Source organism: Pinus tabuliformis, chromosome 9, assembly GCF_031772625.1.
Source record: "Pinus tabuliformis cultivar Carrire ecotype Pingquan chromosome 9, CPIR1, whole genome shotgun sequence".
Taxonomy (NCBI): domain Eukaryota; kingdom Viridiplantae; phylum Streptophyta; class Pinopsida; order Pinales; family Pinaceae; genus Pinus; species Pinus tabuliformis.
The window spans coordinates 1,691,743,809-1,691,815,897 of NC_142307.1; the positions used below are offsets into that span (position 1 = coordinate 1,691,743,809).

At 35.4% G+C, this 72,089-nt stretch overlaps 1 protein-coding gene across 1 annotated transcript; it reads right to left on the reverse strand.

Moving 5' to 3' along the window:
• Positions 1 to 23,766: 23,766 nt before the first annotated feature.
• LOC149155382 (uncharacterized) lies at positions 23,767 to 29,199 on the reverse strand. The gene is made up of 4 exons (XM_089444412.1): positions 28,883 to 29,199; positions 25,026 to 25,158; positions 24,910 to 24,942; positions 23,767 to 24,490 (listed from the first exon to the last, which is right to left on the reverse strand). Exons 1-4 carry the CDS (start codon positions 29,197 to 29,199, stop codon positions 23,897 to 23,899), a joined length of 1,077 nt encoding a protein of 358 aa, XP_089300538.1. The 3' UTR covers positions 23,767 to 23,896.
• Between the last annotated feature and the right edge of the window lie 42,890 nt (positions 29,200 to 72,089).

Consider the following 72,089-nt stretch of genomic DNA (forward strand, 5'->3'; position numbering starts at 1 on the left):
TTAAAATGCTTTACACTCAAATCCACACACACACGTATTTTTTAGAACTAAGAAAATACATCCAATGCCACACATATGTAAATTTTATTTTGTTAGAGTTCTCAACAAATTATAATTTTGATGACCAAATTTTTTGTAACTCTAACAAAAAAAACATTACTTTTATTTAAATATGGTAATAAATATAATAAAATTAATTAACTGGTTATTTTTTCCCTATTTTCATTTCTTGATCTATTGGCCAGTCAAATATAGCCGTTGGTCCATTCGAGTTGCCTCGTCCAATATAGTTGTTTCCAGTCAAATATAGCGGTTAGATGATCTTCTCTCCCTCTTTAAAATGCAACCATGATCTGGTTCTTCAACTTGTCGTGACGATGAACCACATTCGTTAGTTCGTCGACAAATGTACTATAATGTGATTTCCACCGAAAAGTCTTCTCAATGAAACCAAATTTTTGCTAAGCATATAAATATTGTTAAATAATGAATCCATACAGGTGAGGATGGTTTTTAGATAGAGGAGGAATGACCTGTTATAGAGTTTTGTGAACCCAACGTTTCGGAATACCAAGTGAGTCCATCATCAGGGGATGCATCCATTAAGATTTGGAGAATATCTATTGATGCATCCCCTGATGATGGACTCACTTGGTAGTCTGAAACGTTGGGTTCACAAAACTCTATAACAGGCATATAAATATTGATAAAAGAAAATTAAAATGTTGTTGTTTTTGAAAAGTTTTGATTCAACATAATTTTTTTTTAATGTGAAATTATTGAAGTTAATATTTTTTATATGTCTATGTATCTTTAATTAATACTTTAATGTACATAAAACACAAAAAATACGCATTTTGCATATAAGTATAATTGGAAAAAATATACATTTCTAGACTTTTTTCACTAAAAATGACGAGTTATACTTTTTATAGAAAATTTTAAAAAATAACAAATTTTATATATTTTATGATTTTTTTGTATTCAAGCTTCTATGATCCATAATGAATTAAGCAAGTCTTTTGTTAGAAATCACATACGAGAAATTTTTTTCCCGATGTGTTTCGAACCAAGAAGTGTGGTTCATCATCAGGACCAAATGAAGAGCCAGGCCATGGAAAAGGCTTAAATAGAGAGCAATGTAGAGACATAATTTCAAGTAACGGCTATATTTGAACAATAATATTTAAATTATGACATATACTAAAAACAAATATTATTGAGAAACGGCTATATTAAACGGCTAGTTTTTGAAAAAAATATTTAAATAATGATATTATTTCATTAATTTATCAGAAATAATAATAGCTAACGACTATATTAGACTACTGTTTTTTGGAAAATAATATTTAAATAAATTTATTAAAAACAAATATTACTAGTTTTCAAAAAATAATATTTAAATTAATTTATTAAAATCAAATATTACTAGTTTTTGAAATATAATATTTAAATTGTGATATTAGTTTATTACTTTATTAAAAACAAATATTAATAAGTAACGACTATATTAAACGACTAGTTTTTGAGAAATAATATTTAAATTAATTTATTAAAAAAAAAAACAACTTTAAAGGAGGTTGAGTCAATTTTTTTTTTTTTTTTTCCTAATCGAGACAAGATCATTTGATAAATAATTAATGGAAATAAAATAAACTAAATTAAAAATAATTAATGGAAAAATAAATATATCTCCAAAGAAAAGTAATCAATAAATAAAACGTGGTTAATAATAAAATATGGGTCTCAAGCCCATCAAATAAATAAAAAAATATTAAAAGGAGTTAAGAACGAATATGATGATAAAATACATAAAAAACATGAAGGATCAAGAAAATAAATTCTAATGAAGAATAAATCAACAACAAATATTATAAAAAGGACTCCAATACCTTCATAGATAAACAAACAAACAAAATAATCCAAAAAAGAAGCCTAAAAATGTAGGACGATAGGACACGGACCCAAATTCTATTAATATTCCAAACATCATCTCTATTCAAATTATTGGGTCTTTTTTCAATTTCTAGGGCCTCCCTCAATTTACGATGATGGAAATGAATAACCTTGGCAATGACTTGGGCCTCCTCAATGCAGATGTGATGCTTAGATTTATCTACATGCTCTGCCAAAGCAAAGGAGTGAGTCCTCCCATGCTTGATGTCAGCAGCGTACTCACGAATCCTTTGATTAGTCGAGCGACCAATCTCACCAATGTAGGGAGTCTCACAAGAGCATGGGGTAACGTAAACACCCTTCATATTCTTGGGGTCCACTGGGTCTTTCATAGATATAAGGGAGCTTTGGATGATATTTAAAGGCCTAAAGGTTGAAGCCACCTTATGCTTCCTTAGAATCCTTGCAACCTTGTCAGTGGTCCCTTGGATAAAAGGAAGATGAACACCAAAAAAATGATCCTTGGTATCTTTCTTAGCACTAGGACATTTTTCAACTCTGAGGAAAGCCTTAGTACATTGGTGTCTACTATACCCATTATTAAATAAAACACTTAAGAGATATGCTTTATCTTCATTGAGATGGTTCTCATCAGAAACTCTTAAATCTCTAGTCGCTAAGGTATTGAGAACACCAAGATTTTGAGCTAGAAAATGATGTGAATTAGCATGAAGATATTGTTCCATATGATTTTTCTTACGAAATACCTTATGAGAGAAAGAACCATCATCATTCCTTGAGAGGAGGATGTCAAGGAGGGGAGACTGCCATTACATTCAAATTCCATGGTGAACTTTATAGAACTAGATTGATTATTATTTTGGAGGAAAAACAGTTCCAACTTTTCTTTACCATGGGACCAGGGGACACAAGTGTCATTCACAAACCTCTTCCACATCTTAGACAGAAGATAAGAAGAAGCTAAGGCCTTTGATTCAAAGTCCTCTATGAATAGATTACCTATCACCACAGGGGAGAGGGGGAACCCATGGCAACATATTTTATGAATTTTATATCCAAAATGACAACATTTTTCCAAAAATAATATTTCACATAAAATATCAAATAATAATAATAATAATAATAATAACATATTTAGAATACAAATTTAAAACAAAACAAATTTAAACACACCAAAAAATAAAATAAAAATAAAAAACTTTAAAAATAAAAATCAAACGCATTTAAAACAAATTTAAAAACAAAAATATTTGGTAAAATAAAAGGAAATAAATAAATAAACCATTCTAAATCAGTGAAAATAAAAATTTATTTAAATAAATAAAAACTAAAAAACATGATTTAATTAAAGATAAATAAAAACAAAATTTTCAAAAAAATGTTACTAAAACTAATACAACAACATTAATTAATAAATGTGATTGATATAAATCAGTAAGCATATATCAAATACACATAATCATATTACTAAATACACATAATCATATTACTAAAGTCACATTAGCAAAATTTCACTTTAAAGGCTAAGAAAATTAACTTTATGTTAAAAAATAACATAAATATGACTCACCATAGTTGGCCTAAATTACACATGGTCTAATTTTTAAACCCTAAAAATAATAATATAAAATTATTATTATTCCAACTAATATTATACCTATCATTACTAAAATTAATACCGTAATAAACCTATAATATTATAAATCTATCATTATTAAAATTAATATTGTAAGGATAAGAGTATTAAACCTAAAATTAAATTTTATATTATTAAACTTAAATATCAAACTTAATATTAAAAAATATCAAATAATATCATAAACTTATATTATAAACCTAATATTATTAAACTTAAAACTAAAATTAATTAAACTTTATATTAATATAACCTAAAACTAATATTACTAACCTAAATCTAATATAATAATATAAAAAAAAAATATTATTACAACTAATATAATAAATCTATGATTACTAAAATATTGTAGTACAGTGATGTATGGTTTGACGGTAAGTCTATTTGGGCTAACCCTGGGCGACGGTAGTTCAAATCTCATTGAGTACACTGGCTTGTTGTGGTGCCTGTTGTGGTGGATTCTCGATAAGTAGATTCCTCACCCCTGCCTTGGTGGCACGAGAGTCTCGCTTTGTTAAAACCATAGGATCTTAGTATATCGACTTACGTGTAGTTGGATGTACTCTTGGTGTTATAGTGGCAGCGATGAAGATTGATCCTGGATGTGCTTTTGGTGTTATAGTGGCAGCTACGAGGATTGATCTGGGCCTCCCATAGATTAGGACTGGCCATATGATTAAAAAAAATAAAATTAATATTGTAAAAATAAAATTATTAAACCTAAAATTAAATTTTATATTATTAAACTTAAATATCAAACTTAATATTAAAAAACATCCACTAATATTATAAACCTATTATTTTTAGAACTTATATTATAAACTTAATATTATTAAACTTAAAACTAAAGCTTATATTATTAAACCTACATATTAAACTTAATATTAATATAACCTAAAACTAATATTACTAAACCTAAATCTAATATTATAAAGTCTCACAAAAGTGTTTTTAAGTGTAACACATTTTTGTTTTCTATGTTAATATTGGCTATTTTTAGGCTGAACGGTTAGGGAAGCCATGTGTAGACTAATGAGATGATGCAATCAATATAATTATTATTATTAAATAATAATGTGATATAATTAATCAATTATTATTATTAAATAATAATGTTAAAAATTATCTAAGAAAGCAAGATGCCGATAAAATATGTTGGCAAGGAAACTTATGAGATAAAACTACACATGAATCAAGAAAATTGTTGTTTTTAGTGACAAGCAGATCTTAGCTAAGGAGTATTGGTGGCGAGAATTCATGGTGAGGAGAAATGTGCTTAATTTTAGAGTAGGTTTATCTTTTCAAACAGAAATCCACGGTTAGGATTTTAGTTACATTCTTTCAATTATGATGAATTCCATTTGATAATATTGTAATTTTTTTCATTTATGGATGAGGAAGGTCGTTTTCCATTTGATAATATTGTAACTTTTTTCATTTATGGATGAGGAAGGTTGTTTTCCATTTGATAATATTGTAATTTTTTTCATTTATGGATGAGGAAGGTTGTTACTTTGTAGCGTTAGTAATAAGAAAATATCACTACGTTTACGCAAGTATCAAATTTTGTAATATCAGTAAGTTTAGGGAGGTATCAAATTTTGTTCTGTTTATACAGCATGCTTATATGTGTAGTGATTATAAATGAAAACTTTGTAAAATGAGCATTTGTGAGGATTGAGGTCCCATGGATTTTGTGAGGAATCACGAATAAGAAAAGAAATATATATATATATATATATGTTATAGATAGTGAAAATAATATTGTGTACATGCATGGTAACTCTAATATAGAGATTATGTCGCATGGAAAATACCGAAGTGAGCACAAGAATATACTGAGAGAAGAACGACCATTATGTAAGTGGTTGAGTGCTTTTAATTTTACACTGAAAAGCTCAATTACTTGATATTAACCCTGTGCACTCTTGTATTGAAAAGGGGGATTCGTACAAACTCCCTCGAACTCAAAGAGGATTCGAAAAGCCTTGAAGTTGAATGAAGACGCACAAAGTAGAAATTTTGAATGGAATCAACAAACGTTTGGTGAAGGTATGAATGGAAAAGTAGATCTAAAAATTATTGTTTTGGTTGCATAATATTTCCGGTTGCCTTATAACTAACGAAGGATATTGGAAAAACAAACAAACAGAGGAACTAATGCAACCAATGCATAGTAGACTAATCCTAAGTGATTATAAATTTATGAATCTAGAAGTAATTAATTGTGGCGCAGTATATAACAACCCTTATCAAATTTGGTGCAACTCAAAAGACACGGTGTTGCGACAGGTCTTATTAAAATGTCTGGGCACTAAAAAAAATTGAAGTTAGCCATATAATACCCAAAATTAAAATAGAAAAACAAAAAAATTAGATAACGATTTATTTATACATATATGGCAGCATATCTCAAATCTAGAAACGAGACCTTTAAGAAATTATGAGCGATGTCAATGCAGGGAGAATGCATGAATCATAGGAAAAATGCTACAGGACTCAATTTAGAGTTGGTAGTACAGAAACGATCGTAAAAGCATGGTCATGTGCTATTAAGAATTCAAATAAAAAGAATACTTCATCAATGAAATCTAAATCCATTCAGTGGAAAAATTATAACTATGTTTATTTTTAGAAGTAAGAATGTTACATACATCAAGGTGTAGAGACACCCAAAGCATGGTGCATACAGTGACGTAAGAATGGAAGATAATTAAAAAGATAATCTTAAGAAATTGTGGTGATAACCCATTGCACATTAGAAAAGTCTTACATTTCAAATTTCACACACCCTTGAGCGTTTTCAATTTAGAACATGTTAAATAAAAACAAAAACAAAAAAGCATGGGAGACCAAGTGCTTTAGTACAAAATCCAAATCCGTTTACTGAATCCAAGTGCTTTGAGTGCTTTAGTACAAAATCCAAATCCGCCGAGAAGTTGCAATACTAAATTTCACACCAGTAGCGTGAAAAACACCTTGATTCAATTCTCAATCACGAAGAGTTGTGAAAACAACCCTATACTCGAAACTAGGAAAATATTGAAAGCCATATTTCACTGCATCGTGACCCCTTAACAGTAGGAAGCCCAGTGGAGAAAACGTGATGGTAACCGGCCTGTAGCATAATTAATAGGAATTAGCGGTTGGGAAGCACGTCCTCTGTTACTTGAACTCGTGGAAAATAGCTAAACATGCGTACCAAAATATTCATCGGAAGTAGTGAGAGCTAGCACACACTAGCTAATAGAAACATAATACCATTTGTAAAATTGACATGGGAATTTTATTTTTATATATAATAATAATAATTTAATATTACACTTTTAGTTTTTTTTTTTAATTTAATAAATTAAAATTAATAAACATATTGAAAGTGGGCAAAAAAACAAAGATTAAGGAGAAATACACAATCAATAAAAATTTCTTCCATTAGACTTATTACTTTTACCTACCTCTTATTTTGACATATATATTCAATCAAATATATTTAGAATATAGAAACATTGAAAAAAAAAAATTAATTAATTTTAAAAAATAATAACTAGTATAAAAATTTATATTAAAACATAAAAATTAAAAATGAAAAACATGAACAAAAAAATATCCAATATATAAAAAAAATCCAAAAAAAACAAACATAAAAAAGGAAAAAAACAAAACAAAATAAAAAAATTTAAAAAAATAAATTAAAAAAAAAACATATTTAAAAAAAAACATAATTTAGCAAAAAAAAAATAAATAAATAAACAATTACCAAGAAATAAAAGTAAAAATAAATAAGCAATATCATTGGAATAAAAAAAACATTAAAATAAAATTAAAAAACATTAACAAAAACACAATTAAAAAAAAAGTTTAAGAAAAAAAAACACTTTAAAATAAATAATTAAAAAAAAAACTTTTAAAAAAAATTAAGCTGATTAAAAAAAACATCAAAAAATAAATTGAAAAAATAAAAAATAAAAATAAAAATAAATAAAACTTATAAACTTAGGCCCAGGTCGAATCTTGGAATCGACATGGCCACCCAGGGTTCTGGGTAGCACGGGCGATTCTCATAATTGACCTAGTCGTGGAGACTCTGGCTTGGGCAGGGCGACATTGTGCAACGTCGCCCCACCCAACCCCGAGGCACGAGGGCCCTGGGTGACCATGGCCATAATTGGGCATTGCCACCCACGGCCCCGATGCCTCATGCCTAGGCAGAGCGATGCTGCACAAAGTCAACCTGCCTAGGCCTGAGGCCCTGCAACCAAGGCATGCAAACGTCGCCCTACCCAAGCTTGAGGCCCTGCGGTCCTTAACGGCCAAGGTTGTGCATGCATTAGTTGCCCTGGGCCATGGGCCCTTGGGCCTAGGCAAGACGGTGCTATGCAACGCCGCCCCATTGAGGCGCGAGGCTCTGTGACCCTAGGCAGCTAAGGTCAAGCACAACCATGGCCGCGAGGCCTTAACACCTGGGTGGGGCAGCGTTGTGCAGCCCCACTCCACCAAGGCCTGAGGCCCCGCGGCCTTGGATGAGCAAGGCCGAGCAGAGCCGTAGTCATTAATGGCCATCATTGCCTAGGGTCCCGGGGCTTTGGGCCATGGCAGGGTGTCATTGCACAACGTCACATGCCTAAGACAGAGGCCTCGCATCCCTGGTCAGCGAAGGCATGCAAACGCCACCCCACCAAGGCCTGAGCCCCTGCGGTCCTTAGCAACCAAGGTCGTGCACCCATTGGATGCCCAGTGTCATGCCTCTACACCTGCGGAAGTCTTTCAACCGCTTATAGCGAGGTGCGGCACTACCAATCGTTTTCTTTTCACCAATACTTACGATTATAGACTACGCCTAACATTCCATACTTAGTTTTATTTTCATTACCAAGTATTATTATGTTTCCTTTATACAAGTGAAAGCCCATAACATTCACATAAACAACATTATGCAAGAGAAATGCATAACAGTATAAAGGGAGGGGCAACTCCCTGCAATATGAGTCTACCCGAATCAAAATATATAATCTTCTTTTACAAGTACAAGTTAAATATTTGGAAACCCCAAATTTACACTAAGCCAATTTTCAACTTTGGCAAACTCGGTTTCCCAACTCGTCAACGCCTCCACACGGCCGCCGCATGACTCACCAACCCTTCGTTCACCTCGTCGCACGATCGTGTTGTTTGCCCAACTTGGGTGCGCCTCGTCGTAACCAAGTCGCCACACACGGGCGCCTCCGCATGAGTCACACCTCCGTTCACAATCTCAACACTTCACCGTTTCCACCATTTCGTCGTGCACGGCGCGCCCTACCCGGGTCGCCCATCCGCGCGATTCTTCATTTCGGCGTGCACGCCGTGCCCTTGCCCAGCCGCCTGTCCGCACGCCCACCCGTTCACCCAAACTCGTTCACCCGAGTCACCACACAACTTCACCCTTGTTGCCACACGACTTCACCCGGTTCACCCGAACAACTTCACCCGGGTCGCTCGAACGACCTCGCTCGAGTTCTGCCCAAATAAATTTTCTGAACAACTTTCTTGAACGAATTTCTCGAACAACTTCTCGAACGACTTTCTTGAACGAATTCTTGAACGACCTTCTCAAACAACTTTCTTGAACGAATTCTCGAACGACTTTTCCAAACGAGTTTTCCACCCGAGTTCCGCCCATCGTGCGGGCTCATCCAAGCACTGAAGAACTCCTTGTTCGAACTCGTGCGGGTGGCGGGTTATATACAGGCGGGTGGCGGGTTATGTCACCCGACCGACCCACACCAAACGCCCAAGCCGACTCGTTCAACATGTGTTGTCTTGCCCAAGAGGAGGGTCGGCCTGCCCAACTCGTGGGACCGCCCCCTCAACTCGCCCAACACCTTATAAACTCATTTCTTGGCTCATTTTGTTTCATATTTCGCACGCCCTTCGCACGGTGGAGTCGCCCTGCCCGTCGCACGGACCGTAGGTCCTAACATCCTCCCCCACTGGAATTCATTGTCGTCCTCGACAATATCTCATCCCGGTAACCATCTGTCACCAAGATCACCATACCAAGGTATACACCTCATCCGCATGTCATACATCAGAAATCATCTCAATCCATGATCATCAACCGCTCTGTCACAATCTCCACATGCTACTCCCCATCATGGAAGGCTGGCCCCTCCATCTCAAGCTACATGCTTCCTATAACATCTCGTGTTAACCTCATCATGTGTCGTCCTCATGTGAACTACTGCCATGATACTCCAACATAATGCTAAAACATCTCTGTACATGTCGGCCCCCATGTCTGAACTACTCAGGTGATCAGCCCAACTGCCACGCTCAAACCATGAGAATGCACATCCTCATGCCACCATCAGTCGTTTCTCAAAACATCCCGTCACATCCTCAACTTGATCAAGAATCCATCTCCATACAAGTGTAATCCATGCTCAGGTCCATGAAGTAGTCCTCATCTCATCTGCAACATGCTGTACATGATGATTGGTACCAATGTGCTGCTTGAAATGAGCCACATCTATTCCAACATCATCATCCATATGTGTGCCTCCTCAATATGAAGAGACCATCTCATCAAACTCCGACTCTCGATGTGCCACATCGAGGTCCATGATGCAACCTCCATCATCTCTACAATGTGTTATCCCTCAAGTCTGCCATAGAAACAAGTATACACCTGTCTCATCTCTCCATGTGCTGCTCATGATAATAGATCAATCAGCTCCCATGTGTCAAAAGTGGTTAAGTCTCGGCTCAACCATGCCCAAGTGTTGCCACTAAGGCATCATCATCGTCGTAACTCCATCACTCCAAAGTGTCTTGTATCAATCCTCCACATCAAGTCACTCTTTCAATCCATTCCCATACATGTACTTGAAAGTATGCACCCCATCCTACATCAAAGTCTCTGACCTCAGGTTCTCAATGCATCAGATCCTCCAAGTCCACCATATATGAAGTCTCCCTGGAAGTCACAACCTCATGTCATCATGAGCTCCATGAGTCATCTCCAACCAATCATCTCAGCAAACATACAAGTCTCGGCCCAAAGGTCTCTGCAAGATGCCTCAGCTCTCCATGTAGTAGGAATGCTCCATAGTCTACTCACAACTCCATCCAAGTGCATGGTCTTGTCGTACAAGAGTGCACAACCTCTCCATCGGCTCATAAGTAAAACACCTCCATGTCACAACAGCAAATCCACCTGCACAACATCCCTACCTTGGCACTCCTCATTGGATGCCCATAAGTGACATCTCTACAAGTGCTCCTGCATAATGTCCCTGCATAAGACTGCCATGATCCATGTTTCCAACCTAATGTCCATGACTAAGTTGCCCATGTAGTCCAATCAAGTAGACCCATCACAATAATCAGTCATCCTCATCCAAGTCTGCAATCTTTGGTCTAGTGAACTCGGTCACCCAACCATATCATCATCATCACGAGTCCCTTCCATCATAGCTCCCCCACTAAAGGTTCCACCAAGACTATCTCTTGGTCTCAGCCATGAGAAGTCCACCCAAGTATCATCATACCCAAGTGTGTGCCCTTCAATCTGTCCATGAGTCATGCTGGGCACTTAGCCAATTCTCCATGTGGCTAAAGCATGACCCAATCCTCCGCAATGATCATCATGTTCCTCCCTTGTCATGGGCCTTTGTACCTTCTACCATAAGGTCACAAACAACCCCAACAAGTCCTGCAACAATCAACAACCCTTGCTTCTCCATACAAGGTCTCATTATAGTCCTCCATGGTAAGATCCTCCCCAGCATCGGCAAACTGATTTTGCCCTTCCCTGCATATGGTTCATCTACCAAATGCTCAAGTGAAACACAAGTATCAATAGTACTTACATCATCATCATGAGGCTCCTCCATGTGAGTATCCTCATTCATCCATGTCTGCAAACTGCACGATCCTGGTCCAACTTGATCAATCTCAAGTTCATCCTCCATCGTTGTCACATCTGCAACATCCTTAATCATCACGTCTTCCTCTTCCTTGTTGACACAATCTGGAATTTCATCTTGCTCCATTGTCCAACCAAGTTGAAGAAGTTTGTCTTCAACATTCCTTTCCAAGACTTCAAGCTTATCTCGAATCCGAGGATTCTCTTCTTTCATCCGCTTCAACCTGTATAAAGTAAGCAAGAGCTTCCCTTCGCATTCTTCCAAAATTGCCATGCCTTGTCGTTCAACTTGGTCCAAGCACGATGCTTCACCTATGCTAAACCTGTTTCACCATTCACCTGAATCACCCTGATATTCCACCTATTACCTGCGAAACTTGAACTCCCTTTCAAGTCTTTGGTCTTCGTAGAATTTGCTCCTTGATTCAGTTCACCAAGTTTCCTGCAAAACTTGGACCATCTCTGATACCACCTGTCACGACCCTACACCTGCAATAGTCTTTCAACCACTTATAGCGAGGTGCAACACTACCAATCGTTTTCTTTTCACCAATACTTATGATTGTAGACTATGCCTAACATTCCATACTTAGTTTTATTTTCGTTACCAAGTATTATTATGTTTCCTTTATACAAGTGAAAGCCCATAACATTCACATAAACAACATTATACAACAGAAATGCACAACAGTATAAAGGGAGGGGCAACTCGCTGCAATATGAGTCTGCCCAAATCAATATATATAATCTTATTTCACAAGTACAAGTTAAATCTTGGGAAACCCCAAATTTACACTTAGCCAATTTTCAACTTCGGCAAACTCGGTTGCCTAGCTCGTTGGCGTATCCACACGGTCACCGCACGACTCACCAAGCCTTCGTTCACCTCGTCGCACAATCGTGTTGTTTGCCCAACTTGGGCACGCCTCGTCGTAACCAAGTCGCCACACACGGGCGCTCAACACTTCACCATTTCCACCGTTTCGTCGTGCATGACGCGCCCTACCGAGGTCGCCCGTCCGCACGATTCTTCGTTTTGGCGTGCACGGCATGCCCTTGTCCATCCGCACGCCCACCCATTCACCCAAACTCGTTCACCCAACTTGTTCACCCGAGCTCATTCACCCGAGTCGCCACACGACTTCACCCGGGTCGCCACACGACTTCACCTGATTCGCTCCAACGACTTCACCCGGGTCGCCTGAACGACCTCACCCGAGTTCTGCCCGAACGACTTTTCTAAATGACTTTCTTGAACGACTTTCTCGAACGACTTCTCGAACGACCTTCTGGAACGAATTATCGAACGACTTTCTCGAATGAATTCTCGAACGAGGTTTCCACCCGAGTTCCGCCCGTCGTGCGGGCTCATCCACGCACTGCAGAACTCCTTATTCGAACTCGTGTTGATCGAATGATGGTCGTTTGCCTCCAAACGCCCAAGCCGACTCGTTCAACATGTGTTGTCTCGCCCAAGAGGAGGGTCGGCCCGCCCAACTCGTGGGACCGCCCCCTCAACTTGCCCAACACCTTATAAACTTGTTTCTTGGCTCGTTTCATTTCATATTTCGCACGTCCTTCGCACGGTGGAGTCACCCTGCCCATCGCATGGATCGCAGGTCCTAACACCGAGGGCCACGGCGCCTCAAGTCTTGTCATGGTAGCGTTGTGCAACCATGCCCTGCCAAGGCTCGAGGCCCCACAGCCTTGGGTAGCCAAGGTCGAGCACCACCATGGCCACCTAAGGCTGCGGAGCCTTAGGCTTGGGTGGGGCGGTGTCGTGTAGCCCCGCTTCACAAAAGCCGGAGGCCCCATCACTAAGGCCGAGCATGACCATGGCCACCCAGGGCCGCCGAGCCTCGGGCCTGAGCAGCGCTGTAATGCCCAAGCCCATGGCCCTGTGACATCTAGGAATTGACCTAGGCCTATTTTTTAATGTTTTTATTTACATTTTTTTCATTATTTTTTTATAATTTAATTTAAATTCAATTTTTTTTTTAATTTAAACTTTTTAAAAAACAAAATATATATATATATATATATATATTTTTTTTAATAAGTGTAATTTAATGTTTAATTTTATTTTTTTTAACTTTCACAAAACAAAAAACAAAAAAAATAATTTTAAAATTTATAATTTATAATTTTTACAAGGTCGATTTTCGGTTCGGAATTGACTTTGGTCGCCCAAGCACTCCAAGGACTCTATTTTTTAATTTTTTTTCATGTTTTTAATAGTGTTTTTCATTTTATTTTTTCAAATTTTTTAATGTTTTACTTTATCTAACTTTTGTAAAAAACATTTGTTTTAATGTTTTTTATTTTAATAGTTTTTTTTTTAATATTTTTTATATTTGTTATGCTTTATTTTTTTAATTTTTTTATGTTTTTAATTTTTACTTCTTAAGATTTTTTTTATTTTTACAATTGTTTTTTTTATTTTTAATTAAAATTGTATGAATCGATGTTTTTTTGGAAAAAACAAAAAAAACTTTAAATGTTATCATTTTTTGATATAAAATTCATAATAATTTCACAAAATTTGCTATTTTTCCAAAAAAAATTACTCAAAATTTTCATAAAAAGCTTTTATTTAACATATCATTTTTAGTGAAAATGTATGGAATACGTGTTTTTTTAATTGTATCTATATGCAAAATGTGGATTTTTTGTAGTGTTTAAAATTATTATTTTTTAATGACAATTATTTTTTATGTGCTGAAGTAATTTTTTTTTGTAAGGTGAAAAGTTTCTATTAATCAAAAAGCATATACAGAGATGTAAAAATGTATGTGGACTCACCTCGACCAGGTTTGTTGACCAATGCGATAATCATACAACCTACAAAAATCAAAATTGGTAGCTGAGAATTCCACGGCCTAAGGGGCTTGACATATCAGAAAACTAGAAAATAAGAAAAACATCAGTGATCATAATTAGTCATCAAAAGTAATAGAAGTAGGATTATCCAATCCTATACTTGGAGGATGAGGAAGGCGATATAAGAAATTGACATGGTGCTCAAAGTGAGCAAGACAAGTTTCGAGTTTTTCAACATTCTCCATCAACAAATTTTGCCAGTGCCAGACAACCACCACGCTTTCATGAACATGGCACTGGAAGTATTGAAGTTGTTCAATTTTGGCCATGGCAACCTCATGTTCCTCCCTTCAGGCTCGATCAAGAGCTTCTAACTGTGTAATGACAAATTGCACCAGCTCCTAGACTGTCGTGGGGGTTCCTGTACTCCTGGAGGGAGTCTGACCTATTGAACCTGACCGTCCCTAACTGTTACAACCCTGAAAATCCATAGCATGACCGTGACCCTGTCCTCAGCAACCTCTGCCTACACCACGACCACATTGAATTGACGTACTGTTGCGACTTCCCACCATGAAGTTGTCAATGAACTGTGATGCCCGCAGGTTTTGTGACCCCCATGCCCCACACCCCTCGTTGGACCCGCACCTGACCTCGAACTTCCACGATGAACAATTACGGCTCCATCCCGGGAACCTACATGAGTAGGTGAACCTTCTGACTTTCCGAGTCGAGGAGGCATGACGAGCAGGGTCTAGTCTTCATGATGGAGACCAGAAGGAGGATGAAGTCCTAGAGAATTAAGAGCCTCAATGTGCAACCATCTTCCACCAGGGACCAAGCAGACCTCGTCACAGACCAAACAAGAAAGATTATCCAATGCATAAATTCCCACCATAGGAAATTCACCACCAAACTAGATCAGAACAGATGAGAGAGACGAAAATGGAAGAGGCCAGAGGGTAAATAACAAACAACACATGAGAGAAAATTGAAAAGAAAGTTCCAAGATTCCAAACTGACGCCAAAGTCGCAGCGGGACGCCAGAGGGAGGTCTGGAGCTAGTGACCCCAAGAAGGAAGAACTAATGGGTAAGAACGCCTAGAGAACAACACCGCCCTTGAGCCAATTGTACAACACAAAAGAAAACAACACCACGAGTAGACCCAAAGCTACTAAAATAAATAGTGGACACCACACACAAACAACCCATGAAAATCCCACCAAAAGACCAAGGTGAGAAACCTAGAGAGTTCAAGGCAATTTAACTCGAAACCAACCAGAGACACATACAACACACCCTTCGGTTTAGGAAAAATAGGGAAATTTTCTCAAATTGCAGGAATGAACAAGAGAATGTAGCATTAGGCCCACAGGAGGATCATAAGATAGACGACTACCACCCTAACCCAGGTATCAAAAGAGATAAGAGTGGAGAGGGGTACGCAATAATAAGTGAGCCATAGAACAACCAAAGTGCTTTACAAACAATGCAATATAATTGAGGGTGATACAACCCCATTGAATCCTAGATCAAAGCAAATCGATTGCATGCAGAGTAGGGCGAATCGTTCACACAAGCGGTCACACGAGCAATTATTGTTGCATGCTGGAGGGGATGATGTCCTACCCTTCCCCACATTAACCAAGGCCCATTTATCATTCGTCATGTGACGGGTGGCTTCCATAGCCCAACACCCCCACACCCCCATTGGGAATTGTGTATTGAAGTATTAATTAAATATAAATAAATATATAAAAAATCCCAACCTCAAAATATTAATGTTATTATTTTTTTTTAACTTTGCAAAAAACTAAAAATACATCTTTGAAAAATCCTTAAAAAACAAACATCTTAGGATGAAAAACAAGTAGAGGAATAAGACAACTTGAAAAATGGTTAAATAATCAACATGTTAAAAAAAATTTTGCATACATAGGACATAAGAAAATTTAAAGTGTTGAAAATATGCCTTATAAAAAAATTGTTGATGCTTTTCAAAATCCACATGAAAATCACCGACATTTAAAAAAAAATATCCACACTTAATACATTAGAAAATTTAAAGTGTAAAAAATAAGCCCTCTAAACAAAAAAGGTTGATGTTACATTAGCACTTTTCAAAGTGAGCATGAAAATCACAAACATTTAAAAAAAAATCATACTTGATATATAAAGAAAATTAAAGTGTCAAAAATAAGCTTCTAAAAAAATGGAATGATGCTACATCAACACATTTCAAAATTAGCATGAAAATTGCTAACATATAAAATAAATGTTCATACTTGATACATAAGAAAATTAAAAAAAAAGAATAAACGGTAAAATTCTCCTTTGATTGGTAACTATGTTTGTATACTAAAATTATAAATATATAGTCTTGTACAATTGATAAAAATGATTATTAAAATTTTAGGTTGCATAGTTGGACTTCTATCAATAAAATTTCTAATACTCACTTTACTAAATCAATACATTTATTCATCAGTGTGATAATTGTCATTAGATATAATGTGATAATTCTGTAATACCTGATATCCTCTGCTACACGAGTTTACTTGGAGTTAACGGAGAAATAAAATATTTTATATGGTGTAGAACTCATGTGAATATTACATATTTTGGATTGTGTAGAACTCGTGTTTTGATTGTTCTAGAATGTGTAGAACTAGAGCTTTGAATGTTCTTGAATATAATAAAATTCATTGTCTTTGGTATGAGTCAACTGCAGTTAAGTAGATGAGTTAGTCACAGTTGAGTACATGTTATTTTCCTTTATAAAGAAACCTGATCATGTATTGTGCAATCAGTTTTGGGCATTGGACTCGATCAATAAAATCTCGTGTGTTTATCAAATTTCTGTTACGGTTCCTTATTTCAGTTGGTATCACAACTTGTGCCGGGAACCTGTGTAAAGAGTGAATCAGATCTTGTGCATATAGTCGGAGGCTGTGTAAAGGGTGAAGAGTGTGCGTTGAGCCAGAGAAGTTTGTCGAGCATGTGAGAATATAGCTACAACGGTTGCTATTGTGCGCAGTCTGTGATCCGTGTGGAAGCTTGCCCCCACCGTTGTGCTTGAGTCTATTTTTTTCAGAGGAAACCACTGCGTTAAGTCACCATCGTTTTTTAGTGTGAGTGTGTCGTCGAGAAGTATGTTTGACCGAACAATTTAATAAAAATAAAAGTTCATGCTTTGCATGTTTATTCCAAAATATTTTATTTGGATTAAGTGGATAAACTGTACAACAAAATTTTGCGAGAGTATTTTTGAATTTGGTAAACCTCTGAATAAAAGAGCATATTTTATTTATTTAAAAAGGGATTATTTATTGACACTTTATGGAGGCATGATTGTGATTGGGTCATTTGTTTAAATCACTTTGGGAATACATCACATTTCTTCTCTCGGTATTTGTGTTTGGTCATAAAAGAAATAGGGTGATATAAGGTTTATTGTGGGCAAGAGCTAACCAGCCATACATTGGGTATTAAATGCCTTTATGCAGACTGGCCAGCTATGTATGCCATGTATGTCATGGGGACGCTGCGTTTATTTCCGGCGGGCATCTTTATCGCCTTTCCGGCAGCCGGTGCGGAACCCACCCATTATAGACCCCGGGCCCAAAACATAGCGCCCTCCAAAACCAAATCGCGCGCCAAAACAGCATTCGTGACCCTCCGTGCGGTAAAGTATTCCAGAAGCATAATGCATTCAACCAGGAAGTCAGCTTAAATTAGTGTTTTTGGGAGTGTTTAATTTTTATAATTTTTTATTTATCTAAAAATTCTAACCATTTAAAAAGTTTCATATTTTAAAATTTAAAAGAGATGGACTTCTAAAATAATTAGTCAATGTTAAAAAATGTCATGTATTTCAGTAATTTGGTCTTCCTAATTGTTATTATTATATTCTTTCTGGATTTAAAATAACAAGTCAATGTTAAATTTTTTTATGTATTTCAGTAATTTGGTCTTCCTAATTGTTATTATAACATTCTTTCTGGATTATCGTGTTGGCTGTTATATGAGGATTAGCAATACACCCATTCACATTAAACATTAAATTATGGGGAAATTATAATTTTATGTTTAATTATTTTTTTTTAATGCGATTTTACCGTGTTATAATATTAAATATTTTTTTTATTGATTTTTTTTTGTTAGTTGTTAGCTGAAGATTAACAATGCCCCATTCACATTCACTATCAAATTTCATGAAAATTATAATTTATAAATTTATTTTTTAATATACAAAATATATATGGTTTTTATTATTAGATTTTTAAGGATGTTAATGTTTAATATGTAAATTTTCTATTTTTTTAATTTATATATATATATTTGTGCCAAAAATTCAATTATGAGTTACAATATTTTATTAAATATTTTGATAAAAAATATAATTAGTGGTTAATATTTAATATTTAAATTTTGTAATTCTATTAATTTAAAATATTGTTTTACCAAATTATAAATTATAATATTATATTATTTTTATGAAAATTATAAATTTATTAAAATATTTAATAGAGATTATAATTTTAAATTAATATAATTACTATTTTTAATATACAAAATTCTAATATATTTAAATATTTTTATTATTAATTTTTATAATATTAATAATTAATAATGCACGAGGTGTTATGCGTACTATTTCTGTGAGAATATAAACGAAGATGAAAATCACTTCCTTTTAGAATGCTCTATGTACAACCACATTAGATCCCAGTTTCAAAATCTTTGTTGCAATACTGATCTTCCTAAAGATTATAATTTCAGGCAAATCATCGAAGCTGAAGAACATCCAACTTCATCGAATCTCAAAACCATGGAGGATTTTTTTTCGAAATCAATAGGTTACTCATTTGTGCCTATGACAAAATTTGTTTTGAATCTTGTCTTTCTTTGTGCCTCTGCGAACATGTGTATGGTAAAAATGTAAATAAGCTTCGATCCAAAGAAATCAATAGCTTAGATAGAAAGAAAACCACACAAATGTGAAGACCCGCTCTGTATTCACTTGAGAAAAGTTTATATACTTCAAGAAAATATTAATTGCTTTCGTTTGATATTAGACTGCCTTAGATGGTTGATAGGCCAAGTGCCACCAGGTGTTGTCAAACTGAAAAAACTTTTCTACTTCTCCTTGTTTGAAAATTCCCTCGACAAGACTCTTCCTAATGATCTCGATGGCTTCAAAGCCAGCTTTATGTCCTCTAAAATCTCAGACAATGAAATCCATGGTTCAATTCCTGCTAATCTCTGCCATGGGGGTAGGCTTCAGAACCTGAGCCTCGATGGTAATCATTTCTCATGCCCAATTATGAACACCTATGGGAAATGCCACAACCTTGTCAGAATTAACCTATAAAACAATGAACTGAGTGGGAATTTCCTGCCATGTAATTTATGGGCTACTCCAAATCTCACACTTATCAGAATCGAAAACAATGGTTTTTCAGGCACCATTTTCTGGAAATTCGCATGGCCTTGAATTTGGCATAGATACAAATTGACAACAAATGAATCATGGGATTTGTGGCCAATTTCCTTGGGGATATATGCAATTGTCATGTTCTCAACATAAATGTGTCTCAGAATCTTTTATCAAGTCATCTTTCGGACTTCAGTGGTTGTAAAAAAATAGTGTCCATTTCAATTGCAGACAATAACCTTCAAGAGGAAATCCCTCCTCTCGACAATCTCCATGTTCTCACATACATAGACTTATTAGCCAACAATCTAACTAATCCTATTCCTTCTTAGCTAGCAAATTTGAAGCTTGTGTTGCTCAACATTTCTTTCAATAGGCTTTCCGGTAGGGTTCCCACTTCTTGATTTCAAGTTTCCCAACATCATTCTTGGGGGGGAATCCAGGCCTCTATGGGAAAGGATTGTTCAATGCCTATCCTTTTGAAGATCCAAATGAATCCAGACATAGTCACAATTGTCATGTTTTTCTAATATGGGTTTTGATGGTTTCATTCATCGTTGTTGGGGTCATACTCTTGGTGAGATTTTAATATTGATGCAGAGATCTTGCAAAAGAATATGATGACAGGCCAAAAATAGTTGATGCGTAATCTAATGTGAGATGAAGAATTCCATACCATGAAACCCTCCTAGGAACATTGATGCATAATAATGACAAACTCTAACCTAGTATGAAGTTAATTTTCTTAGGTACATGGTTTGCCCTAGAATGATGCAATGTATGCATATATCAATGAAGCCCTACATGCCCATGATGCCTTTGAAGATGCCATAATCTTAATAAATAAAGTTAATAAATAAAGAACACAAGTTATTGTATGAGACAGATTCTTCTCAAAACTGAAGGAGGGTCAACAGCTTATGTCCTTTGTACATTTCCATATGGTTGTATGCCCTGCAGAGGTTTTAGAAAATCTTGACAAAACCACCCTATATATATTTTATCTAGTTCCATTGTTGGTTCTGTTCTGACTACAAGTTGATGCTTTGTGCTGCCTCTTGCCTTCTCTTGGCATACTTCTCCAAGATTTGAAGCCTTTCTTGCTCAAATTCCTTCTAAAAAGTTACTTCCTCTTGTAAGTGTATTAATTTTAACTCCTTTCTCCTTTTATCATGAGCTTCAATAAGCTCTTGCCTCTGTTGTTCATATTCTTCAGTATCTTTGACGCTCATTTTGACAATCGCAGTTTGCCTTGCAATCTCTTCCTCAATTCTGCCACAAAAGCATTAAAGTGGAAAACCATAACAGAAAAGAGATTAGAACTCTCTGCTTTTCCAGTCTTTGAAACCTTGTACGATGAATTTCAATTATAAAGACAAGCATGTAAATTTCTATTGGTTAAAAGATTGTCTATAAAGAAAATTTAGAGATTGTGTATCTTTATGTCAGGCAGACAAGAAACAACTAGCTACAATTGGTAAATGAAGAAGCCAACAAGAATCACAGTGCTTTACAGTTAATAATGTATAATTTCTTGCAAAGCACACACGGATCAGCTCAACATAATATACATTTTGTTTCATACAACATGGGAGAACTCATATCTCTTCCAACTACTTTTATATCACCATGAGCTGTTCATGCGAATCACATTCTTAAAGCCATAAAATATATCACAGTATGATACAGGCATGCAAGATATGAGACTGATGGAAACTTCCTATACTATATCTTCCCTCGTAGAAGTGTATCCAACCTATTAAGAAAAAGAAATACAGCACATGCTACAACAGTGCAATGTAAAATTCCTATTCTAATTTCCTTTTTGGGGAGATAAAAACTGTAGGACAGTTGATGCAATCATCAATGTCATGAACAAGTATAAGAGGCCAACTTATAATGACTTATTCATATCTTTGCCCCATAGTCCCCAGGTCAATATCACTTCGAATCCCGAACTAAAGTTTCCCAAAGCAAATGCTCAATATGTTAAAAAATCTACATTCCCTGCATATAAAGACAATAAACGAGAGTTGACGGCCAAAGGACACAACTGACCTAGATAAAGTATCATTAAGTAGGAAATAAATAGGGCACCCCATCCCTCTCCTTATTCTTTCATGAATATATCCTAAAATAATGATATAGTGAAATGATGAAGGCCCAACTGCTGATATCCTTATTATTGTTATGTCCTTTGTCTTTTCACTCAGAATCAACAATGCCTATCAAGTATACATATAACCCTACTGTTGTAAGATAATTATAAGACTTTGTCTGGTGAACAATGTGTTACTAAATTTCTTCTTTGCTAGAAGACTGAATTAATGCTTCTGGATGATTGGTTACTTTCCCACTCACAGATGCTTCAAGCTTGTATATGACAATCCTTAGCTATAGCTATCGTCTTGATTATGCCAGTCTGTGATGAACTGCATCAGGATGTAAGCTTAATGCAATTCACACATTCAACACTGCCTTTTCACTTACCGACACATTGGACTACACAGACATGCCATTAATGATTATTTGAAGCTTCAATGATTTGTACATGAGAACTTGACATTTCTTAACATACTTGTGCCATATTATTTCTTCAAATTGAACTCACTTTCAAGGACCAAATTCCCAAACCAGAAATACTGATCTTATCATTGTCATAAGTATATGCCAGATTTGAATCTAGTTCATTACACAGGGATCCATTCTTGATTGAAATGATTGTTGTAGAAGTTATTGTAAGTAGACCACTGATAAATGTGCAAACTTCCATGTCCAGTAAAACAATTTCATTATATATGAAGAATAATAGCTACCAGATAAAAAAATAATTATATTGAATTATCTCCATATGATTCATATATATACTATAAACAAATGTTCCAATTAAAGTTGCTCCATATAATTTTTATAAAAGGTATAGTAAATAATCTTATTAAACTCCTTCATTCCTATAGATTAATAATATTAGTGAATCTATATATATGTTCTAATCTAATGTATAAAATTGATTTAATAAAAAACTTAATGTGTAAAATATAGATAATTTTTCAATATTAAAAACAATTTAATTTATCATATTAATATCAAACTAAAATGTCAAAATATAAATGTAACCTTTATCTTCAAATTTATTCCTACAAACTAAATATCAAAATATAAATGTAACCCTTCTCTTCAAATTTATTCCACTCCATGTACAAACCAAAGTTACCCAGTCTTTCCATGGCCGAGTATTTCAATGATTCATTTTACAAGTATAATGTTAATCAATAATGCCAAAGTATGAAACTCGCAGCTTTACCGATGTCTTCTCATGCCAGTGTGCCGAATATTTCATGATACCGAGTCTTGAGCATTTTTTTTTGTAAGAAACAAGCAGCCAATTTACACAAATGATGCAGTTCCTAGAATTCATTTTAGTGTGATGCTGCCACATGTCACAGACTGCTAAAGTTTGTTCAGTGGAAATTACTTAGAGCATGATATATGGCTATGTAACTTAGCCTTCCTGGTTTCTGAGGGTTTGGATGGCTCGCTGTGATTGATATGTATTTATGTAAAGTTTCAAAAAGATAGCAAGCCAAAAGAGAAATGCCAAGGCATTTATACGAGAGTACTTCCACCGAAAAAGCTAAAAATTCACATGTAAATCTATACCATTGAAGATGTCCATTCTTCATTGTGAGTGATATGGATAGCATTTGAGTGACTTGGATGTTATTTGGATGATGGAGGGTAGAATTTTAAAATATTTTAAAGAGCTAATTCAATTATTTGATCCTATTTTATCGATAAACAAGAACGAATTTAATTGTTTGATTACATTTCATCGATAAACCAGAGCGAATTCAATTGTTTGACAACATTTCATTTCAATTCGTGTTATTGAAAAAGATACCACATTGCAACCACAACCATGTGTTGTTGATTCAGGTTGTATCAGTACATCCAAGGCCGTGAGCCAACTGATACTAAATGCATACCAATGTACAAATGGAATTGAATTGAAAAATATCGCAGAGCCAAGAGTTTTATAAAAAAGAAGAGATTGATGCATCTCCATATTTTTTTTGACATTTCCATTTCAATAACAAATGTAATGTCTTACAAAGTAGAAAACGAGGAGAACGGGCTCTGATTTATTCATGCACCTAGGAACCCACCCAAGAGAAAATTTCAATGGTGGAACCACAACAACTGCTTGCCATGGAGGAATAGAGCAGTACGTTCAATGTTATCACATGCATATCTAATAATGTTGATACATAATATACAAGTTACAGTGAAGCTTGATATCACAGTTGAGGTTTGACATAAATATATCAAAGCCATCAATAAATTTTTGTAATTTTTAAACACATCTCTTATTGCCACTTTCTTGTGGTCTTGGGTGGCTTCACTGCTGTTGCAGCTATTTGACTTTCTGAGATCTTCAGAGCCTGCAGGTGAGATGTTGCTGTTGGTATCAGTATCGTTAATGCTGTCACATGAACCTGCTGCATTGCCTCTCTGCAACACATAATTTGTATTAATGCTCAGGTTGTTGCAAAAATTCAACCCTTCAAATGCAGGGAATACCGGACCATCAGGAGACTGACAGGGGGAGGAGTCTGAATTGTTGTGCTTGTTGTTAGAATCAAACTGCATCAACCCACCAAACAGTGATGGGCAGGCAGAGTCAAGCTGCAACAATTCCTCAGGGTTGACTGCAGTCATATTGAATGTATCCATATCAGCAGGCTCAAGCCCAAATTGATCCATCTGGTCCAACTGAAACATTTTTGAATCCATGAACAGACACTCTCCAAACCAATTACAGAAACTATAATTCAAAACCCAATGCCCATACACAGTGAGAGGATCAGATCCTATCAGAAAATGGGGGTAGAAAAGGCCTATCACAAAATTGGGGTAGAAAGGCCTATCAGAACTGGATTGATTGCTCAGTGAAGAAGATCTGGAAGGACATTAATCATGGGACAGAGGAAAGGGCACAATGACTGGTGCGGGTAGCAGATCAGATCTGGAGATGAAGGACTTGACTTGGAAGTTGGAGGAGTAATCAGTGGAATCAGAAGATGATGAGATGATAAACATATGGGAAAAGACATGCAGAGATGTACAGGTGTGCCATTGACAGCATAGAATTGCACGTGCTGTGAATTAACTAGAGATATCTTAGTACTTACCACAATACGAATAGTGATTGACACAGCATATATCTGTGGGCATACAGACCAGTTATTAGTTCTCGTGTGAGAGGTAAACATGTGCGTAAGCAAACCAAAAATACCATGCTACATACCGTGTAATTCTTCATTCTCTGAAAGATTGCCCGACTTGTTAAAACAGCACTAATAATAACACTCAGCCCTGGCTCAGTAAGCACAATATCAGACGCACTTCTAGCTGCATCAGTTGCATCTGCCACTGATTTTCTGCATTGTCAATACTTTTTTTCAGTTAGAATTGAATATATTTTATAAAGCTAAGACATGCTATTAACGATTAAAAGCACGAATTCCCGAAAGATAAACCCAAACATAATAATGTAAATTCTTTAACGAAGCATTTTTCTGAAAGGTAACAGCAAATAACAGAGATCCCATGACACACACAAACAACTGAAATTTCTAGATGCAGAGTACAACCTTCCAGCCCCTCTTATCTAAACCTAACAGAAAATGCTACAAAACCAAAATGCAGTCCATCTCAAAACCCCAATAAGGATTCTTTTTTCTTAATCCTTCTAATAAAATAAAATCAGTTACTTCCAATAAACTAAAATAATCTCCATTATAAACTTCAGAACCAGGAAAAGCTAAACTCTTGAAAGCTCCAGAAAGGGTGTCTTTTCAGACTCTCTACAGTTCAGAACCAATAAAGGACTATTTCCATAAAAAATGAGCTTACTATTCTAATATCACCAGAAGAAAGTGACTGGAAGAAAGTAACTGAAAGGGAGTTAAATCTCACTGCTAACTTGGAGAATCTTAAGGATTAAATGAGTCAATCTACTGTTGTAGAAAGATAGACCAAAGAACTTGAGCGAAAACTGAATCTGCAGTGAAATCTCATTGAAAAATATCATATCAAAGGGAAGCAATCGTCGAGATTGAGTTGGCAGATCTCAGAAGCAAATTTAGCCAAACTGCTAGAGAGAAACAAAAACAGATGGCAGAAATTCAGCAGAAGTTGCAGCTCGAGAACATGTTGCAGGACCGGACTGAGGCTTCAAAGAGACATTCCGAAAAGATGTACCAACCAGAAATAATTTCTTTGAAATTTGAAATCTCATCTTGAAAAGGCATCTCAGAAAAGGGGCATCCTTGGAAGTACTAGAGATACGAGAACAGGAGACTGAAACTTTAATGAGTTAGCAGCTGAACATGCAGTTTTGGATGCCCAATTTTTTATTCCCCAAAGTTCAAATCTCTCTCCTGAAATTCATACTGGTCTATGTACTGCAGAAGGGAAGATTCAATATCTGTCTGCTATTATTGCAAGGAATACGAGGCAGAATGCTGGGTCAGAATCTGCAATTCTGGCTCGAACTGTACAAACTGCCATGTCTGCAACTCTGCTCAGAATGTAACTGCCACTGAAAGTGTCAATCTGTTAATGATTGTTATCGACAATAAAGAGGATGCAAGAATGTTGATAGATCCTCTTAAAAAGAAAGTTGTGGTTCACTTTACTTATAAGTTGGTGGAAGCAGGTGCAAGTAGTTTTGTTCTTTCGGCAGAAAAAGTTATATATGTTGGAGAAAATATTCGTAACGAAGTCAAGACATGGCTTTTCAGTTTGAAGTTAACGGATGAGCATAGTGAAAAATATGCTGCTCAAGACTTCTCCCAAACGAATTGTAGTAATTTAACCAAAGATATGGAGATGGGAAAAAGTTTAGATACAAAGGCAAAACAGGTTCTGGATGAGGAACGTAAACAATGATTTTTCTTCCATAGCAGCCTCTTTAGTACAATGTATAAGTTCAAGGGCGATATCTACCTTCTAACAATAGATCAAGGTTATATCAAATGAGCCCAATTTGGCATGGAAAAAACTTAATGAGGTCCATGAAAATTGTGTTTGTGACTGGGGGCTTCAAGAAGTTCAATGTACAACATCAAGTTGGCAGCTCATGGGATCAACATCATGTTGTGCCTAAAACTGCATGTTATATTTCCTTGGTGACTAACGTGCAGCCATCGGATGCAACCTTTCATTCAGATTTGATTCTTGCAATTTCTCTTCAGCAACAAGAATCTGGACAGAATGATACACATCCATTGATATATAGCAGCAAAGGAAGCAGCCTGTATGAAGGTGATTCAGGGCCTAACTATGAGCTGTCCTATTTGAATGTCAGAGGTAATATGATATGATCCCTATCCAATATTGGATAGTGCAAGCATGTAGTAACACACACCAACCTTGATGTGATCATGGTGCTCTATTCCATCTTCAGGAACCCACCTTGATTTTCAGCCATAAACTGATCATGATTCAAACCTATTATTGTAGGATGTTTGATGTAGCCTTGTTTTGGTTTGTATAAAGACACAAGAGAAGCTCTCATGTTTTTTATGAGAAGAGACAATGGCTACATTGGCTCTTTATATCGCTTGGCATTGCATCTTCCTTTTGTAGAGTAGGGTAGGGAGAATACGCTTGATGTTCACAAGAAGTAGGTTTCATTTATGCTATGCTCTCTTGCCTTATTTATAAAGCCCCTTGGGAATGAGTAGTCAGATGAACATTCTCAAGTTTTTTGCACCAAACTGAAATTCAAGACATTTTGTAGCATGTGGCAAGGATGTGAAGTTTTTGGTCCATCCTATCACAGACAACCAACCCTTTGATTCACCTTGCAGATACCAATTCAGTAGAGATTTTAGAGCCCTCTTGCATCACCACAAAGGAATGTAGTCCCCATATGGATCTAGATTGTTACCACCTAACAATACATGTCTTAACACACATTTCATGGGCTTGCTTCTCTCACTAACAAAACAGAAATACTTTGGAGTTTAGTGGCAATTACAGGTTGCAATGAGAAACTTGGAGGTATTTATCTAGAAAGCTGAAGTTCACTTAGAAGCTTTAGGAACTTCAAGATCAGATTACTTTACTTGCCCAGAAGGAATTGTGCACTGTAAAATAATCCAACTTAATTTACTTTGTAAATTTTTTGACAAGTAATGAAGAACTTTTATAGCAGTTACTTGTAAGCATGGCTGCCCTGTTCCATAAAAATGAAATTTGATGGAACCACAAAAACCAATTAGTGAAAATGGTTCAATCTCAAAGGACTGCAAAGAAAAGGCTAAAAACAACATATAGTATTGTCAAATGGAGACCTGCTGCCATTGTTAGTGAAGGATGGACTGTAAGTGAAGCTACTTCTCAAATTTAGGCCTGCAAAATAGTGTTTTTTAAAACTGAAATGGGTCTCCGTTCTTCACTGAAAGAGCTATGGCTGAAATTCATGGAGAAAAATTCAACGAATGTACCAAGAGGAATGTAAATTAGCAAATTCATCAAGCTGATCTACAAAGTAACTGTGAATTAATATATTGCAGCCTGAATGAGTTATTAGATTGCTACAATGTGGTCCAGGCTTGAATTGTAAGCCTCGGTGGGGTGAGATCTAGGGTGTAAGCTTGATTGAAACCCTTCTTGTAAAGTTTTGGGGTCGTGAGGAATGTTGGCCATGTTCCCGAAAAGAGATTCTGCTTAAGATGTTCTAGCCAACGACCATTGCTGTAGATTAAAGCTTTGCAAGGCCCTCAAGGGATATATACTTAGATAAAGAAACCCTTGTTCAAATGGCGTTTTTGTGTCTGGAAACTGCTGTTTGCTATTTTTCTTGTAAGCAAGAAAAATGCAATCGATCGAATGCCTCTGTGATTTCCGAGTATCAAGCTACTGTACAGGATTGCTGTTTTTTGTTCGGACATCTAGCGTTTTTGGATCATAGATGTATGTGGTAACTTCAAAATCGTTACTATATGTACAATTTAGTCTTTTGATGTATGTATTTTAGTGCTGTTGAGCATTGGCCTCTGTTCATAAGGTAAGCTATAACATCACAGAGCCATAAAGGGATATCTTACAAGCTGTAAAACGCTCGTTCTTCGTAAAAAAAAATGTCAATCATACCTCCAAAATTCCTCGGTTGAACAGAGCTTCAGATAGGCGGGTTGCAGAGCTTCGTGACAGGCGGGTTGCAGCGCTTCCTGACAGGTGGGTTGCAGAGCTTCCTGAAGGCGGGTTGCAGAGTTTCGGTTGCAGAGTTTCGGAGGGTCACGAATGCTGTTTTGGGCGCGCGATTTGGTTTTGGAGGGCGCTATGTTTTGGGCCCGGGGTCTATAATGGGTGGGTCCCGCACCGGCTGCCGGAAAGGCGATAAAGGTGCCCGCCGGAGATAAACGCAGCGCCCCATGGCATACATAGCTGGCCAGCCTACATAAGGGCATTTAATACCCAATGTATGGCTGGTTAGCTCTTGCCTTTATTGTGTGGTTGAAATTTTATAGGGAGATGTTATTTATGATGGCTTCATTGATTAAAAAAGGGTTTTAGTGTTTTTGCTATTTAAGTGATTTGGTTGTATTTGAATTAAGAGGTCATAAAAGGTATTTTTTGATATAATTTTTTTCAATAAAGTTGGGTTAAGTTAATTTATTATATTGAGAATTAAATTACGTTGAAGAGCATATTTATAAATATGTTTTTGGTGAGTTGGGATATTTGGAATTTTTTGTAAATGAAAAATTATTTTGTTGATTTTTATGTAATGGAGTGCATAAAGTTAGATGGAGAAAATTATATAAATTGGAAATTTAAGTTGCAGAAGATATTGGAAGGAGCCTATGCTTGGTCAATTGTTACAGGAGATGAAACCAAACTGGTATCACCACCAACTTCAGTTCAATATTTGGAGTGAAGAGAGACCAAGGCCAAGGTACTATTGTGAATGTCTGTAAAAGACAATATTATTCCACATATCAGGGATTGTGCTACATCACAGGAAACCTGGGAAACGCTTAAAAAGTTGTATGAAACTCCCAATAGTAATAGAGTATTATTTTTAAAGAATAATCTTTTCTCAATTAAGATGGAGGTAAATGCAACTATTAATAATTTTCTTTCTAGAATGAAAGAAATTTATGATAAGCTCGGTGCTATTGGTGAAAATATTTCAAGCAGTGATCTAGTGAGAATTACATTGAATGGGATGTTAGATGGTTATCATATGTTTATCGCTGGAATTTCAGCTCGGGAAAAATCTCCTACTTTTGATTAATTAATAGGTATTCTCTTGCAAGAAGAAGGGAGAAGGAAGAATATCAATGACATATCTCAAATTTCAGATTTGGCGTTGGTGACAAAAGGGAAGCAGCCATATAGAGGAAATCCATGGGACAAGAACAAATGAGGCAAGTAATATCCAAAACCACGTCAAGGCACAACACCACCAAGGATAAATACCTATATGAAGAGGAAGGATGTATGATTATACTGTGATAAGTCTGGACACTTTGCTAAAGATTTCCATAAAAATAAATTTGATGAGTCTAAGCATAGAAATAATTTAGGAACTTTGTTGATCAAGAAGCCTTAGTTAGTGATAACTTCAATAATCTCAAATTATTCATTTCAGAAGTTGTCTTATCAATTTAAACTAGTGATGATAATGTATGGATTATTGAATCTAGTGCTTCAATTCATATGACATGGAAAAAATAATGGTTTGATACCTATCATGAAAATAATAATGGCAGTCACATCTATTTAGGAGATAATCGATCTCATCAAATCAAAGGTTATGGTGATGTATGTGTAACCTTACCAAATGGCCATGTAAGAGAAATACAAAATGTGATGTATGCTCCTAAAGTTAAGAAGAATCCAATCTCTGTGTTTACTATTGCAGATCAGAATCTCAAATTTGAATTTCTTAAGTCACATTGTGTTGCCAAGGATATACAACATAACTACAACATAATAGAAAGAGGAGTGTGAATGGGAGGCTTATACAAGCTTGATGTGACCAACAAAATTCATCATGCATTCGCATACACTATAATGAACACAAAAACTCTTCGGCATCAAAGGTATGCCCACCTTAACTATCATGACTTGTTACTACTACACAAAAAAAGAATAGTAGACGGACTTCCATTTTTAAAGAATGCATATTCGACATGTGAAGGGTTTTCTTTACGGACGATGCATAGGGAAGAGTTCCCTACTCATACAGATAGAAGAAAAAGGGATATTCTTGAACTTATGCATACAAATATGTGTGGGCTTATATAGACTAGATCATTAGGAGGAATATATTATTTCTTGATATTTGTTGATGATTGCACAAAATATACTTGGTTTTATTTCATGAGAAAGAAGAGTGATGTATTTGAATATTTAAAAGATTCTAAAAACTTGGTTGAGAAGCAAACCCACAAATACATCAAGATACTACGATCTGATCAAGGGGGAGAGTATACATTAGAAGAATTTGTCAAATACTGCAAAGCCCATGGAATTGTAAAACAATACATAGTGCCACATACTCCACAACAAAATGAAGTAGTCGGAAGGAAGAATAGAGCCTTAGTAGAATGTGCAAGAAGCATGATGAAAGGTACAAATCTTACTAGTGATTTTAGGCAGAAGCTGTTAGTACTACTATTTATTTAAAAAATAGAAGTCCAACAAAATGTTTGAATAATAAGACTCCATTTGAATCACTTTATGGTTATAAGCCAACAATAAGTCATTTAAGAATATTTGGAAGTAAAGCATTTTCTCATTTTCCAAAAGAATATAGGAGAAAACTTGATGTGAAAGCTATCACGTGTATTTTAATTGGTTATTATTTAGATCATAAAGCATATAAGATGTTTGGTCCTTCTACTCATAAAGTTTTTGCAAGCAGAGATGTTTTTTTTCATGAACATGTAGATGAAGGCCATAAGGAGGACAATTAAGATACATCGCATATTTCTCATGATTGTGATGATGTTACAGAAAATGTTGATGACAAACAGGAGAAGAAAAAAGTGGAAGAATCTAGTGATATGCACATCTCAAATAGTGAGAGCAAACCTAGAGGAGGAAAAGAATCACCACAAAGAAAAAGAAAGGATGAAAGCAATGAACAACCAAGAAGATCCTCACGCATAAAGACTATTCCTTGATGACTAAAGTAATGAATTTACTAGAGCCTTTGAACTTTAAAGAAGCTAATGAACATGCAAAATGGAGAAATGAAATGAAGGAAGAATATGATTTTATTATAAAAAATGATACATGGAAATTGACGTAATTACCTAAAGATAAAGTTCCCATAGGATCAAAATGGTTGTTCAAAACTAAATTTAATGTTGATGGAACTATTGATAAATATAAAGCTAAACATGTAGCAAAGGGTTATTCACAAAAAGAAGTGATATATTATGAATAAACATTTTCACCTATAGCTAAAATGAACACCATTATAATGATGATTGAATTAGAAACTAAACATAATTGGAAGTTGAATCAGTTATGTCAAATCAACATTTCTGAATGGAGAATTGAAAGGAGAAGTCTATCTTGTTCAACCAGAAGGTTTTGTAAAACATGGAGAAGACCATCTTGTTTGTAGGTTAAAGAAATAATTATATGGACTCAAATAGGCACCCAGGTCTTGGTATGTGAAGATTGATCAATTCTTCTCTCAACAAGGTTTTATTCAAAGAAAATGAGATCCAAAGCTCTATATCCAGAGGGATGAAAAAGGTCATATTGTCTTGATTTCTCTATATGTTAAGGCTATTATCATAACAAGAAGTGCTACTATGGTAATTGAAAAGATAAAAAGCAGTCATAGGAATTTGAAATGAAGGATCTTGGAGAGATGAATTATTGTTTACACCTTGAAGTTTGGAGAGATAATGGTAGAACCTTTGTTACACAAAGCAAATAAACACATGAATTAATCAACAGATTCAATATTAATGGATGTAAAGCAATATATACACCATTGGAACAAAATTTTTAACTCAATAGTGATGATAAAACAAAAGAAGTGGATGGAACATTGTATAGACAATTGGTGGGAAATCTGAATTACTTAACTACAACGAGACTAGATCTTGTATATTCAGTCAGTTACTTAGTCAGTTTATGGCTAATCCACATGAAAGTCACTCGAAAGCAACAAAGAGAGTCCTTCGATATTTGAAGGAGACTAAAAACTTTGGTATTGAATATACTAATGATTTGAATGTTGAGTTGACATGTTATTCAGATTCTGATTGGGCAGGAGATCCAGATGATAGGAATTCCACTTCGAGCTATGCATTCAGTATTGGATCCGGTATTATTTCATGGAGCATCAAGAAACAACTAATTATTTTTTTGTCTTCCACTGTATAAGGTCATATGCAATGCAACCTATGAAGCAATTTGGCTAAGAAGAATTCTTGAAGATATAATAGAAAAACATGAAGGACCAATAGTTATCAAGTGTAACAATCAAAGCTCTATCAAATTGGAAGACAACCCAATATATCATGAAATATCAAAGCATGTTTAGACGCAACATCGTTTTGTATGAGAAAATATACAATCAAAGGAAATTAATTTGATCTATTGTAATACAAATGATAATGTGGCAAACATCTTTACTAAGCCCTTAGGAAAATACAAGTTCTTGTTATGTAGAGACAAGTTAGGTGTGATAAGTAATTCATTTCTCCATTAAAGGGGAGACTTGAAGTTAATGGATACATAGAACGTTCTCGATGATGTAGAATTCGTGTGAATATTCCATATTGTGTAGCACTCATGTCTTGATTGTTCTATAGTGTGTGGAACTAGAGACTTAAATGTTTGAGAGTATAATAAACATATTTTGTTCACTATGAGTCAGTTGAAGTTAAGTAGATGAATTAGTTACATTTAAATACATGTTATTTTCTTTTATAAGCAAACTTGGTCATGTATTGTAAAATCAGTTTTGGGCATTGGCCTAGATAAAAAAAATATCTTGTGTATTTCATCATATTTATGTTCTGATTCTTTATTTAAATAATTTTACATTAAGTGTATTTAAAGTAAAATCCTTGAGACTTAGTCATATTAAAAAATTTATAACAAATGTGGTGATTCTCTACTACTTAATCTTACATCCTCTACTACAAGAGTTTTACATTGGGTGTACATGGAGGTAAATGTATTGTCTTAATGCTTAATCATATTCAAAATTATATAACTACAAAATTTGTATTGATCTTATTTATTATTTTCTGTATACTAAAATTATGAATGTAGTTTTGTACAACCGATAAGAATAGTTATTGAAATTTGAGGTGGCATGGGTTGAGCCTTTTGTAATAAAATTTCGAATACTCACTTTACTAAGTCAATATATTTATTGATTAGCATGATAAGTAATTTATTATTTTCTGTATAAGTATGAATGTAGTCTTGTACAACCGATAAGAATAGTTATTGAAATTTGAGGTGGCATGGGTTGAGCCTTTTGTAAGAAAATTTCGAATACTCACTTTACTAAGTCAATATATTTATTGATTAGCATGATAAGTAATCAATATTCTCTACTACTTGATCTTACATCATTTTCTACACTAGTTTTACATCATGTGTACATGGAGGTAAACGTACTATCTTAATCCTGAATGCTTAGTCATATTCACAATTAACTGCACAATTTGTACAGATCATTCTTACGAAAATTTTATTTATCCTTGAGTTATGGTCATCCAACATTACGGGCTTGTAATAGGAGAACTTACAGCCGCGTAAAGTAACTCATTCATATAATAGTTACGCTAATGGTTATCTTCTGATGTAGGGATTTTCTTTACATCAATCATACATCACGATATTTCATAAGTAGTAGGTCAGTACATTATTAAAAATTTCTTTACATCAAGATATTTCATAAATAGTTAGTAGGTTAGTACATTATTAGAAAATGTAAGGATTGGTTTCCTCAATGATTTCATTGAGATAAAACATGGAGTGTGAGCCAATGTAACAACTTATTTAGTTAAGTGTCCGGTAGAGTAGAGTTTGATTTTATTTATTTTTTAATAATTATGTTTTTACCATTTTTAATAATTATCTTTTTATAATATTAGTAGTGGTTTTAAAATAATGGGTTTTAATATCATAAAGAGTTTATAATTTTGATATAAGTTTATTTATATGGTTGTGTATTATTTATTAATGTGATTGTTTATGTGTTTGATATAAGTTTATATTTAATAATAAATGTGGTTGTGCTAATATACAAATCAATTTAAATTTAAATTTATTGAAATATACCATACACATTATAAGAGTTGTTTAAACATGATTAGTTTTAGAGTTTTTGGTCAAAATCTAAAATTATTTTTTAATCAAATCTTATTTTTGGGGCATAGGCACTCATAATGTGGAGAATTAACAACTCAAACTTGGGATTTGAACAAATCTTTGCCAAACAAATTAGAAAGCTTATAATATACTCTTTAGATAATAATATTGGTTTAAATATAGATTAAAAATACTAACTCAGAGTCTTAGGAAGACCTTATTGATCAACCCGAAAATATGCACGAGAAAAAGTCTATAATATACTCTTTAGATAATAATATTGGTTTAAATATAAATTAAATATACGAACTTAGAGTCGTAGGGGAGTACCTTAATTATTGATCGAAATAATGTAAAATCTATCCTAACTAAGAAATCCAAGGAAAATCCAAGGAGAAAACAGACCATAGACCCCAAAGGTTTATTTGCTACAGGGAAAGACCCTTAAACTCCCAAGGAAGACAAGCTATCTTAAACTCCAAAGGAAGACAAGCTATAAACCCTAAAAAATTACTAGTAGCTATATTACTATATTTAAATTTAAAACTACTAATACAGTAAACTTATTATTGTATATTTGAGTATACTCGGTTGATTATAATATAAAAATAATGCTTATATTCTATCTATTAATACCTCAAAATAATGTCCAATTTATATTAATTAATACATTGTGCTGGCGTAACTATTTAATGCTTCTATCTCGCGTTGTAAATATGAGTATTGCAGGTCTGACGTCAATTAATGGACTGTATGATCCACTTAATCATGACATTGAGAAAATTGTTATGTTAATCCCCATTCGATAATTAATTAATAAAAAAAATTTAAAAAAACAATCCATTTATCGACAACATTTCTTTAACTGCGTAATTTAGTTATAATGCATTTGTTTATTGATTCACTCGTTTATTACATGCTAGAGACAGCCGGCTATGTTGTAGAACCTATATAAGCTCCTACAAAACCCACTACATACGTAGCTGGAGTGCGAACAACATCTTTATTTACGTGGTAGCTGTTAGTCGCTCAGGAGCTACCGCCGATAATGGAATAACCTGCGCACACACCAATCAAAACAAAAATAAATCATTGTGTATAGCATGTAAGAACTTACAGAAAGAAATGCAGATAAAGTATGACAATTAATTATTGTTCGTCCATAATTGGTAACGCTCTTGGTTTGGAGTGACTTACGAGAGTGGCGTCGAATATCGCAGCGGCGGGGTGACTGGCGGACGTTGCATCTATCGGGAAGTTCTTCGGCTCTCTCCATCGCCTCTTCTTCTTCTTCTTGCCTTCCGCGCCCTTCACCGCAGCGTCCGCGGCGTTGATTAAATGGTGCGCCATCCTGAGAGCCGGATCCCTGATATTGATCTAGTGCTTGCTCTATGGCTCGGCATCGGCAGTGTGGAGACATTCTTTGCAATTCCTCGCAACATCTCTCCGACGGCTGTTCTCTCCGGCGCTGCAAGTAGTCCCGGCAAGCAGACAATCTCTGCGGGTCGCACGACCGTCCTTGCTGTTGCACCACCTCTCCATCCATGACGATGTCTTCATGCGCAGTGCCCCACTGAAGGAGAAGCAGAAGGGCGGCGAATAAAGTCACCCATTTCAGCGTCGACATTGCAGAGGAGAAACACCCAATTCCTCTTCTTTCTGTTCTTCTTTGTTAATTTCACTGATGGAATACAACTGAGAACGTATGAAGAGTTCGTGGGTATTAGCTTTGTATTTATGGAAGGTGAGGGAAGGGAGGAGAGCGACCAGCGCAGCACGAAGAGGAGGAAGAGAGGAACAGATGCAGTGCATGCAGATTCGCAGTCTGCACGTCCCACTGCAACGCCTGGCTGCCTCCATTTCCAATGGCCGCGCCTTTCAAAGACGAAAGGAATCTTGCAGGCGGAGTACAGGTCAGACTGCAGCGGACAGGTCACGGCAGTGCAGGGAAACGTCCCAGCGACGCGACTTACTTAAGAGTATCGCATTTTTCAGAAATCAGCCGAGTTACGAGAAATTGCATTGCCCTTGTCCTTGTGATTACTCTTCGTAACCCACGAAACAATACATACAACACCAGAATGTAACGCGTTAGCAGAACTCTTTGTATTCACAACTTGCTTTTTAACCGCAAATCATCATTGCTCAGAATCATGGGAGCAAGCTCGGCAACATATCATAGTCTCGACTAATCCACGATATACCATTCAAACACACTTGCGGTGCTCCAAAATTTGAACATTCATGCATCCACAAGATTGTAACAATGTACTTTTAATGACCTCTTCCAGTAAAAGCATTCATCTTCAACGTAAATTAAAATTCTGGTAAATGATAGGATTCATTTTAGTATTTTTATGTGTATACGTATGCGTCATAAAATTTAAATATTTAACTAAGTAATATTATTCATGAATAACAATATTTCTATCTATATATAAATAAATATTTCCATCTATAGTTAATTCAATTTATATGTATAAAGTTAATTTCAATTAATTAACTTCTAATAATATATCTCGTTAATAAAAACCAAAAAAAACTATAAATTTAGATTTAAATTTTTGTAGTTAGTTTTTGTTGACTTAAATTTGTGGTTTGTTTTTGTTGATCGATATTTTAGCTTTTTATGATGTCAAAATTATAGTGAGCTCGGGAGGCTTCTCTCCAAGCGTTTTGAGTATAGGAATAAATCTTAAATCAAACTAAATAATTAGTTTCATTAGATCCGATAGACCAAATTTTGGTCTCAATGGACGTTAACCATAATGATGATGATCATCATCATTTTGTCAACTAAATATAATTATTAATATAGATATTCCAAAATTTAACTCAACAAACTATAAATTTACTAATTATTATTTTATTGTAACTAAATACTATTACATATTTAACAAACTATAAATTTACTAATTATTATTTTATTGTAACTAACTATTACATATTTAACACTAAAACTTTAACTTTTGTTGTATTGATACACCTTTTGTAAATCAAAATATTATTGACATTTATAATATTAATGTTGCCCTTCATGTTCTCGCTTTGTCATTTATATTAATATTCTTGAAGTTTAACTATTAATATATTCATGTATGGATATTAATGTATTTATGCTTTAAAATTTATTGATGGTTTTATAATGGGTTGAAATTTTATTATTAATGTGTTAATGGTTTATCACATTTATTATTATTAAAGTATTAATATTAATATTTCGTATTAATGTTTTATGGTTTGTAATGTGGTTCTTATATTGATTGTGGATTACGTTTATTATTGTTGTTTTGTATAATTACTTATAACTATAATATTGATGTTAAGATTTTAGGACTTAAATGACTTATAATATTTATTATGATATAGATTTTCTTATTCTAAAAACTAATCATATGAAAACCATAATTAACTATGGCAAATTATTTGTCAATTATGGTTCAACATTGCATTGTAGCAAAGATTGTCTCAATATGAAAAGCAACCACGGTTAAGCATGGTTGACCATATTTGTTTATGGGTTTATAATATTTTTCTTGGGGTTTAAACAACTTGGGCTTATATTATTAATCTGTTGTGGTTAGTATTATTCCCTTGGGTTTACAATCATTTGAGTTTTTAGTATTTATTCGTTGGGTTTATTACTGCATTGGGTTTATAATATTAATCCCTTGTGTTTATTAATCCAACGGTTCATATTGCTAGGGTTTATAATATTAATCTTTGGGTGCAATATTAATTTTTTGTGTTTATTAATCTAAGGATTCATATTCCTAGGGTATAAAATTATTCATAGGCTTTATAATATTAATCTTTGGGTTTAATATGAATCCCTTGTGTTTGTAATCATGGTCAACCATGGTCCAACGTCACCTTATGACAAAGATTTTGTCAATATGAAAATCAACCATGGTGGAACGTCGCACTGCGACAAAGGTTGTCTCAATATGAAAATGGACCATGGTCAACCCTGCTTATTTTAGGGTTTATATACATTGGGTTTATAATATTATTCCCTTAGGTTTAATAATATTCACGTGGGTTTATAATACATTGGGGTTTATGACATTAATCCCTTGAGTTTTCTAATTCTTTGGGTTGGTAATATTAATCCCTTGGGCTTATAATATTAATAATCCCTTGGGTTTATTAGACCCTATTATAATGGGTTAAATATTAGTCCTAGGGTTTAATATTAGTTCGAGGGTTTAATATTAATCCCTTAGATTTTTTATGTTTATTGCTTCAGTTTATTGATTCATTGGGTTTATAATATTAACAATCTCTGGGATTTATTGATCCATTGGGTTTATAATATTAATAATCATGTGGGTTTATCAATACCTTGGGTTTAAAATATTAATTCCTAGGCTTTATTAATCCCTTTTCTTTTCAATATTGATCCCTTGGCTTGTTGATCCGTTAGGTTTATAATATTTATCCCTTGGGTTTACTAATTCCTTGGGTTTATAATATTAATAATTTCTTGGATTTATTAATCCCTTGAGTTTAAAATATTAATCCCTTGGGTTTTTAATATTGATCCCTTAGGTTTGTTCATCCCTTAGATTTATAATATTTATCCCTTGGATTTACTAATCCGTTGGGTTTATAATATTAATAATCTAATGGGTTTATTAATCCCTTGGGTTTAAAATGTTAATTCCTACAGTTTATTAATCTGGTGTGTTTTTAATATCGGTTCATTAGGTTTGTTAACCCTTTATGTTTATAATATTTATCCCTTGGATTTACTACTTGATTAGGTTTATAATATTAAACTTTTGGGTTTATTAGTCGCTTCAGTTTATAATATTAATAGTCACATGCATTTATTAATTTCTTGCATTTAATTAATTCCTAAGGTTTATTAATCATTCTATTTTTAATATTGATACCTTTAGTTTATAATTTGGGTTTAATTAATTCCTAGGGTTTATTAATCCTTCTATTTTTAATATTGATGCCTTGAGTTTATAATTTTAGTCCCTTGCATTTACTAATTCCTTTGGTTTATTATGTTAGACCCTTGGGTTTATAATTTTTATTCTTTGGTTTTATTAATCTTTTGGGTTTAAATATTAATTCCTATAGTTTATTAATCCTTTTGGTTCATAGTATTAGTTTGTTGGATTTTTTTAATCCTTTGGTTTTATAATATTAATAATCCATTTACTTGATTATATTATACTATTTTTTTTTCTCTGCAAATGCTAATTCTATTAAATGTAAAATAAAGTAAAAATACAAGGGGGTGAGGCCTCGGGAATCATCCTCTGAGAGCACTCAGAACATCAAAAACTATCCTATGTGAAGGAGAACCAGTTACATAAGCAAGAGTGCAGATATAGACATCAGGAATTAACCAAGATAACATGAAGTAGAGGTGATATAACCAGCTGTCTAGAGTGCATGACCAGAGAGCTAGACCAAGACATTGCTCAAAATTCCAGAAGAACTTTATATTGCCGCATATCATGGAGAGAAGTAAGACCGCATGTCTGAAGAGGCTGAACCAAAACTACATCCATAACTGCCTGAACTTGTTCATATTAGTCATCCACAAAACCGAGATGGAATGGGCCTAGATGGCCTCAAATTGTTGCGTCCTCATTTTGAGGCTCCTCCACCACCTGGCAAGCAGTATCCTCCCATTCATCACCATATCCAACTTTTTCGTCGCTTGGGTGCCTCAACAGGGGACGCGAGTCACTATCATTATCTTCCACATTCCTCTAGCCCACAGCATCTGGAGGTAGAGAGGCACTAGGAGTGTCGCTCCTTTCAAGCCTCTCCCCCTTACCTTTCTCCAAGTTTTCCCCTGCCATTACCTGCAAGTTTCTTTGACTGTCGGCCTCTCTGAAAGCCCCCTAGGGAGGCTCAGACATCATACGCAACCTAATTGGAGCCAGAGATTCTTCTTCAGAGAAGAGAATAGTGATATTGGTAGTGATTACAGGGCTATTAAGATTGCTTTGAAAAGTAAAATGATTGGTTTGAAACCCATGATACAGAGAACGTCTGCGAGCAGGATTCACAGAGTGGGCTGCCTGTGGTCTGCCATGCCCTCCACGACTCCCCCCGAGATGGCTTCTCAGACTGTGGTGTACCATGATAAAGAGATTAAGGAGAGGCAGATACAAGAGAGAAGATATACAACACAGGAAATCAGAGGCAGAAACAAGAGTGTAGCACAGGAAACGACTTTAGACAAAGACAAAAGGCCATCAAGTGTGAGGAGAGCGGCACAGGTCGAATGACAGGGGCATTTGAGAGCTGACTAATGATTCCAGAGACAAGCCTACTATCAAAACACCCAACTGTCCCAAGCCTGAGATAAATAGAGAACGGAATGCACACAGAGAATTTACCTTTGTTTTCAGAGACCAGCCTGCCCCATAGACCCGTATCCAGCTTCGACCATAGATAAGAAGGTGGAGTGCTAGCAGTGGGAAGGATAGCCCAGAGCACCATGGTTATAAAAGCCAGCACCTTACCTTGGACGAGGCGAGCAGTAAATGCATAGAGCATGCCAAATCTTTTGCTCTGCAGAATATCCATCAAGAACCAAATGAATTTCTAGAGTGTCACGCTCATGAACCAAATGAACTTTTGGAGTGTCACACTGGTCTGCATCTGGCAGTACCAAGCTCGTCTGTCTATCTGATGAGTCATTAAGTCCCATTTATTTCACCCGCATCCAGGTGTGCTCCTCTTGCCTGATACATTTCATTCTTCACAAGGTTTTTATAGTCCAAGAGTTGTGACTCAGAGGCTATCCTGGAAAGTGATCTAGCATGAAGGTTCAACCCACATTCCACTCCAATGTTGGCAAGTAAGTCCGCGACTTTATTTCCTTCCCTGCGAATGTGCTTCAGAGTAACAGCTCTGTGAGAGGAGAGCCAACATTCTATGAGTTCTAGTCTTTTGGCCATCCTCCAGCTATTGCTCACTTTGCAAGAGGGAGTTCCTTGCAGGATTTTGGAGATCATGTTTATAATGATCTGAGAATCACCCTCTATTATAAGTGGAAAGAATCCTTTACTTTGCGCAAGAATAAGGCCTTGCCAGAGACCTTCCAATTCTGCCGAGTTATTGGTATCCCATCCTTTTGAACCTAAAAAGTTTAAGAGAGGTGTACCCTTATGATCTCTGAAGATCCCTCTAAAGCCTGAATTGCCCGGATTGCCTTTCGAGGCACCATCGAAGTTGAGCTGGTACATATGCATTGGGGGAGGCAACCATTTGTCAGGTGAATGATTTTTCAGAGGCTGTGAGCCTTTGATAATCTGATCTTGCTTCAAATGAAGGTTCCAATTGGCCCATATGGACTGTTCTTGGGGGTTATTAGGAAGGTCCTCCTGGTACCAGGTCTTGAGAGAAATGGTTTCTTCAATGTTTTGGCAAATTATTTTCCATATATTCTCCAGAGGCGCAGAGTGATCCTTGAAAATTCTACTATTTCTCTCCTTCCATATGGCCCACAGAAGAAAGCCCGGAATGAGCTTCCATAGGAAATTTAAAATCTTGCTTTGATAAGGAGTCCGCTCCCAGTTGCGCACTGTGGTAATGATGTCTCCATGAATTCTTCCTTCCCTTTGGCATCAGAAACTAACCTTTTCCCATAGCTTTTGCGCTGTATGGCAGGAAAGCATGAGATGCTTAATGGTTTCCTCCTCTTGTTTGCAATTGGGGCATATTGAGGGCCCATGAAAGTTCCTCTTCCTTAGATTATCCCAAGTGAGAATCTTGTTATGACATAGCAGCCAAAGAAAGGTGGAGATTTTCGGCCATAAAGAGGGGTCCCAGACTTTGCTCCAGATAGGATCTATCACTAAATGTTCTTTGATAATGAGATTATAAGCCTCTCTCGTATTGAAGGTGCCTTTTTCTTCATATCCCCATCTAAGGATATCCTTTTCCTCAGAGGGTTGTATTCTCCTTTTCTTTAATTCTGTGTCTATCATTTGTTGAGCTTGTGGCGTTCCTTGTCTTAAGAACTGATCTGCCTTGAGCCATTCCCTATACTCTTGGGTCGATGAGAGCTTCCAAAAGTTTTTAACTCTATCATGTGCTTGCATATTCTGCTCCGGTGGTTGCATATGAGAAAATTGATCCTTTAATTTGGGCATCTGCTGCCATGAATCTTCCCAAAACCTAGCAGTGTCTCCATTCTTCACTTCCCAAAAGCTGTGCTGCTGAATGAGACTTCTATGCTGCTTGGCCGAGTTCCATATAAGGGAGCCCATGCTGACTTCTGAAATTCTAACTCGTTCCTCCATTGGACAATGGCTTGCATACTTGGCTGTCCATAAAGAAGCCCAGGGGGTGAGGGGTGCAGTCAGCCAGTTCCACCAGATTCGAGCGCCCATGACTTCGTTACTGTGAGAAGGATCCCTTAATCCAATACCACCCCCATTCTTTGGGAGACAAGTTGTTTCCCATTTGACAAGAGCCCACTTACGCCTGAGGCCGTTGCTGCCCCATAGGAAGGATCTTTGGAGCAACTTGATTTCTTTGAGCACCCATTTGGGCGCTGCCAGGATGGAGAAGAGGTAAAGTGGCATGGCCTGAAGAACTGCTTTTATGAGTACTAGCCGACTCGCCATATTCAGAGATCTGTGAGTCCAAGAGGAGAGACGAGTCTCCAGTTTTTCCAAGAGGACCTTCCATGAGGAGTGCTTAAGGGCCGAGGCAATCAGAGGAGCACCTAAATATTTGGATGGAAGGTTAGCAATGGAGAAGCCCAATATTTGAGCAATGGCAGCTTGAGTTGTAGACGGGGTATGGAAAAAGAAAATCTGAGATTTGGATTTATTGATAGAAGTTCCAGAGGCTTCCGAGAAGTCCGACAGAAGAGAATTGAGCTGGCGAGCTTCCTGGATAGAGGGATGCCCAAAAAGCATGGTGTCATCAACAAACTGCTGGTGAGTGCAAGCTGAAGAGTTGTGAAAAGATAAGCCTCTGAGGCGTTGGGATTGCTGAGCAAGCTTAATACTCCTGCCTAATCCTTCAGCCATAATGACGAATAGGAAAGGGGAGAGAGGGTCTCCCTGTCTAATGCCCCGGGAAGGATGAAAAGTGGGGGAGGGAATGCCATTGACCAAGATAGAAAAAAATGAGGAGGAGATGAGGCTCATAACCCATCTGACCCAGGGGGGAGCAAAGCCAAAAGCGATTAAAACTTTTTTAATGTACAACCAGCTTAGACTGTCAAAAGCCTTCGATAGATCAAGTTTGAGGAGCATACCTGGCTTCTTGGATTGCTTCAAGGAATGAATTATTTCATGAGTTAGGATTATACCATCAGTGATCTGCCTGCCTTCAATATATCCAGACTGCTCAGGTGAGATGATGAGAGGAAGCAGCAATTTGAGCCTGGAAGCGATGACCTTGGAGACTATCTTGTAGATTATATTGCACAGAGCAACAGATCTATATTTTTCGGGCTTGCTAGGCATATCTACCTTGGGAACAAGGGCGATGAATGTGGCATTCACCCCGGGAAACATCCATCTTAAGGATCGCGATTCCTCCACCACCTGCCAAACTTCCAACTTGATCAATTCCCAGAAGTTGTGAAAAAAGTTGGAGGTGAATCCATCCGGGCCAGGGGCTTTCCCTGCTTTCAGCTGACGAACTGCTAATTCCACCTCCTGTAAGTCAACGGGCTTGAGAAGAAGTTGGTTATGCTCTTCTGAGATAATTTAAGGAATGTTTCAAGTAATTTTGTCTATGGCTCTTGATCTGTCTACATTTGGCTCACTATGCATTTTCTTGAAATAGTTGAGGAGTTCGCCTTTGATCTCCTCATGAGCTTCCACCTTGACTCCCTGATCATTCTGAAGGTGTGTTATATTATTACTCATTGTGCATTGGATTGTGGTACTATGAAATTTTTTTGTGTTTTTCTCTCTATCTTTGAGCCATCTGATTCTAGATTTTTGTCTCCATAACGTTTCTTCCTGCTTAGCCCTTTCTGTGATTTGTGTCTCCAGAACTTTTTCCCGTTCTAACATATCATCTGATCGGCCTTCATCTATGATCCTCTGTTGCAGTTGCTTCATTTCTAGCTCAAGGGCGCTCCGAGCTTGAAAAATATTACCAAAAGAATTATGATTCCATCTTTTGATCTTGCTTTTAAGATGCTTTAACTTCTGCTGAAATTGAAACATCTTTGATCCTGTTGGGGATGTGAAATTGTTCCATTATGAAATGATTAGATCATGGAAATCCGGATGAGACATCTAGAACTCCTCAAAGCGGAATGGTCTTCGGGTCAGGTTGCCAGGACGCGACCATTTAAGGGAGATGGGCCAATGATCAGATCCCGACAGAGGCAGGATGGAGGCTGCAAAGTCTCCGCCGATATGTATAGCATTGTCTGAAAGCAAGAATCTGTCCAGACGAGAAGCGACCTACTGTGACCCTGTTCTCCTGTTGCTCCAAGTGTATAAACCATTATTGAAAGGTAGGTCCATGAGCCTGTTTTCCTGAATGAAGTCTTTTAGAGGTTTTCCTTCCTGACTCCCTCTGCACCTTCCTCCCCTCTTCTCTTCCAGTCTAGTAATCATGTTAAAGTCTCCTCTGGAAATCCATAAAGGGTGTACTCTATCATGGTTGATTTCAGAGAGAGCGTTGAGGATTTCTGCTTTATGTAGTGCCTCTTGGGGGAAATATACATTGGTTAAGAGCCCGTGTATATTTGTCCCAATGATGTGAAATATTGCTTGGATGAAGTTCTTGTTTGCATGGATATTATCTAGTCTGATGATTCGAGAGTCCCAAAGGATTGCCAGGCCTCCAGATGCCCCCTCAGCATCCACTGCCGCGTTGAGACTCCCTGGCCAGATTTTTGCTGCAATTCTTTCCACAACAGATGAATTGCATTTAGTTTCTTGCAAGAAAAGGATTTGAGGTTTTTCTTGTCCCATCATGTTTTTAAGACTTCTTCTTTTCCCTGGGCCATTAAGCCCTCTTATGTTCCAAGATATTAACTTCATTGGGAAGGATTGTGATCGGATCTGTAGTACTTAGTTAGCTTGGAGTACTCGCCTGACTCCACTAGCATTGCACCTATCCTGATTGTTCTCTGGAGGTATGTTTTCCTTCCACGGTTTTTGATGTCTTTAGTAATGAATTTTCCATCCCAGGGACCGCCAATCTGAATGCCTAAAGATTTTTGCCGCTGCGCTTGATTTAGGACCTCCTCCAAATTCTCAAGTTGTTTCTCAGGAATATTTTCAAAATTGTTTGTATTGCAAGCCTATTCTAGGCCTGGGATGTCTAGTTCCCCAATGTCTATAGCCGTTGTTTCCTCTTCCATAATCTGAGCATCATTGAATTCCTCATATGGCTCTTCTGCTAACCTGGAATTTGAGTCTAAGTTGTCCACGTCCATTCCTTGTGTGTTCCATATTGGGGCCTTTTGCTTCTCTGAGGTAGAAGCCCCTTTGAACATAGGTTCTGCTTGAGGCTGTTTGGGATCTGCCTGCTTCTGAGGTTTGTCCTTCATCATCTCTGTCTCTGTGGTGGCAGGAGTTTCTGAGCTTGGATCATTTTGGTGAGCTAAAGCTTCAAAGTTGTTCCTTGTTGAAGGCTTGGAGGAACTGGCTGGAGGCGTTCTAGCATTTGAGGCCTGCTTCTTGTGGTTTTTCCTGCGATTGGTTACCTTGGTAAATCCGTCTGCTCTTGATGAATCTGATCCTGAAGCAGGGGAAGGTTTTTGAACTAAAGGACAGTCCCTGAACAAATTTCCCAAGGCATGGCATCTTCGACATCTAAATGGTACATGTTCGTAATCAATCAACTGAACCCATTCAATATCATCATGAGAAACACTTACCGCATCTGGGAGTGCCTGGTTGAGGTTCATGTAGATGCATATTCGAGCGAAGGAGGTGTATTTGTGGATTTTTGTTTCCTCTGCTACCTTAATAAATTCACCCAGAACATTTCCAATCGCTTGTAGGGATTCTTCATCCCAATACTCCACGGGAAGTGAGTATAGTCAGATCCAGACTGGAGCCCAACTGAGATCCTCCTTATCAGGGTTGAAACACTCTACCCATCCTCTGAGATACAGCCCGACGACGTTAAAGAAGTAAGGCCCTCCATCCAACACTCTGTTCCTGTCCTCCAGGCAGTTGAAAATAGCAGTGAAGAAACCTTTTGGTCCTAGCTGCAGGGTTATATGTCCCTTTGGGTTCCATTTCGCAGCAATCCAGCCCCTTAGCGCCTTCTCAGTCGGCCAGAGCCCAATGAACTTACCTATTAAAGCATGGTCTCTCATGAATTGAATCTGTGCATTGATCCTGTGTCCTGGGAGTTCTACCCTCGGACGCACAGAGGCTACAGGTTTGCATGTTGCCGAGCTGACCTTGGGTTGAGTTTTATCGTCTTGTTCTGCCTGTTGTGGGTCCAAATCCCCACTGTCTTCACTCTGATGTACTAGTTTATCGCTTTCTTGATTTCTTTGCCGCGCAGCTTCGTCTTGTGGGGGAGGCGCATCGCCCTCCCCCTGAGGGGGGTCCATGGAGAGCTGAACCCTCTGGCAGGAGGCCAAAATTCGAGATTCCATCAGAATTTGCAGGGCTTCAATTGTCTGTAGCGGCCTGCCGTTGCAGAAAATGTTAAAACCCTAGCGTACAGAGCTCGTGCCTCTCAATCAAAATCTTTGAAACACCAACCTAAGGAATCATATTATATTATTATTATTTGTAAGTAATATCATCATATTTTTTAAATTTAATATATAATCTATATATAATTAATTTTGGTTTATGTAAATATGTAAAAAATATTAACATTTATATTAATAAATATATAAATATAAATATATAATAATTATTTATCATATTCATGAGAGATAAACATGTATAGTAAATAATAACAAAATACTATATTTATATTATACATGAATTATATTATAGTTTAAGTTATAACTATTTATATATTAACCTTATATTATATATATATATATATATATATATATAAGTTTTGAATATAACTATTAAAATATTAACAAATTTTTATGTAATAATATATATATATATATATATATATATATATATATATATATATATATCTCTGAGGCTATTATTATTTATATAGTTATTAATAACCATAAATAATTAGCTTTTAGAAAAATACATCTAACAATTATTAGTGTGGTTCGCGGTTGATGTAAGTTTATTGGTGTATATCAACAACATTGGTAAATGTGGTTGTAGATGTACATGTTGTTGTAGATATAATTCATATACGATTATCCGTGTATATCAATTACATTGGTAAATGTGGTTGTGTTAGTTAATAAAAAACCAAAAAACTATACATTTAATAAGTTTACTAATTATTATTTTATTATGAATAAGCATTATTACATATTTAACAATAAAACAAAACAACTTATTATGATGTAGAAAAGGGTATCTCTTTTACCCTATAAAATTACATAGAAAAATGATATAAAATATTCAACATTAAAAATCACTTTGTGAACACTTTGTTTTGAATCCATTAATGTAGAATTCCTAAGAACTTTACTTAAAATAGAAAAGACCATGTCATTCGTAATTCTCTTTTTCTTTCTTTTCATTTTGCATAAAACATTATTCTTCATAACTCAAAATCTATTTATCATCTCCTCATTCATTCCATTCAAAAATATTATAATTATTATTTTTTCATCATAAATTACCTTCATAAAAATATTTTTCCTTTTTTCTAATAGATTCTTCATCTCTCTAACTGTCCTACATGTCGCCATTGTATATAGCTTGAGTAGGCCTAATGGTTAAGAGCATGTGTTTCCTCCTAAGAGGTCATAGGTTCAAAACCAGAGGGGGGTAAAGTATGTATGCCTTCGTAGACTTAGCAGTCAAATCGCTGCGTGGAGGTGGGTCCCTTGTCCCACAAACAAGGGGTCTCATACACCAATTTGGTGTTGGCTTGGCTGTGACCTTAAAAATGGATATTATTATTATTATTATTATAACAACCCTTGGTTGAATTTTATTTCATATATATATATATATATATATATATATATATATATATGACCAAGGTCATGAGACATGTATTCCAAGTTGAAGGTTGGGAAAAATATCCTATTGGGTGTCACTTTTAGCTTATTATGGCTAAGGAAATTGGAAAAGGCATTGTCAAAGCCAAAGAGGCATTAATTGGCATTTATTTATGAAAATAATGGAAACTAGGAGAAAAATAGGGTGAAAGGTCACATATTTGCATGAGAAGGAAATTGAAAGAAAAATGAAGGAAAATGAAGAAATTAGAGGTCTCAATGATAAAAATACTTCTAAGGATCAATTCATAGCTTTTGTCAATGTTAGTTTTTATCAGTTCATTCTTGGATTCTCTCATTCACTCACACTCTGTCATACTCTTGTATGCTTAGAGTATTCTTGGAGCATGCTTGGAGCAATCTAGTTTACATTGGATTTCGAGAAAGAAGGAAAGGGAAAGCATGAAAGCACAATGGAACATGTGTATCAGAAGTTATCACTAGATTTCTTTGCAGGTATTGATTTGCATGTTTTATTTCCTTGCTAGTTTTGGCATGCATGGCAGATGAATGTGGTTTTTTGGTTATGTGTTGTCATTGGCATGTAAGATTCTCTGGATTGAGAGTGGTTTGATTCTTTCCATTTCCTGGATAGAAATGGTTTTGTGAGTTTTCCACTTATTTTTTTTCTTATTGGTTCTCACATTCCTCATGGTTGTGCGTTGAGTTACTAGATCTTGGAGCCTTGGTCGGACAAATCCTCTGGAAACCCTGCAACAAATTGGGTTGAGTTACTAGTCTTGAAGCCTTTGTTGGAAAAATGCTCTGGATCCCTTGGTGGGTTGAACTACTAGTCTTGGAGCCTTAGTTGGAAAAACACTCTGGAGCCCTACGGTAGTTGTGCATTGAGTTATTAGTCCTAGAGTCTCATTAGAACAAATTCTCTAGAGCCCTATTATAGTTGTGGGTTGAGCTACTGGTCCTGGAGATGGGTTGGAACAAATTCTCTAGATCCCTGAACAAATTAGGTAGAGACCGATCTAGTGATGGTTAATGATGTCTAACCATGAGGTGGAATCATTGGTTGAGGATTGAGGTTTTTCTTGGTTTATTCCATGAGATTCCACATTCATGCTTGGAATGTGGCATAGGGTTGATTGGATGAAAGAGATATTTGGTTAAACCCAATCTATGTTTAGGTCATACTTGGAAGTACTTGACTTGGTTGACATTTTCATATGTTAATAAGATGTATTTTTTATTCTGATCTATGAGCATATGTATGCATTATGATGGTGATATTATGGCTAAGTTTCCATGGATTTTATGTTGGTTATTTATTGGTCTATATATTGGTTAATGGTTGGTTTTATGATGTATATTGTCTATGGCTCTTGACATGTTTCATGAATATATGAATGGTTGATGAATGCATGGACTAACAAGTGTTATTGCAGCTAGTTAGAGAGGGAATTAGAACTTCTTAATGATTCTTAGATAAGTATTAGACCACTATGTTTAATTATGCATTCATTACCTATATATTACATGTTTTCTATATGTTTGACGAAATTCTTGTCATGGTTAGGCTTGGTTAGGTTAATTCCTTGATAATGTTTTGTGTTAGAGGCTTTGTCTTTATATCATTTATTGTTTTGGAAAATCTCATCAAGTTCTAGGTAGTGATATGGAATCTAGCTCTAAAAATGTGGCATTGATTTCACGATTGCAAGCTCAGAACTAAGAATTTATGGCTACAGTCACTACCTCGTAGGCTTATGCATGCGACTGGAGGCCTAGAGTTTCATGGATGAAGGCTTATACATGCGACTGGGAGTATAGGTCAATGAAAAGTAGTCTAGCTCAAGTTTAGGGCACTTGGAGTGGTTGTTGAGCTCCTGAGGGTCCTGTAGCTCTTAAGTAAGATCAATAAGTTCTAGTTGTCAGCCCCACTTTCTTAATTGTATCTAGGAGGTTGTGTCATATCATAGTAACTCTTAGTAACATGTTTACCCCAACACACTAGTGAACTTGGGGAAATGTGGGAGGAGGGTGTTACAAAATGGTACCTGAGCTCCCAGGTTCAACACATGGACTAGATGGGCGGAATTTGTTGGTTATGTATGCATGTTAGTTGTATATGTGATTTTTATGCATGAATTTTGATATTCATCGTTCTAGTTTGTGTCATCATGATGTTGATATGTTGGTAGAGATAGAGAAGGAAAAACGTATTATTAGAGCGAGGTTACAACACTGGACCTCGGGGTAAGAGTAGATCACCGTATAGGTTTGTATGTTTGGAATATATGTATGATGGTTAATAATTGGTGTATGAATTATGGTCACATACACACTTTTCATTCTATCACTATTGTGGTTACAATGCATGGTAGATGCTAATTGATCAATGTGGTCTTATGCACATGTGTTAGATAGTCATGAATGGTAGCAACTTATTTTTATATGCATTGTGGTCGTACACATCATGATTATGGTCATTGAATTTAATATCTTGATGTTATATGTATGTGCTAATATCAATTGGCATGTGCAGGTGGAAATGGTTATGATATTTAGGTATGAGTTGCTATACTTGTGACATTGTGTCATACTAATCAGGACTAACTTATGGAGATGTCATAACCTCTCTTGAGATACATTGATGTATGTGCTTGATTATGTCGTCTATTTGGTTTATCTAACATGGTATTTTTATAGGTTATTTCAATGTTTAATTAATTGCATGATATGAGTATGTGTCTATAATATTCCATGAATAAATGATCTTGTATGGGTGCTAGTTGTAGTATTATGACTAATGATTGTGAGTTAATTATGACATGGATGTTAAGCTTAGTAAAGGTTGATTTCAAATTAATAGATATGATGTGTTGAATTTTGGAACATGTGATTGACATGTGTGAAAAATTGTAGGGAACATGTCTGGTATTAGCGTGACAAGGTAACAATTGATTTGTTTATACAGCTAACAACTAGGTGATGTGATAACACATAATAAGATTCAATTGTAGCAAGGAAAAGGTAAAATAAAGGAATTGGGTGAGAATTCCTTTTGCTATGTTTGGAAACCACAATTCTGAATGAATGAGTGATTTGCATGAATATAGGAAGTCTTCTTAACCCTGATTTTGTCTGACATTATGTGGACATGTGTTATGTTCCTAAGAATGTATTTGCAAGGTATAAGAATTAGTCTTTAGTGATATTTGGATTCATCAAGGAATTGGAGTCCCATGAGATATGATATATGTACATGTTCAGTAACAGGCCAGTGTGGATCAGGTGTTGAGAATTATGCTCAAAATTCAGAGTGTCATAATCTTGTCAAACTCAACTTCAGATTCAAGAGCTCATAATTCTGAACCCAATGGTGTGAACGGAACTCAAGCTAGAGTTTGTATGCAGAAGTTAGAGCTAGTCAAAGTTCAAATTTGACTTGCCTACATGGTAGGATTAGGATGATGTGGCAAGGTCTTCAACGAATAAGGAGGCACAAAGTGGTAGCCCACCGTTAGCTCTCACATATCACATATCACAACGGTAAGTGGTTCGGGTTAAGAATCAACCCCCACGCAAAGCCCATTGTGATTTGCAATATCAAATATTGCAATCGCAGGAAAGGATCGACGAATAGATATTGGCCCCGGCACTGAAAAGGTTGGGATTTTCAATGCAATGTGATTGTATATCACAATTGTAGTGAAAATAAGAATCTTCCTCGACAAGGGTTGGGTTGTGATGCGATATCGACCCTGATTGCGGTGCGATAAACCACAATCGCATATCACAATCGCACAAGACGACAGAGTCCCGCAGTTTATCACCGCCAGGCATCGCCAATTGCAATTTGCGATATGGCCGACAAGATATGGCCCGTGGTGCGGAGAAATTTTTGCCCGATTAGCACAGTTTGGGGCTAATTTGTAGTTTTATGTCAGTTTTAGAGCATTTTGTGGAACAAATAGAGGAAGAACGAGGAGAAGTCATAAATCCTTTAGTTCTTATCCAAATTTGATGAAAAATAGTCAATTCTACCAGTTTTGTGTATTATGAACTCGTTGAGACAGGTTTCAGAGGCATCTGAGCATTGTAAATACACTTTTGATGTAATTTGAGCATAATAGAGAGGCCTAAGCCATTGGAAGCTGGAGCATGGAGATGTAGCACAGGAGGGGTGAACTCCTTTATCATTTTCTTGTTGTGTGTTATATTTTGATTTTCTTTGCTGTTATATTGTTGTTGTTTAGCACATGTATTTTATGTTAAACGTTTTATAACATTTACATAAGAAACTCTCATGGGAATATGTTAATTATGAAGAATTTTTGAATCCTTAAGCACTTGAAAAAGAAAATGATAAGCATCTTCGGTTTATTTTTGAATGGGGAATTACCACTACATTACTAATATACTCCAATTCAGATCAAGTAGGTATTAGAGTACTAGTTTTTTCTTACTAGATTTTCTTTGTGAAAGAAGGGTTTAATTGTTTGCAAGTTTATGTCATGCTTACAGTGTTAAACCTCAAAAAAGGTGAAGGAAAGATGGTTGAAATCCCTGAAGTAGGGTCAATTAGAAGAAGAGAAAGGTTGCTAAAGTCTTCTACACCAATTCATCCTCAAGTTGCAGAAGTTGCAGTTGAGATTCCAACACCAGTACAACCTCAAGTTGTAGTTGAGTCTTCAAAGACTATGTCTCATGAAGGAGAAACTATCATGACAGAAGATGAGAAGACCTTCAGAAAGGCTTTCTTTGATATGACAGAGATGGTTAAGGTCCTCTATGAAGAGAGGAACAACAGATTGCAAGGAGAAAGTTCCAAGCCTCCCAATGGAGAAGGATCTTCAGGAGGAGGTAATGGAAAAGAAGATAAAGGAAAAGGAGGTAATGGGAATGGAGGAAAACCTCCACCATCTCCACCATCTTCTTCATCTTCTTCTTTGAAAGCATATTCAAACTCTTCCACAAATACCACCATTACTCATACTCATCATCATTCTTCAAAAGGGGTTGGTAAATCACCTTTTCTGAACCTTGATGTTAAATTCGAGTTGCCTATGTACAATCGTGAAGTAAATGTAGAGAAACTGGATAACTAGATTCGTCAGTTGGAGGTGTATTTTAGAATTCAGAACCTTTAAGAGGATGATATCAAAATTCAGTTGGCTTCATTAACAATGGAGGGTGAAACACTTGTATGGTGGGAAGAAAGGACTCAAGATGAGATCAAAAAACATGGTAAGATCTCTATTTCTTGGTCTAATTTCATTGGTGCTATAAAAAGATATTTCTACCCTTTAGCTCATATGAAGAAAGCCATTATGAATTGGAAGAATTTCAGACAGTTGAAAGGTCAAAATGTGCAAGAGTATACTCAAGAGTTTAGGAAAAGAGCTCTTATGCTAGGAGTAGACTTATAGTCACAAGATACCTTGCTGAAATACATAGGAGGGTTGCATAGCTATCTTCGACATACCATTCATATGTCCAGTCCCACGAATATTGATGAGTTTTGTGTTCAAGCTACACACCTTGAACCAAGAGGGAAAAATATACAGGAAGAAGGTAAGAAGAAGCCATTTCAGAGTGGTGAGAAAGGGAAGAAGTTTAAAGGAAAGCAGAAGAACGCTACTTCTTTTAAGAAAGAAGGGGAGAAACCCGTGTACAAGAATTGTTTCAAGGAAGGAAATCATGAAGCGCATTGCTGGAAGCTTCATCCAAAATTACAATAAAAGAAATTTAACAATAAAGGGAAACAAAAGACAAATGTTGCTACCAAAAAAGACTTGGGTTCAGACTCAGGAGATGAAACAAAAATCGCAGCCACAGTCACCAAGGGAAAATCCGTGGCAAAAGAAAGCAAAGATATCATAAAAGAGGAAGTCGTAGCCAGTACCAGTGCAACAAATAATTTCCACAACGTTTCAAATGAGGAAAACCGAATCGAGTTGTTGCACATCTGAATTATTTCCAAACATGCAAATATCAATACGTTGTTTTACAGTGGATCTCAGGACAACTTAATTTTTGCAGATTTGGTTAAGAAAATGAATGTGGAAACGGTGCGCCATCATAAACCATATCCGTTGGGTTGGCTAACCAAGGATGCCAATTTGCAGGTCACCTGGAAATGTGTTTTCAAGTTTGAAATCATCGTTAATTTCATTGATGAAGTGGAATTAGATGTTGTTCCATTGGATATATCAGGGATTGTATTAGGAATCCCGTATTTGTATGACAGGAAGGTCGTTTTCCACATATTTGAAAACAAGTACCATTTGTTAAAAAATGGACTGGAGCACATTGTGAGAGCCCATCTTAGAAAACTTAATCTGTCTTTGGCAAGCGCAGGTGAAATGAAGCGACTAGTTAATTCCAACAAGAGTCTTGTGCTCCTCATGATCAAGCAAAAGAATGACATGGACCAAGAACCCTTTACAGGTTGTGATGTGAAGTTGAAAGTTGAATTGGTTGATGTGGTCAATCAATATGGAGACATATTTCAAGAACCAAAGAGATTGCCACCAAAAAGAGTAATTCAGCATGAAATTCAGCTACAGCAGGACTGTCCACTCCCAAACATTGGTATATATCGAATGTCAATTTTGGGAAGTTTAGGAATTAAGAAACAAGTCTAGGAATTGTTAGATAAAAGAGTAATTCATACTTCTAGTTCACCATGTGGTTCACCATTTGTATTGGTATCCAATAAAGATGGAACTTGGCGCATGTGTGTAGATTATCAAGCTTTAAATAAGATCACAATAAAGAATCGGCACCCACTGCCCAGAATAGATGATTTTCTAGATCAGTTGAAAAATGCAAAGTATTTCACTAAACTATACTTGAGAAGTGGATATCATAAAGTTAGAATAGCTGAGGACATTTGGAAGACTTCTTTTAAAACCCTACAAGGATTGTTTGAGTGGCTAGTAATTCCTTTCAGTCTTTGCAATGCTCCAGCTACATTCATGAGAGTTATGAATGATGTTTTAAGATCCTTTCTTTATGAATTTGTAATTTTCTATTTAGTTGATATTTTGATATTCAACAAATTACGAGAAGAGCAGGTCAAGAATGTTAGGAAAGTGTTGGATGTCTTGAGAAAAGAAAAGTTATTTATGAAGATGTCTAAATGTGAATTCAGGAGAACTTCTTTAGTTTATTTGCACCACATAGTTGGAGGAGGTGAGTTGAAGACTGACCCCTCTAAAGTTTCGGTCATTGTGAATTGGCAAACACCCAAATCAGTTACAGAAGTAAGGATTTTTTTAGGAGCAACGCAGTACTGGAGGAAGTTTATTGTGAATTTCTCCACCATAGCAGCTCCACTACATTCGTTGACCAGGGTGAAGGTTGTCTTCCAATGGGGAGGCAAACAACAAAAAGAATTTGATGCTTTGAAACAAAATACTAGTTTAGCCCTAGTTTTAGCATTTGCAGATTTGAAACAACCCTTTGAAATACAAACAGATGCAAGTGACTATGCCATGGGTGTAGTTCTTTTACAATATGGTAAGCCCATTTCATTTCATTCTGAAATTTTTAATGGTACTATTATTAATTATCCTACATATGATAAAGATATTTATGCATTGGTGCAAAGTGTGAAGAAATGGAAGCATTATTTGATGGGAAAGAAACCATTATTCACACCGATCATTAGCTTCTGCAATATCTACAATCTCAAACCAAATTGCAGTAGTCAAGGCACTTTCGTTGGATGGTATTTTTACATCAATTCCACTTGGTAATCAAGTACAAGAAAGGAATTCATAACAGAGTTGTTGATATGCTTTCTAGGCCAGTTGTAAATATAGCCATTTTACTCAAGAATAATTTTGTTTTGCCTCAAAGTTATGTTGAACAATACACACAGGATGCTAACTTTCAAGAGGTATATTTTAACTTGAGTCAAGGCCACCAAACTGAGGAATTATACTACCATGTCCATGATAATCTGTTGTATCATTTGGGAAAACTTTGTGTTCTATAGGGAGAGAGAGTAAATTTCACAAGGGATGTGCACACTTCTCTTATTGCTGGACATTTTAGTCTAAGTAAAACAATGGAAAATCTTCAAAGGTATTTTTATTGGCCTCGTATGCTTGAAAGTGTGTCATGTTTTATAAGAGGTTTTTCATTGTGTGTAGTTTGTAAGCCTAGTAATAGGAAACTAGGATTGTACACACCACATCCAGTGCCTTCACGACCATGGGAAAGTGTTTCTATGGATTTTGTAGGAGGTCTTCCTTTGTCAAGGAAAGTTCATGATTATTTATATGTAGTTGTGGATAGGTTCAGCAAGATGTGCATGTTAATGCCTTGTAAAAAGAAAATTATAGTTGAACAAACAACCCATATTTCCTTTCAAAATGTATGGGTTCATTTTGGATTGCCTACTTCTATTGTAAGTGATTGTGATTCTCGATTTGTTGGGAATTCTTGTTCAAGTTTATGGAATGTGATGGACACCAAGTTGAAGAAAATTACAGCCTTTCATCCGCAAACAGATGGTCAAACTAAAGTGGTTAACAACACATTCATTCATTTTCTAAGAGGATATTGCAGCAAACATCCTAAGTTGTGGGATGAATATTTGCATTATATTCAACATGCTTACAACCGAGAAAAACACTCTTCTACTCTAACTTTGCCTTTTGAAGCATGTCTTCGTTATTTTCCTAAATTGCCTTTGGATTTCATCTTTGAGAAATATGTAGCTGTAGATGGACATAGTGACATAGACAGAGCAAAGAAATTCAATGAGAAAATTCAGTTGATTCATCAAACAATTCAATAACAACTAGAAAAGAGTCAAGGAAAGTATAAGGAAAGGCATGAGAAGCATTGTGTGGATCATCGGTTTCAAGTAGGTGATGATGTTTGGCTATGCATTAGCAAGGAAAGGCTTCAAGGTGAAAGTAAAAAACTAAAACCCTTTCGTTATGGTCCATTTAAAATTCTGGAAAAGATTGGTAATAATGCTTTCAAGCTTGATTTGCCTTCATATATGCAAATCTATTCTGTTGTTAATGTTGAAAATTTGAGATTGTATGAACCTCGTTTGATTGAAGATGAAGGAGAGAATTTTCAAATTCCATCTATTGAATAATTTTCTCCAGAATTCCTTGATGTGCTTCAGCAAGACACTATACTTGAAAAAAGGACAACGACAACTAAAAGGGGAAATATTGATTATCTTCGGGTGGTTCTGAAAGGTACACATCCATCAAATGCCAAATGGATTGAAGTGGGGAAGGTGAGGGAACAGTAGCCTCATCTGTTAAATAACTGAAAGTGATCCTTTTGGGGTCCAAAAGGCTTCCAGTAGGGAGGAGTGATCAGGTGCTAAGAATTATGCTAAAAAATAAAAGTGTCAAAATCTTGTGAAACATAGCTTTATATTGAAGATCTCATGATTTTGAATCTAATGGTGTGAACGAAACTCAAATCCGAGTTCATATGCAGAAGTTAGAGCAAGTTAAAGTTCAAATTTGACTTGCCTACATGGGAGGATTAGGATGATATGGCAAGGTCTTCAGCGAATAAGGAGGCACCAAGTGGCAGACCTCCATTAGCACTCACGAATCACATATCGCATCCATAAGTGGTTTTGATTAAGAACCGTCCCCCGGGAAAAGCTGATTGCGATTTGTGATATCACATATCGCAATCATAGGAAAGGATCGATGAAAAGATATTGACCTGGGCACCAGCAAGTTTGGGAGTTGTGATGCAATGCGATCGCATATCGTAATCAAAGTGACAACAAGAATCGGCCCTGAAAAGGGTTGGGTTGCAATTTAATATCAACCCCAATTGCAATGCGGTAAACTACAATCGCACAAGGTGATAGAGTCCCACAGTTTATCACTGCCAAACATCGCTGATTTTTATTTACTATATGACCGATAGGATATGGCTCACGGTGCGGATAAATTCTTGCCTAATTAGCATATTTTGGGGCCAATTTGTAGTTTTCTACCAGTTTTAGAGCATTTTGTGGAACGAATAGAGGAAGAACTAGGAGAATTCATAACTCCTTCAATTTTAATCCAAATTTGATGCAAAAATAATCAATTCTAGCATTTTTGTGTATTCTTAACTGATTGGGATAGGTTTTAGAGGTATCTTAACATTTAAATATATTTTTGATGTAATTTTAGCATAATAGAGAGGCCCAAGCCATTGGAAGCTGGACCAAGGAGACATAGCCCAGGAGGGGTGAACTCCTTTATCATTTGCTTGTTGTGTGTTATATTTTGATGTTCTTTGCTGGTATATTGTTGTTGTTTAGCACATGTTTTTTATGTTAATTTTTTATAACATTTACATAAGAAACTCTCATGGGAATCTGTTAATTATGCAAAAGTTTTGAATCCTTAAGAACTTTAAAAAGAAAATGATAAGCATCGTGGATTTATTTCTAAATGGGGAATTAGCACATCATTACTAATCTTCCCCAATTCAGATCAAGCGTGATGAGTAAAACAAGATAAGGTAACTAGCATATTGTTATGTGTATTTATGCACTAATAGTTATGTGTTTAGGGCAGTATAATGAAGGGGGTCACATGGAAAAAGAAATTTCCATAAAATATCGAAGAAGGATCGAGTTGAGATTTCCGTTAGATTCAAAAGGAACCCATGGGGATTGAGTCACGATGTTTGTTGCTAGTTTTGTGCTTTTGGTATTTTGTGGTTTGTTTGTGCTTGATTTGCAATTTTTCTTATATGTTGTGCATGGCCATGCCACTTGGTTTGTGGTGTCATATTTCTATTGGTTTTTCAGGGTTTTCTTCTTCTTTGTTTCTTGTTGTTTCCTTTATGTCTTGAGGGCCTTGGATTGTTGGGGGAAGAGGAAAGTTAATGGAGCTCGGGGAGAGTTGAATGAAACCCAACAGGTAATGTAAGACTCAGATGAAGCTCGGTGCATGTATAAGGGAAACTGAAGGTAAGAGTATGACAAATGCTCTGAAGCCCTGGACATCATGGGTAGAGACCGATTTGGTCATGGTTAGTGATGTCCAACTATGAGGTAGAATTAGTGGTTGAGGGTTGAGGTGGTTTAGCATCTGGAAGCCTAGTTTGGTTTTTCTTGGTTTATTTCATGAGATCCCACATTCATGATTGGAATATGGCATGGGGGTGATTGGCTGAAAGAGAGATTTGGTTCAACCCAATCTATGGTTGGGTGGCACATGGAATTCCATGAATTGGTTGGCATTTTCATATGTTAATAAGAGGTATTTTCTATTGTGATATATGAGCATATGTACTGATTATGGTTTTGATATTATGTCTGAGTTACCATGGATTCTATGTTAGTTATTTTCTGGTTTATATGTTGGTTATATGATGCATATTGTTTATGGCTCTTGACATGTTTGATGAATGCATGGACTAACAAGTGCTATTGTAACTAGTTAGAGAGGACATTAGAGCTTCCTGACGGTTCTCAGATAAGTATCAGACCCCTATGTTTAATTATGCATTCATGACCTATAGATTAAATGTTTGTCATATGTTTGATGAAATGTTTGTCATGGTTAGGATTGGTTAGGTCAAGTCCTTGACTAAGTCTTTTCTTAGAGGCTTTTCCTTTATGTCATTTATTATTTTGGAAAGTCTCATCAAGTTCTAGGTAGTGATATGGAGTCTAGCCATTAAAAGGTTGCATTTATGTCATTGTTGCAGGCTCAGAACTGAGAATTTGGGATTGGAGTCACTACCTTGTAGGATTATGCGTGTGACTGGAGGCTACAGTTGCATCGATGCAAGCTTGTGCATGCGACTAGGAGTCTAGGTCAATGAAAAAGTAGTTTAGCTCATGGTTAGGGAATATAGAGTGGTTGTTAGCTCCCGGGGGTCCTGTAGCTCTTCAGGAAGGTTAGTAAGTTTCTAGTTGGTAGCCCCACTTTTTTAATTGTATCTAGGAGGTCAGGTCATATCATAGTAACTCTTTGTCACATGTTTACCCTAGCATACTTGTGAACTTGGGTAAATGTGAGAGGAGGGATTTAAAATCATTCTCCAATCCCTTATAATCACATTATCTTATTCATCTCAACATTCAATTTTGTCTAAATTTTCAACAAAGAAACTCGTTATTTTAAGAGTTTTCCCTTATTCCCACCATCCTGATATCAATCCTTATATTCCACTACTCCTAATAAACTCCCCCTAAAATCATTCTCATTCTAAACTTTGTCTATTACTTTTCACATTAATATAAACCTAATCTAGTTATGCAATACAATATACACTAAAAATGCATGTGAAACAATAATATATAGTTCAATATTAAAAGTAAGAAGATGTATCCAATGCTATACATATGTACACCCTACCTTGGAAATTCCCATATTTAGATAAACACATGCATAATCACATTTTAGTTTCACAAATGCCTATTTAATAAAATGCATTCCAACTCCTCTAAAGGGTATGTTGAAAATAGATCCTATACTCCTACAACCTATTCCTTAGTTTGATAAAAAGTAGGAATTTATGGTTTTGGTACCAAACATAACTATTCATTTTCATTCATAAATGTTGAAATAATTCACTAATTCTTTCTTCCACTGATATGATAAGTGATTTAACATCTTTCTAATTCACATCCACAAAATAAAACCCACAGAACCACATGTTATCATAGACTCAAATGTGATTGCTTTAACAAATTATACTTTCCTTCAACAAAGAAAACATGTTTTATTTAAAAACATATAAAATTTAATTCCACTTTCCCTCTTTGTATTTTCACATCTCTTATCACTTCAGAAATCTTCATTTCTCTACAAATAATCTCAAAAAACATCACGTTCTTTCCTATAGAACCATCTTCTTGATCATCATCTTTAACAAGTCTTTTTCTTTTTTCACCAATGTACACATGAGATATTACCCTTTTGCAATAAAAAGATACACATAAAAAATGTGTGATGCAAGCTAACACTGGTCTCTCATGATTCTTAGAAATTTAAGAATGAAAAACATCAATATTTAACTTGGAGGTAGTATTCCATTTACTTTTACAATAAATTTGAATATGGTGTTAAAATATCAAATGCAAGAAAGTGACTTAGCTTTATCAATATATATTTTTTATTTATATAATTTTTGTATAACTATGTGAAATTTCAATTTTTCTATTAACAGTATGTTATTTTTCAAAGAATATATAATGCCTAGGTTTCTATTAGTAGAGGATTTATTTTCTTGAATGATTGAATTCTCCTACAAAAAATTGTGCAATTATGATGAAGACATTGTTATAATTTTTGAGTAATTTTGTTAGTACATCTTGAATGAAACAATTTTTATGCTTGAAATTGAAGGTGAGGGTCTTTATGGTTTGAATTAAAATTTTCTCTCAAAATATTGCACATTTTGTTTCACTAGAGGAGCCCGGGGACTGAAAATGAGTGCCTCACTGGGGGGAATAGTGTGACACCCCTCCTATAGGAATGTGGTAGTTGGGAAAGTGAAAAGGGGACAAGTTAGGGTGATAAATCAAAGATTGCAGGAATATCTTAGAAAGCTCTAGTTTTAGGGGCTTAATGACAAGCATGACTTACAAGAAATTGTATTCAAAAGGCCACAAAGAATCTAGGATTGGTCATTCCTCCAAATAGTTTTGAGAATCATCGCAAGTGAATGAAATATTATGCTTTAATCTACAACTTTGTTGGTGGTTGGATTACAGAAATGGAACTTGAATGCTAGGTTCAATTTAAATGGTAACCCAAAGGTGAGATTGATTTAAAATTGGGATTGAAGGAGTTATTTATAGTTATTTTTTTGAATATGGAGGATAGAAATAGGGTTTTTGAGGGAGGGCCCTATTTCTTTAACAATGCAGGATTATATATGAGACATTGGGAATAATGTTTCAATATTAATAAAGAATATTTTTTTATGGCCCCGGTCTAGGTTCGACTATATTCTCTACCAGTGGATTTTTGGATTTGGAAATCATAGAGGGCATTGGAAATGTGCATGGTAAAATTGTGAAAATTATTAATGTTATTAAAAGAGGGTGTAACATGTCTTATGCATGACTCTGCATGTATATGAATATTTCCCATACATTACCTAAATCAATTGAGTTGTAATACCAATGGGAAATATGGTCTCAATAGTTGGATTATGAACATGTACTTTTCCACTGTTGTTTTTGTCATGCACATCGACATTTGATTAGGGATTGTCCCACTCATAAGAAAGAACAATGTGGCTTAGTACTGGTAGGAAATGAGGATTTCACTATGGTACCCTCTCGCAGATGGAGTAATAAAAGAAGAACAACCCCATATCTGAATAAGATTGAAGACAAAAACACATATGCAACTCTGAAGGGAATGGAGGAAGACTTTACCCTACCGAAAGATATTTTAATACATCAACCTACTATGGAATATTTGGAGGAAAAAATTAATCAAAAACAAAAACTCCCTAAGGAAGAGATGGAAATGGATAAATTCTTGGATCTCCTAGAAATTACAGATATTATGCCATTAACAACTATGAATTTTGAAACCCTTAGGGAAGAAGAACAGGCTTTGGTCGATTTGATAAATGATTGGGCCATGCAGGAGCTATGGGAGTTGAATAATCAACAATGGGAGTTGTATGCACAAGCATATCTTCATTGGAAGACTGAAAAAACCTTACAATGCAGAGTGTGTTATTAGTGTTGTCTCATCACAGGGTATCTAGGATAAGGGTAAATAATAGTAGGTAAATATGTAAATAAGAAAGGTCATAAAACGACTCGAGAACTTCTTCAGACTACTATAGATGAGCTCATATATTTGGGACAAGAAACTGATATTTTAGCGTATTTTCCCCTTCTCAACCTTCACAATGAAAATTGTTACTTGGAATATTTGAGGTATTAATAACATAGGTAAGCAATGGAATTTATGTGATGATATAAAAAATGAAAAACCTGTGATAATTGTTTTGTAGGAAAATAAGGTCTCCATATCTAAATTAGTTTACATTAGTAGTAAGTGCTAGAAAGGGTGTGAAATAATTACAATAGACGCAAGAGGTAGTGTAGGACGGTTAACATTTTTGTCGAATCCATTGGAGTTAATATTTCAAGATTCGATGACAAGCCCTTATATTTTGTCTCGTCAATTTCGCGATATTGGGTCAAAAGAGAGTAGGATTATCAACAATGTATGGTCCTCACATTAGAATGGAAAAAAAAATCTTTTTGAATGAAATTCAGCATCACAAATATTCATTTACTGATGCACTATGGATCATTGTAGGGATATTAATATTGGAGTAGCATGATCCGGATTATCCATAGTATCATGTTCATTTTGTCGACGTTTCAAACCCCAAAGGGGGTCCATCATCAGGACTAATTTTTAGAATATGATTGATAGTTCCTTGAGAGAAGAATCTTGCGACCATAGTATAAATAAACCTAAATCTTGATAAATTTTATATAGAAGCCGACACTTATATATATGAATTCTTTATTATTTTTATTTTAATGTATTATAATAATTTTAGTTTAATTATTTTAATTTTGATTATTATTTTAATTGATTTTAATATGTAGATTATTAATCCTATTTATTCCTTTGATTATAGGTTAGTTTTATTGTTTTAATTAATTTCTTATTTTTCTTCTTATTAATTTTCATATTTTTATTTTTATTTTATTTAACCTAAGAATCTAAGAATATATTTTTAATTAATATAATTAATTCATAAATTAATTGAATTAATTAATTAATTAATTTATAATTCTTTCAATTCAATTAATTAGTTAATTAATTTTATTTTATTTGATTAATTAATTAATTTAATTCATAATTTTGTTTTATTTTATTATTGTTATTTTCCAATTTTTCAATGTTAATTTTATTTATCCCTAATTGTCTAAGTGATAAATAAGTAAATTATTTTAATTTATTTGATCAATTAATAAATAAATTAATTAATTTATAGTTTATATTTTTTATAATTTTATTCTACCAAATGTTAATTTTTATTTAATTCTTCAGTTTTAATTTATTTTTAATTAAAATTAATTTAATTAATTAATTAATTAAAATTAATTAAATTAAATTAATTTAATTAATTAAAATAAAAAAATTTATTTAATTAATTAATCAATTTAATTTTAATTTAACTATTTTAATTGATTAATTTATTTTAATTAGTTTAATTTAATTAAAATTAAATTAATTAATTTATTAATCTTATTAATCTTATTAATTTCGAAAACCTAAGATACTATGCTTCTAAAGGTTTTGAGGGATTTATTTGTCTAATTAGGGGAAGCCAATTTCCACTAATCTCACTCCCATTGTCCTTGTTGACGTTCTGAGGAAGTTTCATAATTTCGATGGCCTCTCTAATTTTTCCTTTTTGATAATTATCTTCTCTTGCAATTATTTTAGCGTCTTCTAGACATACATGATGTTTGGTTTTGGATGAGTGTTCCGCAAGGGCTGATGTACGGGATCTCCCATTTTTTATATCAGGTCCATGCTCTTTAAGTCTTATTCTTAGACCGACCCGTTTCCCCAATATAAATCTTGCCACAAGAGCAATCAATCTTGTACACACCCTTGAGTTGTTGATGATCGATGTTATCCTTGACTGACCTCATCATTTGCCTTATTGTTCCACATGTTGTAAATTGAGTTTTTATGTTACTCTTTCTTAAAAATTTTGCAATCTTATCCGTAATCCCTTGGATGAATGGAAGGTATACCTTCCCACAATTTTATTTTTCTCCCTTAGATGAATGGAAGGTATACCTTCCCATAATTTTATTTTTCTTTCTTGTTTTCAGGAGGACTCTTACAGAGGACCTTATCCTGAGCTCTTTTTATAGTTTTTTTAATACTAAAGTCTTTGTATCCTGTGGTCTGTGATGATTAGATTCAGAATCAACCTCTTTTGTGGACCTCATAGACTGACTACATTTAGTTAATTTTCCAACTATCAATGTAATTTTTATATCGAATAATCATAGAGGGAGTAAACAACAAGATTCCAGACTCTTAGATCAATTTTTAATGTCTAAATTAATGGTGGACAAACATATTTTTATTGTAGCTCCTATTCTCCCTTGTCTTGGTTCATATCAATGGCCAATCCATTTGGAGATCAACCTCAATACTACTCCTAAAAATAAACCCTTTAATTTTGAGAGAGTTGGGATATAATCGACTTAGTTTTTGGATAAAGCTAAAGTATGGTGGGGAAACATTAATTTTATTGGTAAGAACAGCATGCACACTTCTCAATTGAAGGTTAAAGAATTGAAGGCTCAAATTCATTTATGGAATCAAATAAAATTTGGGCATCTTTTGGAAGTTAAATAGATATTGGAAGAACACATGAAGGAAATATAAGAACAAATGATTGTTTAAGGATGAACCCTAATATAATTTTGGAAGAAGGAACTACATTAAATCATTTGGAAATGAGAAGACAACAAGAATAAACCTTATGCCAAAAAAAACCACGAGTTTAATGGATGAAAGAAGGGGGTGGATTCTAAATTCTTTCATAAATCAATGATTTACCTTAGGCATATGAATCATATTTCCCTTTGATTGGAAGGGATGGACAGTGAATGTTCTAACATCAGGAAATTGAGGAAGAAATAATAGATTTTTATAAGGACATTTTAATAAAGACTTCTTACAATCGAAAGAAGGCCATTAATGTCATTAAAACATACATTACTAAATTGGTTATCCCTGAGAATAATGTAACTTTAACGAGATTGGTTTCTTATCATGAAGTAGAAGAGGTCATTCTTGTTATTCTTGGCCACAAAGCGCCTGGCCGGGATGGATTTATCTCAAAGTTTTTAAAATTTGGTTGGAGTTCTATGGGTAATGAACAATTTGAAGTGGTGGAAGAATCACGACAGTTACAAGCTATGTGGAGTGGTTTAAATTATCCCTTGTTTACTTAAATTTCTAAGGCAGGAAAATCGAAGGACCCATTGCACTATGAAATTTTATTTATAAAGTGATTATTATTGGCATCATAAATCGTCTAAAGCCAGTACTGTAGTTGCTTATATCACCGGAACAAACAAGATTTGTAGAGGGACAACAAATTAGTGACGGTATTATTGTGGTGTAAGACATCATCCATTCGCTTAAAAAGTTTTAAAAAATTAGGTATGCTGATCAAGTTGGATTTGTCCAAGGCTTATGACAGAATCAGTTGGGACTTATAGGTGGTGGATGTATTTGGCATCTCATGGTAATGGATATCTTGGATCCATTCTCTGATTTCCACTCCATTTTTCTCCATCCTAAATAATGGATCCCCTTCTGTGAATTTTAATCCTTCTTGTGGTCTTAAACAGGGTGATCCCTTATTGCCATTTTTTTTCATCCTAGGTATGGAAGTTCTTATGAATTTATTTAAACAGTCTTGTTCCAGAGGGCATTTTTGAGGACTACGATTATATGGTGATTTCCTCCCAGTGACACATCAACATTTTTTTTGGTGATGTTTGAGTATTTGGACAACCAACTCTTAAAGATGCAAATTAAATACATGATTTTCTTGCAACTTTTATGTAGGCGTCAGGTTTTCTCATCAATAATAATAAGTCTAATATTTTTTTTCTAAATTTCAATGAACAGGTTCAGTGCCATCTGGCCTAGGCATTGGATTTTCATATATCTTCATTTCCTTCTAACTACCTGTGGGTACCGTTCGTATCAACTCCCAAATGAGCTTCATGTTGCTATAGTATTCTGACCAAGATGAATGACATAGTTAATAATTGGAATTTTTGAGCGCTAAATTTCACTAGGAGGTCAATCCTTTCTAAAGAAATCCTTCAAGATCTCCTAATTTACCAGATGTCAGTTATACCAAGACCTAAATGTTTTTGGAAAACTATGAAATCTATGTGGATGGATTTCCTTTGGAGAGGAGAAACTAAAGAGAAGCAGTGGACTTTGGTAGCATGGAAAATTTTAACTCTACCTAAATGGACAGGTGGCGTGGGCCTACGTGATATATAATTATTGAGTGTGGATTTAGGGGAAAGACGTTGGTGGAGATGGTTGTTAACAGGACCAGAGTTATGGAAGTAAATTTGGTTAAGGAAGTATTAAAATTTACAGTCGCAGGAGGAATGTTTAAGATTTGACTTGAATGTTAAGGGCTGAAGTATCTAGAAATGGGCTCATGAAAATTCTCACTTAGTAAATAATCATACTTTATGGGAAATCCAAAGGAGTGACTCAACTTTCTTATAACTAGATTCTTGGGAATAATCTCCTTAGATTTATGATAAAATAGAATTGTGTTCATTAATAACTTTTACAACTAGTTTCGGTGCATTAAGGGTAAAGGACTTTTGGCAGGAAGATCTGGAAGATGTAATGTTGAATATGATTGGACAGGGAATGCTCAGAGAAGGTATATGGGATACACTACAACAAGAACTCTTAAAAATAAAAATTCATTTCTCCCAAGAAAAAAATATCTTATAGTGGGGATACACCCCTACAGGTATGTTTACGGTAAAAGCGGCGTATTCTATTTGCGCTATTTATAATAGTCTTAAGAGGAATTATATGTGCAGCAAGCTATGGACAGCTTTTCATTAGCCCAAAACGTCTCCTTTTTTATGGTTTATTTTACGAGGATCAAGAAGCACTTGGTATTGAAGGACAATCTTTTTGTATGCTTTGTTCTAATGTGAAAGGAACTATGGATCATTTGTTTACATCATGTCCATTTGTAGAAGGAGTATGGACCAATATCTCTTTTATTTTTGGTATTGATAATAGGCACAAGGGTAATGTAGTAGAGTCTATAGTCCAATGGAATTGGATTTTTTATAAAAATCTCATAATTACTCTAGAGCCTAGATCTTGGCCATGGGATTTGTGTTATAAAATTTGTGGAAGGAAAGAAATGCATAGATTTTCAAGGGTAAAGAAAAGCATGTTTCAATGTTAACCAGAGTAATTACTCAAAATATTACGAAAATTATTATAGTTTCCTCATGGAAATCAAGGGATTGGAAGGTTGATAGTCAAGAAGTAAGGATTATGGCTAAACTTAATCTACACCAAAATATGGGTTCTTATCTCGATAGGCCTCTTCAGGGCATCACTCCCTCATCACATACTTATTTCTCCTCCCCCTCCAGGCTTTATTAAAGTCAATTTTGATGGAGCATCTAAGGGTAATCCTGTGAATGCTAGATTTGGTGGTGTTTTTCGTGATAGCAATGCATCTATACTGAGGCTTTATGCACAAAGTTGTGGTTCTACCAGTAATAAGTTGGTTGAATTTTGGGAATTGGAAAAGGGGTTAATGATATCATGTCAAGAGGTATTTATTTTATTACAAATTGATGGAGACTCTAAAATTGGTATGCATTGTATTCAACACTTATTAAATGGTCATCTCTAAGAAAAGGTTGTTAAGAGTTAGCACATAAAGGGTGTTTTTGGGAATTTAAAAGGCTTACTCTGTAAATTGGAATATGTAATAATGCAAAATTATAGATATATGGTAATAAAGCCGCAAATTGTTTGGCCAATGTGGTTTATAGATCACGAGAGATGATTTTGGATTAGATATAGCATTTTTTTTGTCAAGGTTGATAACATGGATTAGTTGCAAGTTTTGTTAGATTTTGATTGAGCAATCCCTTATGTGGGTGTGAACACTCTAGAGAATGGGCGTCTAATGGAAATTGTGCACCCAGTACACATGTTGTCTTCTCAGCACGGTGTGGCATCGAACCAATGTAAAATCTTGGAGTGGGTACCTGTTATCACATCATTATAAATGTAGAGGTAATGCACCAAGGTGGTGGATGTACATTCACAACAAGAATGGAGGTGAGGGTAATTCAACATTCTCATTCATATGTTCACATTATATATTATATCCTTTTGTTTTATGTTGGCTTGTTGTGGAGGGTTTTCTTATGTGTGTGTATGGTACTTTGCTTTCTCTTGCCCAGCCCAAAAAAATTGTGGAGTCAATGTTTGTCGTTATATATTTTTATGTGACATAAGTTGGGCCTGTTTCTGAGTTGGTGACCATCCCTTCACTTTTTCCTTTTCTAGATAGAATTTCTCAAGGTATTTATAACCCCTGCATAGTTCTTTCGTTTGGTTATTGGTATCCTGGTTACATCTCTGTATAGTATTGAATTTAAGGGAAATTTAACACTAGTTATTGATTTATAGTCCATGTTTAAGGTTTTATGTAGGCCTCTATTTCTCTCATTACTAGTATATTGTAGGCTTATGACTTGGGATATCAATTTATTAATTTTGGTCAGAAGAGTTTCGTATAGTCTGATTTTTACCCTATTCTTGGTGTCATTTCCTTTGAACGCAAGCAATAAAAGTGTTGTTAGGGGTAGTTTGGTTACCTAGAACCATCAAAAATTATATTTTGTTACGCTCTAGTTTGTTAATTGTTTTATGTTATGAATGTGGAGTGGGTTCCAAAGTTTCCTTGAACTTAGTCCTCTGGTTTGGAACTTAGGGGAAGGCTTGGTAATTTATTGGTCTATGATTAAAGGAATGGTATTTCGTTCGTTTGACTATTACTTTGGTCATGGTTCCATTAGTGCATGTATACATTGTTCCTTTTCTTCTACAATTATGCCCCCTCGCCATAGAATGGAAAGCTGAGGAGGAGTAGGAAATCTTGGGTTAAGATAAAATCAAACTTTTTCCTATGACTCAATGGCAACATTTTTTGATGCGGGGCTACTTGAAGTGTGGGCATAGATTATGTTGTTGGAATCGAAGGAATCATGGTATCACTCCTATCATTCTAATTCAGAGGTTGTTGAAGATGGCTTGAAATGGGTTCCAAATTCAGGATATTTTCGAAAGAGGAGACTCCATTTCTTCCAATATTGTCCTAGTATCAACAAATGGACACATTTCTATGTTTATTATTTAAGGAAAAACAAGTAGAAAACTAAAATTTCCTCTCCGGTTTGGAGGATATTAAATGCAATTTAAGGCATCATATATTCTATCTTGAAAATATTGACTTTCATCTAAGTAGGGTGGAAGGTTTCTTGGTATCAAATTATGCTTCAGAAGACCTCATAGATATTGTTGAACCCACGTAACAATCAATGGATGGCACTCTAGATCTTGCAATCATCTCTTCAGACCAAGACTAATAGTCGATATCAACATTTTTGTTTACCTTTCGTAAAAAATATTTCAAGGATGCTAGTATTTTTCTTCATATTTACTACAAATACATTTGGAATCCTATGGTGTTTGTTGGTCACTTCCAAGATGTGCAAATCTTTTTATATGATCAGGATATTCAACATTATTTTCCATACCAATTTTTACGCTCCCATATTGTTGTTTCCATGTCATTTGGTAACCACTCTCGTGTAAGAAGGGATATGCAGTTAGTTTCCCATAGATGGTCTCAACATGTTTGGTGGAAACGCTTACTAATTATGAAAGCCACTAGTTTGACATTCCATCAACAAGTGGTTTTTTTGTTTTTTGTTGATCATTGGCATTTGAGATTATGACACTTATGGGTGCTGCAATGTTCGATTTGTTTCTTACTTTTTATGTCAATGGTGCAATGTGGTTGACTCTATGGATGCCTTTCACCTTTGGGTGCATGTTACTTGGTCTAGTTCATGATGTTACTTAGGAATGTGGATGGTTAGATACTATGAACTATCAAATCTTTTCTTTTGGCTACAAGATGTTTCTTCTCTAGAGAATGTTGTTTGAAGTTTTGCTAGATATAGCTCTTTGGGTGTTGGATAGAATAGTGAAGTCAAGTCTTGTCTGGATTCTCTCATGTTGAGAGGATATCTTTCTATTATTGCTTTATTTGCTTCCATGAAAATGACATGGGCTATGGATGTACTCTGATGTAATTTCTCTTTGATGAGAT

Excerpts from the sequence above, each read along its gene's own strand:
- LOC149155382 (XM_089444412.1), bottom strand. The coding sequence starts at position 29,199 with ATGCCCTTATGTAGGCTGGCCAGCTATGTATGCCATGGGGCGCTGCGT. Across the intron at positions 25,159-28,882 it reads TCAACCGAGGAATTTTGGAG|AAAATCAGTGGCAGATGCAA; the intron begins GTATGATTGACA and ends TTGACAATGCAG. Across the intron at positions 24,491-24,909 it reads CAATCACTATTCGTATTGTG|TTGGACCAGATGGATCAATT; the intron begins GTAAGTACTAAG and ends AAAATGTTTCAG.